The 72,089-nt window shown below is 40.7% G+C and overlaps 2 protein-coding genes across 4 annotated transcripts; both read right to left on the reverse strand.

Annotated features, from left to right (window-relative positions):
• Positions 1-14,214: 14,214 nt before the first annotated feature.
• On the reverse strand, positions 14,215-40,088 carry IL26 (interleukin 26). Of its 3 annotated transcripts, XM_060657033.3 has the most exons (5): positions 39,538-40,076; positions 39,396-39,452; positions 39,083-39,217; positions 23,695-23,760; positions 14,215-23,604 (listed from the first exon to the last, which is right to left on the reverse strand). In XM_060657033.3, the coding sequence occupies exons 1-5, from the start codon at positions 39,706-39,708 to the stop codon at positions 23,518-23,520; spliced, it is 516 nt and encodes a 171-aa protein (XP_060513016.2). In that variant the 5' UTR covers positions 39,709-40,076; the 3' UTR covers positions 14,215-23,517. The 3 variants fall into 3 exon arrangements, with proteins under 3 accessions (XP_060513016.2, XP_078305831.1, XP_060513019.2); XM_078449705.2 differs by lacking the exon at positions 39,396-39,452 and having other exon boundaries at positions 39,538-40,077; XM_060657036.3 differs by lacking the exons at positions 14,215-23,604; positions 23,695-23,760 and adding an exon at positions 35,943-36,422 and having other exon boundaries at positions 39,538-40,088.
• Positions 40,089-55,426: 15,338 nt separating this feature from the next.
• Positions 55,427-60,132, reverse strand: IL22 (interleukin 22). The gene is made up of 5 exons (XM_060604320.1): positions 59,947-60,132; positions 59,450-59,515; positions 59,182-59,325; positions 58,209-58,274; positions 55,427-55,736 (listed from the first exon to the last, which is right to left on the reverse strand). The coding sequence occupies exons 1-5, from the start codon at positions 60,130-60,132 to the stop codon at positions 55,659-55,661; spliced, it is 540 nt and encodes a 179-aa protein (XP_060460303.1). The 3' UTR covers positions 55,427-55,658.
• Positions 60,133-72,089: the final 11,957 nt, after the last annotated feature.

Below are 72,089 nucleotides of genomic sequence, written 5' to 3' on the forward strand. Positions count from 1 at the left end.
GTTTCTAAAAGAAGCTTTTTCCAATATGTTTTTTACCTTTTAAATTTGCTAAAAGTAGTTTTTTGAGTAAAACTTTAACATTTTAATTTAATGAGACCCCTTGATCTAGTCTTGATGAAGTTGCCTACCTTTAGTATTTACAAAATTGGTCATCAACCTCAGATCAGTTAACCACTTCCATTTTGATGGGAATATATTTATTTACATACTCAGGTCCTTCACATAAAATTGAAAAGTTTTTTGCAGTTATGTCTTTGCATGTTGCTACTGTTCCAAAAGAACAGAGAAAGTCTTCTTTTGGAATATTTATATTTCTTAGGTCTTGTATTTGAGGACACAGAGGTGTAATCCATGAGTCACATTCTATCCAGCTAAGATACTAACAGATTACAAGATTAGGTGTCAGAAATTTTGAGTCAGGAGTCCTGAGAACAAATGAAAATTATTATTTGTGAAATTACATGAATTTCCCTTTTCATTCATTATGTTTCTGTTTGGGCCTTTCTACTGACATCGCTTCTTAAAGGACAAAGGCCTTACCTAGAAGGTTGATATTATGATCCACTTTTTCTTAAAATAATAACATTTTAGGAAGAAAACAGCTGTTTGAGAAAATATAACAAACAAATCTGATCAAAGCGAGAGGTTGCAAAGGCTTAGTGGGGGGATCAAGAGTATGTATGTGAAGCTAGAATGCCAAGATGCCAGTAAGTGCTACTGGTCAGCCACTCTGTGACCTTGTATACTTCACTTATGCTCTCTGTGCCTCAGTTTCTTCATCTGCAAAATAAGTATACAGTGATACTATTATGTAGACTATATAGGTTGATACTTGTAAAGTGTTTATTTTTTTTTTTTTTTTTTTGTTATAAATTTATTTTATTTTATTTTTTATTTTTTTTATTTTTTATTTTTTTTTTATTTATTTTTTTTATTTTTTAATATATGAAATTTACTGTCAAATTGGTTTCCATACAACACCCAGTGCTCATCCCAAAAGGTGCCCTCCTCAATACCCATCACCCACCCTGCCCTCCCTCCCACCCTGCCCTCCCTCCCACCCCCCATCAACCCTCAGTTTGTTCTCAGTTTTTAACAGTCTCTAATGCTTTGGCTCTCTCCCACTCTAACCTCTTTTTTTTTTTTCCTTCCCCTCCCCCATGGGTTTCTGTTATGTTTCTCAGGATCCACATAAGAGTGAAACCATATGGTATCTGTCTTTCTCTGTATGGCTTATTTCACTTAGCATCACACTCTCCAGTTCCATCCATGTTGCTACAAAAGGCCATATTTCATTTTTTCTCATTGCCACGTAGTATTCCATTGTGTATATAAACCACAATTTCTTTATCCATTCATCAGTTGATGGACATTTAGGCTCTTTCCATAATTTGGCTATTGTTGAGAGTGCCGCTATAAACATTGGGGTACAGGTGCCCCTATGCATCAGTACTCCTGTATCCCTTGGATAAATTCCTAGCAGTGCTATTGCTGGGTCATAGGGTAGGTCTATTTTTAATTTTCTGAGGAACCTCCACACTGCTTTCCAGAGCGGCTGCACCAATTTGCATTCCCACCAACAGTGCAAGAGGGTTCCTGTTTCTCCACATCCTCTCCAGCATCTATAGTCTCCTGATTTCTTCATTTTGGCCACTCTGACTGGCGTGAGGTGGTATCTGAGTGTGGTTTTGATTTGTATTTCCCTGATAAGGAGCGACGTTGAACATCTTTTCATGTGCCTGTTGGCCATCCGGATGTCTTCTTTAGAGAAGTGTCTATTCATGTTTTCTGCCCATTTCTTCACTGGGTTATTTGTTTTTCGGGTGTGGAGTTTGATGAGCTCTTTATAGATTTTGGATACTAGCCCTTTGTCCGATGTGTCATTTGCAAATATCTTTTCCCATTCCGTTGGTTGCCTTTTAGTTTTGTTGGTTGTTTCGTTTGCTGTGCAGAAGCTTTTTATCTTCATAAGGTCCCAGTAATTCACTTTTGCTTTTAATTCCCTTGCCTTTGGGGATGTGCCGAGTAAGAGATTGCTACGGCTGAGGTCAGAGAGGTCTTTTCCTGCTTTCTCCTCTAAGGTTTTGATGGTTTCCTGTCTCACATTCAGGTCCTTTATCCATTTTGAGTTTATTTTTGTGAATGGTGTGAGAAAGTGGTCTAGTTTCAACCTTCTGCATGTTGCTGTCCAGTTCTCCCAGCACCATTTGTTAAAGAGACTGTCTTTTTTCCATTGGATGTTGTTTCCTGCTTTGTCAAAGATGAGTTGGCCATACGTTTGTGGGTCTAGTTCTGGGGTTTCTATTCTATTCCATTGGTCTATGTGTCTGTTTTTATGCCAATACCATGCTGTCTTGGTGATGACAGCTTTGTAGTAGAGGCTAAAGTCTGGGATTGTGATGCCTCCTGCTTTGGTCTTCTTCTTCAAAATTACTTTGGCTATTCGGGGCCTTTTGTGGTTCCATATGAATTTTAGGATTGCTTGTTCTAGTTTCGAGAAGAATGCTGGTGCAATTTTGATTGGGATTGCATTGAATGTGTAGATAGCTTTGGGTAGTATTGACATTTTGACAATATTTATTCTTCCAATCCATGAGCAGGGAATGTCTTTCCATTTCTTTATATCTTCTTCAATTACCTGCATAAGCTTTCTATAGTTTTCAGCATACAGATCTTTTACATCTTTGGTTAGATTTATTCCTAGGTATTTTATGCTTCTTGGTGCAATTGTGAATGGGATCAGTTTCTTCATTTGTCTTTCTGTTGCTTCATTGTTAGTGTATAAGAATGCAACTGATTTCTGCACATTGATTTTGTATCCTGCAACTTTGCTGAATTCATGTATCAGTTCTAGCAGACTTTTGGTGGAGTCTATCGGATTTTCCATGTATAATATCATGTCATCTGCAAAAAGCGAAAGCTTGACTTCATCTTTGCCAATTTTGATGCCTTTGATTTCCTTTTGTTGTCTGATTGCTGATGCTAGAACTTCCAGCACTATATTAAACAGCAGCGGTGACAGTGGGCATCCCTGTCGTGTTCCTGATCTCAGGGAAAAAGCTCTCAGTTTTTCCCCGTTGAGGATGATGTTAGCTGTGGGCTTTTCATAAATGGCCTTTATGATCTTTAAGTATGTTCCTTCTATCCCGACTTTCTCAAGGGTTTTTATTAAGAAAGGGTGCTGGATTTTGTCAAAGGCCTTTTCTGCATCGATTGACAGGATCATATGGTTCTTCTCTTTTTTTTTGTTAATGTGATGTATCACGTTGATCGATTTGCGAATGTTGAACCAGCCCTGCATCCCAGGAATGAATCCCACTTGATCATGGTGAATAATTCTTTTTATATGCTGTTGAATTCGATTTGCTAGTATCTTATTAAGAATTTTTGCATCCATATTCATCAGGGATATTGGCCTGTAGTTCTCTTTTTTTACTGGGTCTCTGTCTGGTTTAGGAATCAAAGTAATACTGGCTTCATAGAATGAGTCTGGAAGTTTTCCTTCCCTTTCTATTTCTTGGAATAGCTTGAGAAGGATAGGTATTATCTCTGCTTTAAACGTTTGGTAGAATTCCCCTGGGAAGCCATCTGGTCCTGGACTCTTATTTGTTGGGAGATTTTTGATAACCGATTCAATTTCTTCGCTGGTTATGGGTCTGTTCAAGCTTTCTATTTCCTCCTGATTGAGTTTTGGAAGAGTGTGGGTGTTTAGAAATTTGTCCATTTCTTCCAGGTTGTCCAATTTGCTGGCATATAATTTTTCATAGTATTCCCTGATAATTGTTTGTATCTCTGAGGGATTGGTTGTAATCATTCCATTTTCATTCATGATTTTATCTATTTGGGTCATCTCCCTTTTCTTTTTGAGAAGCCTGGCTAGAGGTTTGTCAATTTTGTTTATTTTTTCAAAAAACCAACTCTTGGTTTCGTTGATCTGCTCTACCGTTTTTTTAGATTCTATATTGTTTATTTCTGCTCTGATCTTTATTATTTCTCTTCTTCTGCTGGGTTTAGGCTGCCTTTGCTGTTCTGCTTCTATTTCCTTTAGGTGTGCTGTTAGATTTTGTATTTGGGATTTTTCTTGTTTCTTGAGATAGGCCTGGATTGCAATGTATTTTCCTCTCAGGACTGCCTTCGCTGCATCCCAAAGCGTTTGGATTGTTGTATTTTCATTTTCGTTTGTTTCCATGTATATTTTAATTTCTTCTCTAATTGCCTGGTTGACCCACTCATTCGTTAGTAGGGTGTTCTTTAACCTCCATGCTTTTGGAGGTTTTCCAGACTTTTTCCTGTGGTTGATTTCAAGCTTCGTAGCATTGTGGTCTGAAAGTATGCATGGTATAATTTCAATTCTTGTAAACTTATGAAGGGCTGTTTTGTGACCCAGTATATGATCTATCTTGGAGAATGTTCCATGTGCACTCGAGAAGAAAGTATATTCTGTTGCTTTGGGATGCAGAGTTCTAAATATATCTGTCAAGTCCATCTGATCCAATGTATCATTCAGGGCCCTTGTTTCTTTATTGACTGTGTGTCTAGATGATCTATCCATTTCTGTAAGTGGGGTGTTAAAGTCCCCTGCAATGACCACATTCTTATCAATAAGGTTGCTTATGTTTATGAGTAATTGTTTTATATATCTGGGGGCTCGGGTATTTGGCGCATAGACATTTATAATAGTTAGCTCTTCCTGGTGGATAGACCCTGTGATTATTATATAATGCCCTTCTTCATCTCTTGTTACAGCCTTTAATTTAAAGTCTAGTTTGTCTGATATAAGTATGGCTACTCCAGCTTTCTTTTGGCTTCCAGTAGCATGATAAATAGTTCTCCATCCCCTCACTCTCAATCTAAAGGTGTCCTCAGATCTAAAATGAGTCTCTTGTAGACAGCAAATAGATGGGTCTTGTTTTTTTATCCATTCTGATACCCTATGTCTTTTAGTTGGCGCATTTAATCCATTTACATTCAGTGTTATTATAGAAAGATATGGGTTTAGAGTCATTGTGATGTCTGTATGTTTTATGCTCGTAGTGATGTCTCTGGTACTTTGTCTCACAGGATCCCCCTTAGGATCTCTTGTAGGGCTGGTTTCGTGGTGACAAATTCCTTCAGTTTTTGTTTGTTTGGGAAGACCTTTATCTCTCCTTCTATTCTAAATGACAGACTTGCTGGATAAAGGATTCTCGGCTGCATATTTTTTCTGTTTAGCACACTGTAGATATCGTGCCAAGCCTTTCTGGCCTGCCAAGTTTCAAAGGAGAGATCAGTCACGAGTCTTATAGGTCTCCCTTTATATGTGAGGGCACGTTTATCCCTTGCTGCTTTCAGAATTTTCTCTTTATCCTTGTATTTTGCCAGTTTCACTATGATATGTCGTGCAGAAGATCGATTCAAGTTACGTCTGAAGGGAGTTCTCTGTGCCTCTTGGATTTCAATGCCTTTTTCCTTCCCCAGTTCAGGGAAGTTCTCAGCTATAATTTGTTCAAGTACCCCTTCAGCACCCTTCCCTCTCTCTTCCTCCTCTGGGATACCAATTATGCGTATATTATTTTTTTTTAGTGTATCACTTAGTTCTCTAATTTTCCCCTCATACTCCTGGATTTTTTTATCTCTCTTTCTTTCAGCTTCCTCTTTCTCCATAACTTTATCTTCTAGTTCACCTATTCTCTCCTCTGCCTCTTCCAGCCGAGCCATCGTGGATTCCATTTTGTTTTGCAATTCATTTAAAGCGTTTTTCAACTCCTCGTGACTGTTCCTTAGTCCCTCGATCTTTGTGGCAAGAGATTCTCTGCTGTCCTGTATACTGTTTTCAAGCCCAGCGATTAATTTTATGACTATTATTCTAAATTCACTTTCTGTTATATTATTTAAATCCTTTTTGATCAGTTCATTAGCTGTTGTTATTTCCTGGAGATTCTTCTGAGGGGAATTCTTCCGTTTGGTCATTTTGGAGAGTCCCTGGCGTGGTGAGGACCTGAAGGGCACTTTCCCTGTGCTGTGGTGTATAACTGGAGTTAGTGGGCGGGGCCGCAGTCCGACCCGATGTCTGCCCCCACCCCACTGCTGGGGCCACAGTCAGACTGGTGTGTGCCTTCTCTTCCCCTCTCCTAGGGGCGGGATTCACTGTGGGGTGGCGTGTCCCGTCTGGGCTACTTGCACACTGCCAGGCTTGTGTTGCTGGGGATCTGGCGTATTAGCTGGGGTGGGTAGGCAAGGTGCACGGGGGCTGGAGGGGCAGGCTTAGCTCGCTTCACCTTAGGTGATCCACTTCAGGAGGAGCCCTGTGGCAGCGGGAGGGAGATCCACTTCAGGAGGAGCCCTGTGGCAGCGGGAGGGAGTCAGATCCGCTGCCGGAGGTTTGGCTCCGCAGAAGCACAGAGTTGGGTGTTTGCGCGGAGCGAGCAAGTTCCCTGGCAGGAACTGGTTCCCTTTGGGATTTTGGCTGGGGATGGGCGGGGGAGATGGCGCTGGCGCCTTTGTTCCCCGCCAAGCTGAGCTCTGCCGTCCGGGGGCTCAGCAGCTCTCCCTCCCTTTGTCCTCCAGCCTTCCCGCTTTCCGAGCAGAGCTGTTAACTTATGACCTCCCAGACGCTAAGTCGCGCTTGCTGTCGGAACACAGTCTGTCCGGCCCCTCCGCTTTTGCCAGCCAGACTCGGGGGCTCTGCTTGGCCGGCGAGCCGCCCCTCCGCCCCGGCTCCCTCCCGCCAGTCCGTGGAGCACGCACCGCCTCGCCGCCCTTCCTACCCTCTTCCGTGGGCCTCTCGTCTGCGCTTGACTCCGGAGACTCCCTTCTGCTAATCCTCTGGCGGTTTTCTGGGTTCTTTAGGCAGGTGTAGGTGGAATCTAAGTGATCGGCAGGACGCGCTGTGAGCCCCGCGTCCTCCTACGCCGCCATCTTCCGGAACCCTCACTTGTAAAGTGTTTAAAACAGTGCCTGGCCCATAGAATGATTTTTACCAAAAATAAATAAATTAATAATTAATTAATTGAAATTAAAAAAAAAATAGAAGAAAAGAGGAGAAAGAAATGTGTTCCACAGAGAGGGAACAGAATGTCCAGGGCTAATGCTTGTGTACATTAATACTGGCCTGCCAGTTGTTTTCAAGCCGCCTTCCATTTTGATTGGCTGACACCCATTTTCTGGATTTCAACTCTGAATCTTGCAAACATTCCTGACAAAAGGGAGTTGAGAGTCTAAGGGACTAAAGCTCAAAGAGCAAAGACAGTTAGAAGAAAGGGGTTGCAAGATGAGGTTGAATGAGAACAGACAATACCCTGGAAGCCAGAGCCAGAACGAGGGTGTGGAAAGTAGGGAGACAAGAGATAAAATGTAAGAAGATACTCACACTCAGGATCAAGCAGGTACCATTTGCACGATGCTGAAAGTGAGTTTCTCCTTCAGATTTGTATGCCAGGTGTCCCACTGGCCTCATCTTGTTACAAGCCTTGCCGGGGACGATTTTTTAGAGCTTGCTTCTTATGACAGGGCAAGGAAAAGCCATTAAAGGCTTTTAAAGGGTGAGCCAGGTGGATGTGTTCTTTGAAAAGTTCTCCCTGGCTATCCAGTCAGGGAAGAAGCCAGCCAGGAAGATCCAGTGTGGGCAGCAGATGATGCCTATTAGAAGCAGTGCCTGGTTGGAAATCCAGATCATTCGCTGCCCCAGAGGATTATAGAGTGTAACCAAGGTGATATGTGCTCTCAGGAACAACTTGCCCAAATATGCTACCCCACAGCTAGCCCTTACAGCCCATTCAGGCTTCAAAAGCTGTCTCCTGGGACATATGTAGCCCAGGATCCATGGCTCCTGGGGCCTAGAAGCTAAGCCTAGAATAGTTGTTAAGAAGCCAGAAGGTCTTAGAAACTAGTCCCAGCACGTGGACATTGATGGGACAACATCATTGTCAAAAGAGAGGACAGTAATGTTGAAGTAAGGACAACAAAGGAATCTCTAGGAATAATTTAGAATCCCAAAAATTCTACCCAGACCCATAGTTCCCATGTCTGTGAAGGTTGAAATCTAAACTGTAGAGTTAGAAGGATTTTGGTTATGAGTAACAAAATATTCTATTAAATTGGCCTAAAACAATGGAAGGGATTAATTATAGCACTTGACTAAAACATAGGGCAGGTTTGGGGCATTATTTAATTTATAAGCCAGCTCCATTTCTTTCTGAATCTCTAAACTTTGGCCTCCTCATACTGGTTTCATTCTTGGACTAAATTTCTTCGTGGTAACAAGATGCCTACAGCAGTAACTAGTGTAAACATCTTGAACATTCACATCAGGAAGAGATAATATTCTTCCTTTCGATTACTGTTCACAATCTCTGAGCTTCAAAATGACAGGACTCTCTCTGAATGAATCTCCCTAGCCTGGTTAATTCCACTGGTCCTGTGTTGACTAGACCATTCACTGTGGCAAAGATGTTAACCAGCATTTATCTCCATCCTTCCTCACTCCCCATCCTCCTTTCCTTGCTTTATTTTTACTCTATCGATTTCATCATTCAACTTATTATATACTTGTGTTTATTTGTTGTCTATTTCCCATTAAAAGAATGTAAGCCCCGTGATGGTAGAGACTCTGCTTTGTTTCTTGTGCCTAGAACTGTGTCTGGCACAAATAACTATTTGGTGGATGGATGGGTGGATGGGTGGGCGGATGGATGATGGATGTTTGTAGTAGTGTGAGTAGTGAATAGCTACTGAAGAAGCAGAGGACAGCCATAGACTGGTTTTTCAGGAAAATTAGCTATCAGTGGAAAAAAGAATGATAGGCCTGTGGCTTGAGGTTGACAGTGAGCTTGGGTCAAGGTTTCTTTTTGTAAGAAGAGAGATCTCTACATAATTGTATGCTGAGGAAAGAGATCCAGAGAGAGAGAGAGTTTGAAGTGTGAAAGACATACTCTTTTCTTAGTATAATGCAACTAGAAAAACAAATTGGCTTCTATCTGTTATTTAAGAAACAAAGCAAATCAGTTTTAACTCTTATCTTGTTTTCCTTGAGTGACATCTAGAGTTAGATCAGAAGTACTAAATCTTTTCTAGCTCTGCTTCATCTCAAGATTATCATTTGTGTGGATCAGTGTTTCTCAAATTATTTTCTATGAAACAAAGACACAGTGTTACTGAATGATAAAGCTAACATATTCTTGGATCAAAAAACTTCTGGAAACCAGTGAAACAAAATTAAGAAGCTGTTTCAATGTAGAACCCCTCCAAGCCTTTAATAGTCCAATGTAAAGTATAATTCCCAAGATGGAAAATATAGTTTTCATCATTTCCCCAAACTTGCTAAGTAAGAAAACACTTTTGTAAGTTAAAAAAGAAAAAAGGTATACATTAACATGTTGAAGAAATGCTAATACTCAGACGGGTGTCTGTCATATTTGCTCTTTTCTTGGTAGCAAGAACACCTTTGTGTTTAATACTGTTAGGTCCAAAGGATCTGTACTATTATGGTGGCCACATATTCTTGATTTGGTGTCAACCTCAGTAATTTGGTCACATGGTCCCTCTAAGAATTTTAGAACTTTCCAGAATTTGCTTCCCAATTTTTGATTCAGAAAATGCATTCACTACGTCCATAGAAAAATAGTTTGGCCGATCAAGACAACATGGTTTCTATAGTTAAGAAATTGCCTCTGCTGTTTATTACCACGTCTTAGATAACTGACATACCTACCTGAGAGAAACTAAGGCACAAATGGCAGATCAGAGAAGTGGCTTGCAGGTTACGGTTTTAGTCTACCTCAAGATAACATGTGATCTTACTGAAAATATTTAGTCTCTCTAAGCGTCCATTACTATACCCACAGAAACGCAAAATCGGTAATACATTTGCTGTTACTTCTCAGTCTTGGTGAGGATCCTTCAAGTCTGTGCAAAAATGGTAGCACATCAGTGAGCCTTTTCCTGACCAAACTCTTAAAGAGCCAACCTCCCTCCTTTGCCCCCATTCCTGATCCCCTTCCCACCTTGATTGCTCTTAATACTTGTCATCTGACATACTCTATATTTAGCTTTTTTGTAGCAAGAATATTTAACATAAATTTGAAGTTCACAATATTGTAAACTCTAAGCACAATGTTGTATGGCAGATCTCTAGAATTTATTCATCTTGTATAATTGAAACTTAACACACACAGGATAGCGACTTCCCACTTTCTCCCTTCCTTCAGCCCCTGGCAACCACCATTATACTTCTGCTACTATAAATTTGACTATTTTAGATATCTCATGTAAGTGGAATCATGCAATATTTCTCCTTCTGTTACTGGCTTATTTCACTTAGCATAATGTCCTCCACATTCATCCACGTTTTTGCATATGGCAGGTTTTTCTTCTATCTCATGGCTGAATAATGTGACATTGTATGTATATGCCACATTTTCTTTTATCCATTCATGTGCTGATGGACATTTAGATTGTTTCCATGTCATGGCTATTGTGAACAACGCAGCAATGAATATAAGAGTGCTATCTCTTTGAGATCCTTATTTAAGTTCTTGTGGATACATACCCAGAAAGACGATGGCTACATCATATGGTAGTCCTGTGTATAATTTTCTGAGGAGTTCTCATACTGTTTTCTATAGCAGTTACACCATTTTGCATTCCCAGCAGGGTACAAGGTTCCAATTTCTCTACATCCTCACCAGCACTTACATATATATATATATATATATATATATATATATATACACACACACACACACATATATATGTATATATACATACATATATATGTATATATACATATATATACATACATATATACATACACATACATATATATACATATATGTGTATGTATACATACACATATATACATACATATACATACATGTATATATACATACATATATACATACATATATACATACATATATACATATACATATATACATACATACATATATATGTATATATACATACACATACATATATATGTGTATACATACATATATATATATATATATATATATATATATATATATATATATAAAATGACAATCCTCACAGGTGCGAGGTCAGATCTCATTGAGGTTTTGGTTTGCATTTTCCTGATGATTGCTGATGTTGAGCACCTTTTCATGTACTTTTTGACCACTTGTATGTCTTCTTTGGAAAAATATCTCTTCCACTTTGCCAATTTTTAAATCGGTTAATCGGTTTTTTTTGCTACTGAGATGTGTAAATTCTTTATGTATTTTCAATTTTAACCCCTTATCATATATGTTCTTGGCAAATATTTTCTCCCAATCTGTAAGTTACCTTTATATTTATTTATTTGTTTGTTGTTCAGATCCCCTCAACTAGGATGGTATTTTCACCTCTTTAATTTGTAAAACAGAACCTGACATTTAACAAGCAAAACAAATCAATCCTTGTAGGAATTAAAGAAAAAAAAAAAAGCAGCCAAGTCAAATTTATGTGAACACTTGGAAAGTGATATTAGAATAAATTGACAGAATTGGAAATAATATCAATAAAATCAAGTACATATGAAAAGTCAATACATATAGCCAATCATTGATTACGTTGGGAAATTAACTGGTAGAGAACAGTCACCGTGAACTGATGTACCTGCAGAAGACTTAGTAGGCCAGAGAGGATCAGGAAGAAACATAGAATTTGGCTGAAAGTGGAAGAATAAAGAGGGCACAGCAGATGGACAAAACAGCATATACAAGATCATGAAAGCAGAAAAAGCTTGTCTTATGTGGGGGGCTTTTTTGAAAAATGAACCAATCTCAAGGAAAGTGTACATGTCAAGGGCTAGCGGGAGATGGGTTTGTAAACTCATTCAGTCACCTGTTCCACAAATGCCTGTTGAACACATGCCGTATGCTGGACTTAGCATCAGGACCGGTGACCGAAGAGGGCCTGACGACGGACTCTGCATATCAGGCTAACAATTTGGAAGATGCCCGTGCTGTGCCATGGGGTAGTTTCAGGATGAACAGACTACTGCACTCAGAGTGCTCTGTAAGCCACTACGCTCCACGATGATATACATCTGTATCATTACCCAGCTGCTGATTGATCTGGTGAAAGCTTCATGTTAGACCATGCATCTAACCAGGTGGCCACACATAATATACTTTTGAAGATCACCCAGTGTGTCGGAATTTAGAAAGCATGGTTGTGGGGAAAGGAGAAAAGCCATAAAATAGGTCAGGTGCCATCAAGAAACAGACCTGTTTCATACTTTACGAACAGAAACGGCTAGAAGTAAGTGACAGTCTTTCCCAAATTGGACCCAGACTTCCAAGAGAAAAAATAATCTGCTCTGAAATTAATAAAACATTCTTCTGTGACCTCATTTGGAAGTCGCTGAGTGGCAGACTACAAGTGAAGACAATAGATAGCTGTCCAAGAAAAGATCCGCCATCTACTTGGAAAATATAGACAGAGAAAACCTATGTCCTGCGTCTGTGATCCTCAGCACAGTCTTCTCCACCAACGGACGGGTTTAACAGCAAGAATCATTTTCCTTAAAACATTGTTTTGCTATGAGAATTATTACTTTTATCCTCAGAAAACTGACCGTGCCTCTTTCCATCCTGACATACTCGTCGAAACCTTTGCCCTTTGTAATAAATAATGCTTTGGGGCACCTGGGTGGCTCAGTCGGTTAGGCATCCGACTTCGGCTCAGGTCATGATCTCGCGGTCTGTGAGTTCGAGCCCCGCGTCGGGCTCTGTGCTGACAGCTCGGAGCCTGGAGCCTGCTTCAGATTCTGTGTCTCCCTCTCTCTCTGACCCTCCCCTGTTCATGCTCTGTCTCTCTCTGTCTCAAAAATAAACATTAAAAAAATTTTTTTTAAATAAATAATGCTTCATTCATTCATTCCTATGACTTTTTGAGCCCTTACTATGTTCTAGGCTCTCATTAGATGTTTGCAGTACAATGACCAGCGAGGCATAATCCCTACTCTTTTCGTTTTGTTTTGTGTTTTCATTGTGTTGTTGTCATCGGTTCTAACCCATGCTCTTGCTGAGCTCTTGGTGGGACGAGAGAGCTGGACAAAGGAGTCACAGGTCACAATATAGTGTGTTAAGTGGCACAGTGTAAGCATTTTTCAGGCATCGTGGCAGCAAGAAGAATCCAGAGGAGGAATCTCACTAGGCCTGCACTGAGGGTTAAAATAAGAGAGGGGCCACCAATGAATAGATAAGTAGAGCTCTAAACTACTTGGACAAGACTTATGATCTTGTAGAGATAGGAACAAATCTGGAAGGAAGGGACACTGGAGCTGAGACCTGAATGGAAGGAGCCAGCTGTGCAAACAGGAGGAGGACATTCCAGGGAGAGGAAGTAGCAAGAAGAAGTGCCCCAGAGAGTGACCTTGAATGCTTCAGAAACAGAAAGGTCGGCAAAGAGATGAGGTCACTGAGAAAGGCCAGGCAACTCATGCAGGAACTTCTAGGCCAGATAAGACTGTTCGTTCCCAATGCTAAGAAGACCACTGAAAGGTATCACACAGGAAGGAATATGCTTTCGCTTACACTTTTAAAGTCCTCACCGGAGGGACGCCTGGGGGGCTCAGTCGGTTAAGCATCCAACTTCAGCTCAGGTCATGATCTCACAGTCCGTGGGTTCGAGCCCCGCGTAGGGCTCTGTGCTGACAGCTCAGAGCCTGGAGCCTGCTTCAGATTCTGTGTCTCCATCTCTCTCCGCCCCACCCCCACTTGTGCTCTCTCTCTGTCTATCAAAAATAAATAAAATGTAAAAAAAAAAAAAAAGTTCTCTCTGGAAGCTGTGACAAGGCTGGATTTGGAGGCAGGAGGCGAGTGGAGACAATGAGACTAGTCAGATGGGAGGCTTTCGCAGAGATGCCAGTGACAAGGGCTGGGGAATACTAAAGCAGGATTTAGGGTATATTTAGGACATGCTGATAAATTTGGTTTGGGGTATGAAGATAGAGAAGAAGTCAAGGATAACCTTAGATTGTTGGCTTTAGCAATTGAGTAGGTGACGATTTATCACATAATAATAACACACTTTATAGTTTTTATTATGGCCCTGTCATGGCTCTAACTACATCACATATATTACTTCATTTAATCCCCACTGACACCACCACAAAATAGGTACCATTTCCATCACCCTTATTGTACAGAGAAGGGGAGGGAGGGATGGAAAGATTAAGCTCACTCAACTACTGGGGCGCCTGGGTGGCTCAGCCAGTTAAGCGTCTGACTCTTGGTTTGGGCTCAGATATGATCTCACAGTTTCATGAGTTTTGAGCCCCGCATCAGGCTCTGCACTGACAGCGTGAAGCCTGCTTGGGATTCTCTCTCTCCCTTTCTCTCTGCCCCTCCCCTGCTCACATGCTGTCTGTCTCTCTCAATGTAAATAAATTAACTTAACAAAAAAAAAAAAAAAAAAAAAGCTCACTCAGCTTTTAAATTCCAGCCAATATTTGAACCCAGGATCTGCTGGCTCCAGAGTCTGTGTGCTTGCCATGGTGTCATCCTGTCCGGTATTTCCAAGTTGCTGCACACTAGAGGATGAACTGATCGTAGAAGGCGAAACGAAACTTTTGCTTTTGACATTCTGTATGCAACGCCTCGTGGGGCAATGTCAACTACACAGCTGGACGTTCGAGTATGGAATTCAGGGGCTAGGTCAGCCTGGAGATACCGATGGAGTCATCGGCACATGACAGATAGTGTTTAGAGTCATGGGGTTGAACTGGATATACCTAACAGCAATCTCTAACAAGGTTCAGAAGAGGCCCAAAGCCAAGCCCTGGGGTCCTCCAGCTTGTCATTTTTAGATAGGAACTCACTTGAGACCCTGAGAAGCAGTATCCAGGTGAGGTAGAAAGAACCTCAGAGGACCCTGGATTTCTAGAACCTACGAGATTGAAGTGTTGGCTTGATTCTCTGCCAGCCTCTGTCCTCATGGTGGCAGCTGGGTTGCAGTAGTTCAGCTTATATCCTTTCAAGCTTAAGGCTCATAAAGAAGAGAGAGACTCTCCTCCCAGGGAGAACATCCTAGAATTCACTCTGACTGGACCTTCTTGGGCTTATTCCAGAATTCTGTACCAATCACTGTGACTAGGGAGCCCTAGTGTAGGATCCCACCCACAACATATGGAACTGCACCATCCACTCTTGTTTATACTTTGTGTGACATTATCACCAGAATTTCAAAATCACCATGGCTAGAAAGTATACAGGGACACGATTTCTATGAAGAGAATGCTTTCTCGCCAGTATCCAAGAGCCAAAAGATTAACTTACCATGCCAAGGCTGCTGGCACTCATGGCTGTCCATATCTAAGCTCCAAATATGCCTTCTCTGTCTCAGCTACTCTACGCCTCATCTAAATGGTACAAGTAAATGGAAAATAGAAAGTCACCAGAGCTTCGTTTCGGATCAACTGCTCTGAAAACAGTTCTGGTTAAGAGAAATGTAACCACATGATTGGGAAGCCATTTCACCCACTCTCTTGTAGGAGTTTCTATCCTGTCATAGAGGGTAAGGTTAGGAACCGGCCATGCTTAGAATTTGCAGCATTCTTGGCTACAGAGGTCCTTTGACCCTTTCCCCTTATCTCTTCTCCTTATCCCCTTGACATTCATTCACTCATTTATTCATTCAACAGCAGTTTATTGAGCACCTACTGGATAAGGCACTGGTTAGGTCCTGGAGACAGAGTAGTAAAAGAATCCAACAAAACCCCTCCCATCATGAAATTTAAATTCTAATAGAGGGAGACAGATGACACTAAATTAAAATAATATGTAAGTAACTTACACAGTATGTTAGGGGTGATATATACTATCGAGAGGGCAAAAAAAAAAGGATGTGGAGTGCCGTGACAGGAGATGTGCAATTTTAAAGAGGATGGCCGCTTCTCTTAAGTAATTTTTCTGTGCCAACTATCTTTTTTTTTGAAATTATTATTATTTTTCTTTATGTTTATTTTTGAGAGAGACAGACAGAGTGTGAGTGGGAAAGGGGCAGAGAGAGAGTGGGAGGCACAGAATCTGAAACAGGCTCCAGGCTCTGAGCTGTCAACCCAGAGCCTGATGCAGGGCTCGAACTCGGGAACGGTGAGATCATGACCTAGGCTGAAGTTGGACGTTTGACCGACTGAGCCACCCAGGCGCCCCATAACTATCTTTATGTATAGAGAATGTTTTCCTGATTAGTTAAAAGCTTAAAATCAGTGATGCATGAAGACATTTAATGGAAGGGGAGGAGTGGGGGTCCAGAGGACATCAGTGGACCATCCCTGGTCCTCAAAGGCTGTGGATCAGAGTTTATTCTTGGGAAGGTGGGCCAAGCATGACTTATCCTAAATCCTGGAATTATGGCTTGTCTAGTTTTGAAGGGTGGGGAATAAAATGAGTTGGAGGAAGCTTTGGGTAGGAGCTGAATAGGCAAGTGGGGCCTCCTTCCCCCTGGAGAATTCTCAGTCTCATCCCTATTCCCCACAGCAGATGCAAACACCTGAGTTTATGGCTGGGGTTCTCCCTCTCCCTCCTACACCCAAAGCAGCAGAGAGCTGGGGTGTGGCACCCTCCAATCTCGGGGGACATAGGGAGAAGCCATTGCTGGGCAATCTCTGGCTGAGCAGAGTGGATTTTGTGTGGGTAGAGAAGAAACACAATGTATTATCCAGGGCATGCTTCTCTCTATTAAAATTATGTGAAACATTAAAATCAACTACAGTGTACCATTTGTAGTTAGGCTTAGCTAAGATTTCAAACTTATTGTTAAATAAGTGGCCCATAGGACATTTTAGGGTATGTCTTTCAGACGAAGAAAAGGTAAAAGGAGTATACATGTGAAAAGATGATCAATTTGACAAGTTGCCAGGGAAATGCAAGCTGTAACAATGTGATGCCATTTTTGGTCATCAGGCTGGCAAAATGGAAAAATATTGACAATATCTAATGCTAGCAAGAATTTGGGGGAAATTAGCAATATAAGAATTATAAGAAATAATTCGGCAGTATTTAGCACATCTTGTGACCCTACAATCCTGCTTCTAGAAAACATCCCTATAAAAATAAAAACACAGATGAGGAGACACACACACACACACACACACACACATATACACTTATTACAGCCTGTTTTGCAGGGACTATAAAACCAAAACAACAAACTAAAATAGTTGAATAAATTATGCTGTCCTCATTCCATGGACTATTTTGCAGCTATTAAAATGAACATACATATATTTGGAAAGATGCTCCTGATGTGTTGAGTTGTAAAGTTGAAAGGTAGAATAAATGTGATGCTGTTTGTGTCTCTAATAAAAAGAGAAAGATATGTGTATATATATCTTTTATTGTTGTTGTTGATAAAAACAGAAAAATTATGGCAAGAACTAGCAAACCATCATCACTGGTTCATGGAAGGGGGAGGTAAAGAGACAGAGAGAGATGACGATTTTCTTTATATGTCTTGATATTATTTTGATTCTACAGCAACATATATATATATTTTTTTTTTGAAGTAATAAATTATAAAAGAGAAAAGCAAAAGAATGACTGTGAGAAAATATGGCCCAAGAGCCCAACAAGGATTCACTAACTGTTGGGAATGCATTTGAAAGAGAATAATCCCCTGACATTGAAAGCACCCAAAACCATGCCTTTGGAAAACAAGCGGGGAAACGTGGAACCATCTCATCCAGAAGAGAGATGAGGGGAAGAAATGACGGAGCTGAGACGGAAATGAGTGAAACGCTTGCTGTTTGCAAATGTTTAACATGTGGATGTGTCACCCAATGTCCATTCTCCCCCTCTCTCTCACAGGACAGAACTCTTGATTTTTAACTGAATGCATGCCTCCCCAAATACAGACTGCATTTTCTACCTTGCTTGGGGCCGGGCGTGACTCTGTAACCAAGTTCCGGCCCTGCGCTGTGCACACACACAGGGTGCATGTAAGTTCCAGCCTGAACCTTTAAAGGGAAAGGACAGAGCCTCTTCTTCCCCGACATGCCTCCCAACTAATCCACCTGTCCCATGGAGGATGTGTCACAAGTACTCTGAACCTCAAATTTTGGAACTAGGAAAACAGATGATGAATTTCAAGAGGATAGATTTCAGGCCGATCCAAACAAATTTCTAATAGACAGAATTAGAGATAGAAAGGGCTTTTACGGGAAGTATTTTGTCTCTTTTAAGTGCAAGTGCTGTATGAGAGCAGTGTTATAAAGAAGATTCTGGTATAAGATGCAAAATTGGACAATACAGTTGGATTGGTCCTTTCAAGTTAGGAGGTTCTATGTTCCTGTGAAGTCCAAATTTCAAAGCGTTTCTGTGTTAGGCTAAAAAAAGATGACGGAAGTTTATTACAGTGCATTTTTCTGAGGCCACATTTACTACACATCAGTGGAAAGTGTAAAACTCCAGAGTCATCCTAGACTGCTTCCTCAATACTGATCCCCCCTCAACCAGTTGGTCTCCAAGTTCTTTCCGTTTGACCTCCTAAATATCTCCCAAATCCATTTCCTCTCTTCCAGCTTCACTGTCACTATTTTGCTTCCCCGTTGTTTCACTCCAAAAACATTTCCTGAATATCTGTTGCACGACAAGCACCATGTTAAGCACTGAGGACACAATGCTGAACAAGACGCTGTCTGTGCCTTTAAGAAAGAGATAAGCAAGCAAACAAAAAATTACAATCTGATGTGCTAAATGCTATTCTGAAAATATGCTGTGCAAGGGGCACAGCCTGGGAATGGGGGCTTGGAAGAGGGAATCAAGCAAGGAAGGCTTTCTGGAAGAGGTGACACAGCTGAGCTGAGTCTTGAAGAAAATCTCCCCAAATATTGCCTCCTCGGTGCAGTGAGTCTTGCCCTCCACCCCATGCACTCTGTATATTTCTCCATTTTGCTTACATTTCACCGTATATTTATCTTCCTATCTCCCTTCCTAGGTCCTAACTTGCTAGAGAAACTGTGAGTTTTATTTATCATTATTAGCTTAGCCATGACTGCATGACAAGCACATAGTACACATTCAATCAATATCCATAGAATTGATTGGTTTTCATTTTAGCTAGTAACTCACAGCCCTGGTGAAGGACTCCATTTTTATGAATCCTTCTCATGTGTAGTAATTCGCGGCACAGTTCCACATCAACTTTTGAGACTTTCTGCTCAGCCTGACTGAACTTTCACTTTTTGTTACTACCATCGTGTATACATCTGACCGTTCCAGAAGACTCCCTAACAGGAAGGACAGTGACTCTCATAGCCTTCCTCCCTGGGAAGCTGCATCAACCATGGCCTACCTGGGAAGACAGTGCTCTCCCAGAGGGCTGCAGAAGGAAGGACGAGGGCCACACTGCCATCCCAGGATCCTCTGTCAAGAGCGTCAGTCATAAGTACCGTGGAATGACTGACTGGGTGAATGTGCTTTCGTACCTTCATCTCTGGAAACAATGACAAGAGCTCTGAAACCAGTATGAAACCTGAACATCGTGGCTTGACTTTTTTTTTGCATGTTATCTGTGGGCAGGTTAAAATGATCAAGTTCTATTTTCTAAGCTGGACCAGAATGAGGTAGTGGAAATTCATTATAATGCAGTGTTTCCCAATGTGTAAGACACATTCCACCCAGGGTTTGCAAGATGATTCTATGTGGTACGCAAATGAACGTGTTTTAGTTAAGAATTTATCTGTTTAAGGGGCACCTGGGTGGCTCAGTCGGTTAAGCGTCCGACTTCGGCTCAGGTCATGATCCGTGGGTTCGAGCCCCGCGTTGGGCTCTGTGCTGACAGCTCAGAGCCTGGAGCCTGTTTCAGATTCTGTGTCTCCCTCTCTCTGTGACCCTCTCCCGTTCATGCTCTGTCTCTCTCTGTCTCAAATATAAATAAACGTTAAAAAAAAATTAAAAAAAAAAGAATTTATCTGTTTAAGTTTAGCAACCTATTTTAAGAGCCATATATGTATTAACAGTTACCTTTTACTGGGAGCAAGTAAACGTATATGTTGATTTAAATCCATTGTTATGCAAATAATAGCATAGGTATTCTTAGAGGAGAACCACTGTTACATTACATTCCTCAAGATTCATACCAACCAGTAAAAATTACGGCAGGAGATGTGCCAGAGCCAGAAGAAACCTTGGAGACTATCTAATTCAATTCAATACTTTATTCACTTATTCATTCAACAAATATTTATTGGGCACTTACTGTTTATTAGGGTTTGGGCAGAAGAACTACAGTGAACCAGAGATAGTCTAATGAGTGAAACAGATATGAAATATACAGAGGAATTATAATTATGATAGGTTCTGTGAAGAAGTAAAGCATATATGAAACCATGAACAGTAGAATAATGTTTGAATGAAATCTTAAAGGATCAGAAGGAGTTAACCAGGCAAACCGAGCTCGCAGGTGGTACTGAAGGCAGGCGGTGGGAAGAGAGGAGGGTGTGTGAGACCCAGACAGAGCAGTGTACCTGGACTAAGGGACAATCCAGCCCCTCAGTATGCAAATATCTGTATAGATCACCTGTGGTAGTTAGTTTCAATCAGGACCAATCCAGAAATGGAGGCCCAACCGTGAAGTGACCTGACATTGGCCACACATCCTAAGAGCAGCAGGACCAAAGCCTCAATCTATTCCCTCCGGGGTCCATACATTTACCACATGCTTAGGTAGCGTCCTATATTCGGGCCCTGTACTGGGCGCTGGGGATTCTACAGGGAACAAAACAGACAAAACCTTGCCCCACACAGCTACTATTCTGATATGGTGGAGACAGCCAATAAACAAGTCAATGTAAGTGTGTCTGTCAGTGGGGTGATGAGGGGTGAAAGGGTGGCTCTGGAAGGGGTTGATACTTTGTATGAGTGACGCTCTGATGATGTGGGCAGAGGCCTGAAGGGAGACAGAGAGAGCACAAGTGGGGAGGGGCAGAGAGAGAAGGAGACAGAATCCAAAGCAGGCTCTAGGCTCTGATCTGTCAGCATAGAGACCAACGCAGGGCTTGAACTCACAAACAGAGATTATGACCTGAGCCGAAGTCGGACGCTTAACCGACTGAGCCACCCAGGTGCCCCAAGACTAGTCAGGTCTCTTAACCCCACTGTGGCCTCTTCCTACCACTCCATGCTGTTCACCGTCTTTGGGCTCCTTCTGTTCTACCTGTGCTAAGAGCAGGCTCAGCTCCTTCAGCTCTAATGATATGCTGACCTACACAATGTTTTCATAGGAAATTTAGTTTCCTGGGTATAATATAGGAGGGATCTCTCAGAAGGAATCTCCATCTATAAATGCTAAATGGCTTTAGGGTTCACAGAGCACTTTGTGGGTGTTTGGGGGTATGTGTCCATTTCCCAAAATGTAACCATCTCTGGTTCTGATAAAGTCCAGAGTAGGACCTATAAACCGAAGGGAAGGCTTCATCCAAAGCCCAGTGGCCCCACCAAACCCTTTTTCTCACTGTGCCTCGGGACACCAGCTTCTCTCTTCTTGCCTTTTCAATAGTCCAGTCTCTACTCAAACACACTAAAACCATGCTTTTTCCTTAGCATTTGAGAAAGTTTGCTTGTGAATAGGCATTGAGACATGGATATTGGTTTCTTACTGGGTGATGACCTTTAGAGTCCTATAGTGAGTGCTTCTGACTGAGTTTAGCAGCCTTTTGACTATTCTGGGTAAATGAACGATTTTGGGAAATAAACAAACACATTGAATTCAATCACCAAAAATATTGGGGAGCACGAGTGAAATTGTTTCCTTCAGGACCTCGGGTTTGCTGACCAGCAAATGAATATTTCATAGCCCCGCTGATGTCTGGAGTCCATAAGCAATGCAGCTGGTTAGGCGTGGTTTGCAACCAAGACTGGAGACCCTGGGCTCTGTGGAAGGACAACATGGTCAAACTGAGGCACGAGGGGCAGCTTCTAAAAGTGGGGTAATGACAGGCCATGGGTACACCACCTCCTCTCAAGTCCATGGCAAAGCCAGGGGGCATATTCCTCATTGCCAGGATCCCATCTCTTCCAAACGTTCTTCAAAGAAAGTAAGGTGCCCAAAACAGACCCATAACTAAATACAGAGTACAGACTGATGGTTGCCAAGGTTGTGGGGTGGGGCAAAAAGGAGGAAGGGGAGTGGGGAGGTACAGGCTTCCAGGTATGGAACAAATAAGTCAGAGGAATGAAAGGTACAGCATAGGGCCTATAGCCAACGGTATTGTAATAGTGTTGTGTGGTGACAGGTAACGGGAAGCCCTAGGTCAACAGCGCAAGATGAAGAGAGTCCTCCAGGCTCCCCCTTTCCATTTCCTTCTTCTCTCCACAACTTGCCCTCTCTGGGGGGTCTTAATAGAGATAAAACATGGGACCACAGGGTGTGGATGGGGAAAGCAGAGAGAAGGAGTGGCAGGGGACAAAGAAGTGATTTTGGAAAATGAGCTAGATCGAGAGAGGCTAGTCCCTAGCGAATAGAATAATCAGCATATGATTGAAAAGAAGAACTGGATGGTGGGAAAGCAATAAAGAGAAGAGGGGCCAAGGACCAAATCCATATGGACCTGGAGGAGGCCCTGCCTATTCATATCACAAAACACCAAGTCACAGTGTTGTCTGTGTGCCTCGGCGGCACGAGGAACACTTTGCAGAAGTGAACCGGCCATCGCACAAACTGCTCGCTGAAATGGCCCGGGTCTTGCAGGCCTCTAGGTGAGAAGCCGAGTCCATGTAATGCAAAAACAAAGGCCCAGCCATATTATTCATTTAACTGAAGGGCTAGCTGGGCAAGTGAGGCTTTTAAGCCCTGAAAATTTCCTGGAGAGGAATTTCAGCTGCATTGAGGCTTTTATTTGACCTCCATCGACTTTCCTAACTGTACAGCACCTGGAAGGAGCATGATCAATCTCCAACAGCATCTCAGGTTGGTAGCTTGTGGTTTTTGAGGCTTGAGTTATCTGTCAAAGGCCTTCCCGTTAAACCATTCCGAGCAGTTAGTTTACATGTCTGTCCCATTTGATCTGATCTGGTTGTTACCCACTGCACTCAATAAAATTCCAGCACGCTGTCATAGAAAGGACATCCAGGAGAAAGAAGCACAGTTTACTTATTAACATAAAGGTCTGTTGGGAGCTAAGTTCACACCAGACATAATTAAAAGTCATAAAAACCCTTAAGTAGATAATAATCCCAATAGCATCTATGGAAGTCTCGATAACATTATATTGTATTCCAGAAAGCTGTCACTTTTCCTCCACAAATATTACATGAGTTAATTCTGATTATGCAGCTTTAAATTAAGTGTACTTGAGGATAATAAAACATGTTCAGGATGAAAGTATTCTTTGAAAATATAGAAAATGTACATATTAGAGATAATTTATGGATCTCCAAAACTTTATCATGTTAAATTTACCTAGTCATCTAACTTGGTATCAGTACCATGTACAAAAGTTTTTTAAAAGCAATACAGTCTTATAAATTTATTTCCAGTGGTTCTCATTATGTTCCAAAATAACAATCAAATCCATGCACTTGGGTTCTTGCATTACTTAATGCTTTCCAGGAATTGTTTAATCCAGGAAAGAAGAATATCCAGTTCACTGACAGCTTTGTAGATTCCTTTGTTTCCAATCTGCAGATAAAATAGAGATATAAAAGCAGAAATTTTCACATTTTAAAAAACAAAGTACAGTATTCAAAAACAATGATTTGAAATACTTACCCCATAAAATGTTCTTTTCATCCTGGTAATCGTTTTCATCTCTCTAGCTGATGAAGCACATGAAATCTAATAAATCAACAGAAAATACAGGTTATATTATTGAAGAGGCTGTAATAATACTTTTCTACCCATTCAATAAACATTTATTGAGCAGGTATAATGTTCTGGGCATAGATGTGCACTGGCAAATAAATAATAGTTGGTCTCTGTCATCACAGAGCTTACAGTTCCATAGGAGACGCAGATGATAAATAAAGAAACTAACATTAAGTTACAAAATACAAGGTACAAGTAAATCTGTGTTTGTAATGCCGGGACTCTATGATAAGAATTTACAGGAATGGCCTACTTTCAACTGGATGGTCAGGGAAGGCTCTTTTGAAGAATGACGTTTAAATTAAAATCTGAAAAATGAGAAGGAACCAGTAGTATGGGAGCATGAAGAAAGGATAAAGGGCATTTGGGGAAGATGCACAGGAGAGAATAATTCAGGCACAGGGGAGGGTGTGTAAAGGCCCAGAGGCAGGAAGACAACAAGACTAGAGCAATCCAATCAGAGACAAAGGAAGCATGGGAGATGTGGGAACTTACAAGAACAAATTCCCTTTTTGGAAAATCATCCTGTCCACTACATACATCGCACAGTACGGTATTCAGGCACTAACTGCCAGGAGAAAACATCAGGAAATATTAGTTTCTAAAGCAGGAGAAGGAGCGTTCAATGTTTTGAGAAGATGGCTTGTAACCAGGCTAGGAGAAACTGCCAATCTCCTTTGAGGAAGTGAATTTTCAAACCCTTTCTGAGCACAGAAATCACTTAGTAGTCAAGTAGGAGGTCATTAACATTGTCTTTTGCTTGCCCATGACTTTAGTTTTTACTTGTGGAAACTCAGTGCTAGAACAGACCAAGGAGGTGGTATAGGCCAATTCTTCTCGATTTACAGAAAAGAAAGCCAAGTCCCAAATGGTTAAGTTGCTTGCCAAAGGTCCTGTCCTAGTGATAAAATCGTGCTGGGCACATCAGTAATGGTAACAGTTAAAACTCATGAAATGGAGGGGCTCCTGGGTGGCTCAGTTGGTTAAGCATCCGACTTTGGCTCAGGTCACGATCTCATGGTTTGTGAGTTTGAGCCCCGCATCGGGCTGTGTGCTGACAGCCTGGAGCCTCCTTCAGATTCTGTGTCTTCCTCTCTTTCTGCCCCTCCCCAGCTTGTGCACTCTCTCTGTCAAAAATAAATAAAAACTTAAAAAAAAGAAAACTCATGAATGGAAACGGCTAAAAGACATCACTTTTGAAACCAATAAGACATGGCCAATGTCAGTCAGCAGATCCCTTTAGGCCAGAACACAAAGAGAAAAGTGGGGACAATGGGCAGCATTCAGGCTCCTTTTCTTACCAAGCAAAAATAGCTGAAATGATTTGACAGTTATATCCTGAATGCTGTTACAGGGCCTAATGGTGGTGATGGTGTCATGACTACCCAAGTGGGGACTGTACTTTCAGGTATACACTGTGTAGAAGGAAGAGACCCCTCTTGTGCAAGGGGCCTCCCCGATTAGGCACAGAAGAGCTTGCAGACACAGAATGTTCAGGTTAAGGTATAGTTTACAGGACTCACACCACGACATTGGATTTTCCTGTGGTAAGAACCCTGAATTAAGAAGAGGACATTTCAGGGGCATCTGGGCGGCTCAGTCAGTTGAACATCTGATTCTTGGTTTCGGCTCAGGTCGTGATCTCACGGTTTGTGAGTTCGAGCCCTGCGTCAGGCTCCTTGACAGAGCCTGCTTGGGATTTCTCTCTCCCTCTCTCTCTCTCTCTAAATAAATATTTAGAAGAAGAGGACATTTCAACCCAGACCAGATCCAGTGAGGCCAAAACAATGCGTGACAGATCCTGGACAGTGGTAGGCCATCTCAGAGAGTACAGTCAGAAAGAATCCATTCATTCATTATGCAAATGATGAAGTGCTCACTATGTGTCAGACTTCAGTGCTGGACACTGAAGACATAATGATGAACCAAAAGAGTAAATAAAGAACTGCGGACAGGAAATTAAAAAAAAAAAACAAAAACAAAAAACACCAGATCAATATTATTAGGTAAAAATTCAGCAGCTCCAGGAGCTCTCTACTTTATCTCAATCCCCCTGCAACCGAAGACAGAAATACTGAGAAGATTGCTAGGTAAAAATAATAACAGTCAACAGGTATTATGTTAGTATTATGTATCAGGCACTAATCCGAAGGCTTTGATTATATTACTGCATTCGGTCCTCACAATAACCCTGTGAGGTAGGTGCTATTGTTATCCTCATTTTACAGATTCATAAGCTGAAGCACAGAAGTCAATATTATGCTTGTGTTCACACAGTAAGTGGAAGAACTGAGATCCAAACCCAAATATTCTGACTCCAGAGTCTGTATTTGAAACCACTCTATTATACCAAAAAAAAAAAATCAGCATAACTTGGAAGAGATATTCCAATTCAGCCAAGCTCTTGTTGAAAACCTTCAAAATCCAGTTCCAAAGAGAGATTAGTTCGAAGATCTCTGTTCTGCATTATAGAAGGGAAATGCTGGAAATGGCTTTAGAGGACGAAGCTGATCAGCAGAGACAGAGACAGAGAAGATTTCTACGTGAAAATGGACGATGTGATAATAAGCAGAAGAAATACTGTGGGGTGTGTGTGTGTGTGTGTGTGCGTGTGTGTATGTGTGTGTGTGTTTCTTTGTTCATTTTGTTTTTCAGACTGGAACTACAAGAGCAAATTCGAGAAATAACCAAGTCTAGGTCCAGCCAAGAGAGTAGCTATGGAAAGAAATTTAGACAGGTCTGCCCATTAGACAGTTTGATTAGATGCTGATTCCTTCTGACCTGAAATTATCTAATAGAAAAGTAGTTGGTCCAAATCTTGCAATGGGATGAAAGACAACTTCATAAGAGAATCAACATTTGCCTAAATCCAAGGCACTGTAGCGAAGTTCTTAGGTGCAAGGATCGACCACAAAGTACAGAACCAAGTTACACGGCACAATATCCAGTATGCCTGTGCTAGGATGTAAAGATTTAACACTAAAAGTGGGAAGCCAAAAAAACCAACCAAATTCTGGACCTTATGGAAGTTAAATATCATTAAGGCATTCCTTCTGACTGTGTCTCTGCCCAGAAAACTCCAGCCCGCAGCACATCCCAGAGCAGGGTGGGAAGGACAAGAAGGACTTCTGCCTTCACTCCACCTAAGAAGGGCGAGGAGAGTAAAAAAGGAGAAAAATAAGGTTTGGCAAACAACAACAAGAACCACCTCCACCACCAACAGCAATAGCAAGAAACACTTAATAGTGCCAATGTTGCCACAGGAGCGTGCTGGTTTATGGGATGCTTTCTGGTGTCTTGAGATCCATTCACTATACGTGGCCTCCTAGTAAAGATCTGATGCAGTAGGTTCTCGTTTTCCTCACTGTTGTCAACATGTCTACAGACCCAGCAGAGCAGCCAGGTTTTACGGTCACAAGTCAGATGGCTTTGCCATCTAATATGCAATTAGAGAAATTTCTAATGCAATGATTTCCTCTCCCTTATATTTCCGTGTAGAGTTGCATTTGCTGAAAACAATGCACAACAAAGGGTCAGCGACATTACTGTAGGAACGGATGCATGATTTGACAAACTCAACCAAAGCAGATGTGATCTGGACTGGAGGCCATTTGTTAGTAGAGCTAGAATAACTAGGGCTCAAAGAAAAGTATGAGATGTCAGAAGGCAACAGCCTAGTCATGCATCATTAAGTTAATACATTTTTATTGCGTAGTTATTATACACTAAGCATACAATAGTGCCTCCACCCATATCACATTGATTAATTTAATTTTTAAAAGTAGCCTGCCAGGGGCACCTGGGTGGCTCAGTAGGTTGAGTGTCTGACTCTTGGTTTCAGCTCAGGTCATGATCTTATGGTTTGTGGGTTCGAGTCTTACCTCGGGCTCCGTGCTGACAGCATGGAGCCTGCCTGGAATTCTCTCTCTCTCTCTCTCTCTCTCTCTCTCTCTGCCTCTCCCCTGCTTGATCTCTCTCAAAATAAATAAATAAACAAACAAGAAAGTTTTTTTAAAAAGTATCCTGCAAGATAGGGGCACCTGAGTGACTCAGATGGTTAAGTGTCCAACTCTTGAGTTCAGCCCAGGTCATGATCTCACGGTTTGGTTCGTGAGACTGAGCCCCTCCTCGGGCTCTGTGCTGACAACAGAGCCTGCTTAGGATGTTCTCTCTTGAAATAAGTCAGTCAGAGAGAGACAGATTTCATATGATTTCACTCATACGTGGAATTTGAGAAACTCACAGATGAACATAGGGGAAGGGAAGGAAAAAGAAGATAAAAACAGAGAGAGAGAGACAAACCACAGGACACTGTTAAATACAGAGAACAAACTGAGAGTTCATGGGCGTTGCAGGGGCGTATTAAATGGGTGACGGGCATTAAGGAGGGCACTTTTCCGGAAAAGCACTGGGTACCATATGTAAGAGATGAATCACTGGGTTCTGTTCGTGAAGCCAAGACTACACTGTATGTTAACTAACTTGAGAATAAAACAATTTTTTGATTTAAAAAGTTTTTTTTTAAAGGAACGTTCTCTCTCCTCTCTCTCTCTGCCCCTCCCCCTGCTTGCATGCACGCACACTCTCTCTCTTTCTCTCAAAATAAATAAATACACTTTTAAAAATAAAATACAGTAAAATAAAATAAAACGAAATAAAATAAAAGTAGCCTGCAAGATGAAAAATGGCCTTGGCGCACAAGCGATGGCTCACAGTCTGCTCAGACAAATGGTGACGCAAAATTACAACACTGTGTGATAAATATTGTGATTTAAAAAAAAATACAATTGCTCTAAGAAGTAGAGGCAGCCTGACTGCGGGATTCCATAAGACTTCCAGAAGAAAAACTCCGGTTAGCTGCACCTTGAAGGGTGAGTGTGGTGGAGCGCAGAGGCAGGGAGAAGGGCCAAGCGGGCAGAGGAAGCTCAGTGCTCCAGACTGAAGAGCGCAGAGATGATCTGGACACCCTTCAGGTCTCAGCTAAAACGCCCGGATTCAACGAGCTGCTGTCTGGCCCCCAGCTTCCAGCCCCGCCGCAGCGCCTCCTGCCGCCAGCTCCCTGCACAGCACCCAGCCCGAGCTGAGACCCGCTGAAACTGGCTGGCAGCGTTTTCAAGGAGTTTTAAAAGGACAGAGATATTATATGTCAATTTTGGTTGTTCCAGCATCTGGAATAGTGTTCAGCAAGTATTAGATGCTCACTAAATGTTTGTTGAGTGAAGGGATCAATGAACACAACGCAAGCACCAGCTTACAGCTTTGGGGTTCACAGGGCCTCTGGTTTAACAACACAATGAAGCATGTCCCGGGCATCAGTGAGCATTTTGGTTTCTGAAAAACAACGGGATGAACAAACACAATCCGTAATTTTGTGTCCCCAATCTCCTCACATTTTGAATAATTATACAAATTTGGATTATGTATGACCGCTAAAACACAAATGGAAAATCCCTCTCCACTGATAATGCTGTGGAAATGAAATACGTGGGTCAAGGACTAGACAGCTACACATGCTGTGTTCCTGCAGAGACCTAACTGTACATAGTGTATTCTCCAAAGAACGACCTCAAATTCTTTCTATGAAGAGTTTGATTAGCATGTATCCTATCATCAACAAATGCAGCATTTTCACAACCACTGGAGGAATGTAAAATCGTACATAAGCCCCTATATTTACCTCATCATACGACTTCAGACTGGATTGCACCATCTTTTCTTTTCACACAACATTTCTCCATGTTCCATAGAAAAAACTAGAAAGAGTTTCCAAATACCTTCACTACAAACTCTTAAACGCTCTCAATGTAACTGTTTATCAGAATGAGTCCATGCATGCGTGTTAACTAGACTTATTGTGGTGATCGTTTCATAATTGATACAAATATTGGATCATTACATTGCACATCTGAAAACTAATATAATGTTGTATGTCAATTATATATCAAGAAAAAAAAAAAGAATAATTCCACGTAACGTAGCCCATGGAAAGATAGAGCTGTGCCCCATAATTCTGACAGAGAACCTATATACCGCTAACTAAGGAGCAAATTTGGCAACAAAGAGATTCTATAATATCATTAGAAAATATATATACACCAAGATTTAAACCGGTTACTCAAAAATGATCTCTTTATGCTTAAAGAACTACTATAGGGGCGCCTGGGTGGCGCAGTCGGTTAAGCGTCCGACTTCAGCCAGGTCACGATCTCGCGGTCCGTGAGTTCGAGCCCCGCGTCGGGCTCTGGGCTGATGGCTCGGAGCCTGGAGCCTGCTTCCGATTCTGTGTCTCCCTCTCTCTCTGCCCCTCCCCAGTTCATGCTCTGTCTCTCTCTGTCCCAAAAAAAATTAAAAAAAATAAAAATTAAAAAAAAAAGAACTACTATAAATTGTACACATTATGCAAGTTAACACTAACATGGGCACTGAAAAGGAATTTATTGTTTAGGTGACCCATTCCTTTGGAAATTGTCGCCAAAATGTAATTGGAAGAAAATTAGTGTTGTGTGTAAGGAAAGCAATAAGGAAAGACACTAAGAATTTGACAGCACCGCTATATGCTAATAGACACTAGCATGTGCATTTAATTCTTCCAACAACCATAAGATGAGATTATTGGTATTGCTGAAGACAGGTTTTGGACTGGACTTTGCACTTAATGAGAGAATAACACAGGGCTGGTCTCACTTTCTACTTCTGGTTTTATCAGTTCAATCGGTTGCAATTAAAACAAATTGAAACTGCCAGGATAAGTAACAGGCATGTTTTGTAAGTTGATAAGCTAGTTGCAATTGACACAAATTACCTGTTGAATACACTGCAAGATGTGGAGACACAAATATTCTCTTAGCCAAGACTTACCAGACTTTAAAATTAAGTACATATAATAAATATAAAGAAAGGTATTTAATTGAATGCCAATTAAAGGAGATAATGAAATCTTAAAAACTAGTGGAGTTTTTTTTCAGTTTCAGTTTCAACTTTGATCACTAGCGATTAGGCAAATTTTTCATGAATTCAACTAAGCAACTCGTAAGTTCCTTTTTAAGTCTGAGAGTATTTGAGCTCCATGAGAATCTTTAGGGGCACCTGGGTGGTTCAGTCAGTTAAGTGTCTGACTTTGGCTCAGGTCATGATCTCACAGTTCGTGAGTTCGAGCCCTGCGTCGGATTCTTGTGCTGACAGCTCAGAGCCTGGAGCCTGCTTTGGATTCTGTGTCTCTGTCTCTCTCTGCCCCTTCCCCACTCATTCTCTCTCTCTCTCTCTCTCTCTCTCTCAAAAAAATAAATAAACATTAACAAATTTTTTCTAAAAAAAAATCTTTCATGTGTTTTTTCACATATGCATAGGTCAGCTTTCCAAATACCATTTAGCCAAATACTATGGCTAGCAAAGATTATAAAAATAAAAATGTTTACATTCCCCATAACTTATTTCCTTTGAATAATTATACGATCTGAATTGCCCAAATCAGACTAATTTTAAAATATAATATTTTATTAGGTGCTGCAAAATACCTAGAATGTTACAAAAAAAAAAAAAAAAAAAGGAGATGACATTCAAATACAGTGGTACCAGAATTCCAGACCAAATAGCTTATCATGATAATTATCATGGTTCTGTCTCTTAGGAGCAGCTTAATAACACGCCAGTCTTGGTGGACTTAAAAAAATGGAAGGCAGGAAGCTTGTAGAAGCCAGAAAGAGTCCTCAGAAATGAAAAATAATTTAAGTCCATGAGTTAATAATAACTCTAGGAGAAAATAACAACTCACTGATCACCTGGGAAGAATGTTAGAAAATCAATTCCTTATATTGAAAACTAGTAAAGAAAGAAAAAGAATTAAGTATTTGTTCTGCCTTTCTTATATGACAAATTTCTCAGGAGAGCCAAGTAGTAAGGGTAGGTTCTGTTTGTGGAATTACCCCCATTTATAAATAAGGAAGGTATAATAGAATTTTTAAAGTATCATTTTGCAATGCCTTATGAATAAATATATCTAGACAATAATTAACGACTGCTAATATCATAAACATAAAAGCCATATACTATGTGTCTCTGATGAAAAGTACACAACCCTACATATGAAGTGATTCAGCCAAAACATCAAGCTGAATCTGATCAAGTATCTATGTGTAATTACCAATGTATGGAAAATAAAGAAAAACAAATTAAATGACAATGAAGATTCAATCCTCAAACTGCAGACTATGAGAAACTTTGTAAGGCAAACAACACTATATCTTTAACAAATAAATTGGAAGAAGAACAAGAAGAGGAGAAAAGAAAAAATCTGAAAGAATTCATCCCTAATAGAACTGTACCACAAGATATGTTAAAGGAAATCCTTCAAAGAGAAAGAAGATATTACCAGATAGGAACCTGGGTCTACGCAAAAGAATGAAGAGTCTCAAAAATGGCAAAACACAGAGTTATAATTAATAAGTTAATAAAAGGGATAAAATGGAATCATTTAAAAAAATCAATCGAAAAGAAGTCAGAAAAAGAAGAAAATGGAACAAAGGATAACTGGATAAATAGAAGAGAAACAACAGGGTGGTAGATTTAACCCCAACCATATTAAACCCCCATCACATTTAAGGTAAATGATCTAAACCTACCAATAAAAAGATTGTCGACATGGATAAAAACACACAGAACCTAAATATATGCTGCCTAAAAGAAATCCACTTTAAATAAAAGGCACAAATAAGTTACCAGTGAAAGGGCAGAGAAAGATATATCATGCTAACACTAATCAAAGGAAAGCTGAAGTGGTTCTATTTTTATCAGAAAAAGTGGATTTCAGATCAAAGAATATTATGAAGGACCATAGGGTACTTTTATAAAATAAAGGGGTCAATTCATCAAGATGACATTGTAGTCATAAATATTTACGCACCTGATAGCAGAACTTCAAAATACATGAGCTTCTACCATGAATACTGATAGAGAAATAGAAAAATTCACAATTAATGCCAGAGATGTCCACAATTGATAAAATAAGTAAAAAAAAAAAAATCAGTAAAGATATAGAAAAATTGGAAAATAGTAACAACTAGATCTAAGTGATATTTATAGAACACCCCACTCAACAGCAAGATATCAATTCTTTTCAAATACACATACAACGTTTATCAAAATTAACCAAATTCTGGGCCATAAAACATGGCTCAACAAATATAAAAGGATTTGAGTCACATAAAGGATGCTCTTTGACGAAAATGAAATCAAATTAGGAATCAAAATCAAAAAGGCATCTGGAAAAATCCCCAAATATACAGAAACTAAAGGATTCCCTTCCAAATAACAAATGGATCTAAGAAGAAATCAAAAAGGAAACTAGAAAGTATTTCAAGGTAAATGAAAATAGCACAACATATCAAAGATTGTGGGATGTAGCTAAAGTACTTTGTACCAAAAGGGAAATTCAAAACACTGAATTCCTGTACTGAAAAGATTAAAAAAACCTCAAACTAATAACTTCAGCTTTCACCTTAAGAAAACACTGAAAGATCTCAAATTAGTGACCCAATCTTTCAACTTAAGAAACCAGAAAAAAAAAAGAGTAAACTCGAATGTAACAGAAGAAAGGAACAATAAAACTCAGAATGAAAATCAGTGAAATCAAAACTGAAAATCAATAGAGGAAATCAAACTAAAAACTGATTCTTTGAGAAGTCAATAAAATTGATGAATTTCGATAAAATTTCAGGGGAAAAAAGGGTGAAGACAAAAAATACCAATATCCACAATGACAGAAATGACATCATCCCATACTATTACAAACATCAAAAGGATATTAACGTGGGTTGCCTGGGTGGTTCAGTCGACTAAGCGTCCGACTTCCGCTCACGTCATGATCTCACAGCTCTTGAGTTTGAGCCTCCTCTCGGGCTCTGTGCTGACAGCTCAGAGCCTGAAGCCTGCTTCAGATTCTGTGTCTCCTTCTCTCTCTGCCCCTCCCCTGCTCACACTCTGTCTGTCTCTCTCTCTTTCAAAATAAATAAACATTAAATTGAAAAAAAAATTTTTAAAGGATACTAAAGAAATAACATGAACAATTTTGTGGCTAAAACTTGGTAGATTTGATGAAATGAATAATAAAATTGAAAAACACAAATTATCAAAGCTCACTCAAGGAGAAATTAAGAACATCAATAGCCATGCAGCTATTAAAAACTAAAATACTTAGTTTAAAATCTTCCCATGCACAAAACTCTAGGCAAAAATGGCTTCACTGGACCATTGGCTTCAAAAAATGGCTTCAAAGGATCAATTCTATGCAAGCCCTTCCAGAAAATGAAAGAGGGGAGAATACTTTCCAACTTACTGAATGAGATCAGCATTATACTAATTCCAAAAATGAGACAAAGATATTAAAGGATACAAATGTCCCTCATAAACATAGATACAAAACTTATTAATAAAATTTTAGCAAGTTGAACCTAACAATACATGATAGGGACAAAGCATTATTACCAAATAGAGTAGATCCCGGAAATGCAAAGTTGGCATAACTTTGAAAACCAATGTAATTGGTATCAATCGTCTAAAAAATAAAATTCACACGGTCATCTCAACAGGTGAAAAGGCATTGACCTACATGTGAAACCTAAAAGTAGAAAAAATTGTAAATGAAAACACAGTAAAAGTTCTTTGTGACCTTGTGTTAAATAAAGATTTCTTAAATGTGGCACAAAAGGCATGATTCATTGAAGAAAAAAATTGATAAGTTAGACACCATCAAAATGTAAAACGTCTTCTCTTCAAAAGACACTGTTAAGATAATGAAAAGATGTCACAGACCAAGAGAAAAATATATGCAAATTATATATCTGATAAAAGATTTGCATGCAGAATATACTTGAAAACAAACATACGCAAAACCCAGTGAGAAAATAACCAACCTCTTTTTTCTAATGGGCAAAATATCCAAACAGACACTTCACCAAAGATATATTGATGATAAATAGGCAAGTCAAGAGATACTCAACATCATTAATGGCTGGAGAAATGCAAATGGAAAACACAATGTGATACCACAACTACACTGGCTGGCATGTGTAAACATTGACCATACTAAGCGATAGCAAGGATCCTGAGTAGTGACCTCTCGCACACTACTGGTGAGAACTTAAAATGGGATAGTCACTTTGGAAAACAGTTTGGCCATCTCTTACAAAACATCCACCTAACTTATGATCCAACTATGCCACTCCTAGGTATTCACCCAAGAGAAATGAAAATACCTGTCCAAAGACTTGCATACAAATATTCATAGCAGCTTTACTTGTGATAGCTGAAAGCTGGGGGGAAAAAAACCATCAGTAGGCAAACAAACAAACAAATTGTACTACATCATTATCATAGAATACTACATGGCAATAAAAAAGGAATAAATGACCGATACACTCAGTAACACGAGTGAATCTCAAAATAATTATGCTGGGTGGAAAAAGTCAGACATAAAAGAGTGTAACATATGGGCCATTTACATTAAATTCTAGGAAATGCAAAAAAATCTACAGTGACAAAAGGCAGATCAGTGATTCCCTGGGGACGGAGACAGATCACAAAGGGGCACCAAGAAACTTTTGGGGGTGATGGATATGTCCATTATCTTAATTGTGGCGATGGCTTCACAAGGGTATACGCATGTCAAAACTACCAAATTACACACTTGAACTATGTTCGGTTAATCGTGTGTTGATTATATCTCAACAAATCTGTTAATAAATACGTCATAAATATTAAACATACCCAATATATATATGGAAAGCTTACATACTACTCTTATGATTACTCTGACGTGTGGGACTCCTGAAACTTCTAGCAGGTCTGACAGCAACTCATTTACCTTACTCCAAGCTTTCTCCTTCTATGTTTAATGAATGACACCCCCTCCCACTCAGCCCCCCAAGTAAGAACCTTAGGCTCATCCCAGACTCTCCTCTCTTCCTCAGACTCTCCTCGCCCTTCCCTATGACCCGAGTGTGTTCACTCCAGCCACATTATTGCAATGCTTTTTATATACTTTTTTCTCCCTAGAGCCTCACCCCCCCCCCCCCACCTACATCCCTCTACCTTCACCAAAGAGCTTTCTCTGAAACATAAGAGTATGTGATCCTGCCCTGCCCTTAGATGGCTTTACATTTTTCTTCAGGACAATCCTTATCCTCAGCCGGTGTTATCATGCCTCTCTTAGCCAGCCCTTTATTAGCATCTCCTGGCTAAAATCTAAACAACCAGCCTCCTCTAGACATTCCCCAAGCCATTCTACATTCATACTCAGTTACTTGCTGTTTTCTGAATATGATATGTCATTTCACACCATCAAGCTTTATTCAAGCTTCTCCCCGCGCCATTCCTGCTCCCTCATTCCCCAGGAAACCGAATGCAGTCGTCACCTCCTTCAATAATACATGCTCTCCAAACCTCAAGGTGGACAGAATTAACTACCTCCCCCTTTGTGCTTCCACAGTGACCGGGTCACACAGAAAACTCAGCATCACACATGTCACATTTCATGATTCACTGGCCTTCTTTGTTTACATCTCTCTGCCGGTAAGAAGAGTACAAGCACCAGAGACTGGGGACTTGATCAGACTGGTCTTTCTCACCCAGGGCAGAACCTGGAAAATACAGAAGTAGGCCACCTGCTGTAAGCCAATTTGCAAAAATTCAGTTTACAAAACTGACTTGTTTCTTTTAACCATTTGGTTCCAGTTGATTGGGTTTTCATTTGTCTTTACAACACCATTTGCAGGAAAGTTCTATATTCATAAGAAGAAATCATTCACTGACTAGAGCAGATGCTCAGTAAATTTATATTAAACAGATACCAGCTTCTCTTACCAAAAATACAAAATTATCATTGGCCAAAAGATTAAGCCAGATGCAAGCACCTATTTCCCCGACACAATGTCTGCGAAGGCTTTCCAAACTCAGGCTAATCCTCTGATTTTCTTTTTCAGTTTCGCAGAGGTGGTTGGTATACCTCTCAGCATAAACTCCAAAGTCTGTGAGACAAATTAACTGGGGCTAGCAGCGCTTGACTTCAGGTGCGAGAAAGTAAGAAGGAAAGCCCAGAATTAGGTGGCGCTCAGGGAGGTTGAGTGGACGTGTGTGCTCGTATTTGGCCACAAGGGGGAGCCAGCCACTTTGGTACGCAGTCACAGCCCGCGCGGGAGGTACCCCTCTGCTCCCACAGGCCGTGTGACCCAAGTCCCTGAAAGAAACATCTCTGTTGGCAGAAGTATCTTTTTTGACAGGTCTCTTTAGGGAAAAAAAACTTCTCCAGAAATAAATCCAGGCAAACCAGAGTTCCTAGATAATTGTATTTTTCATCTAGAACGTTTCATGGTCTTGGTTATAGCTATCATTGAGTTCTCTAGCTATTTGAGCCGAGGAAACCCAACTGATGGGAAAATAGACACATCTTTTGGGGCTCCAGGCGTCTAGATACACTCTACAGTATCAGGCAAGGATTTATTCTAGTGCCTCACCACCATTAACAACTTCATTTGAAATAACATGATATGAAATCGACTGACTAATGCAATGAATAGCACCTACACCGAGGAATCGGAGTTAAAACAAAAAGGGAAGAGAAGCAGGATGCATTTAAAAGAAAAAGAAAAAAAAAAAAAAAAAAAAACAACAGGCTGAAGAGGATCCTGGTCTCCAGACACCGAAATGGAAGCAGCTCGATTGTTCGTTTGAACTCCACCCCAGCCTACAGTGGCTGCCTTAGGTCTCATTATTTCCCCTATATCAAGTCCTTCAAGAGGTAGTCTCCTCCTCCTCAAATCTTTTAGGGGCGAAAACGCTCTTACTTATAACCTAATAGGCTGGCGGGAGGGGGAATGAAATATAAAACTACATAATAATTCAACTTAAATTTAAGAGGCTATTTATATTATTCACTATCTTAACAAGATGACCTCAAAGGTAAAGTATAAAAAAAGCCAAAGAGAAGTGAGGATCTTTCCATTAGTTTAGGCAAGGGAATTGGCCCAGGGCATTCTCTCTCTTCTACAAGGAGGCGCCAGGTTGTAATTTTTATCGTTGCAGATACATGAATGGGATCGGAGAGTTTATAAGACACCATGCAACCCAAGCTTCAAACAAGGACATAACTTAAACACAAACTAACCAAAGAAAAAGAGAAGATAAATTCAGTGGAATTTTTTACCTACCGACCACGTCACCCACATATAATGCCTCTGTGCTGTGGTCTGCAATTTGAGATCCTGAACACTTTGACAGACCCCAAGGAAAACACATCTTAACTCTTAAGTAAAACTCCACCTGCAACTGCCCGGAATTGAAGTCTCAGTGACCATAATGCCCAAGAGTACAGAACTCGTTTCCATCTAGCAATCCAAGGACTGCAATAATCATCACTACCCCCCCTTCACACCGCCTGCAAGGTACAATCATAAGAGGCTGAGAAAGCATGCTTGGAACCCAAACAGGATCATAGAAAAGATTTACCATCCCCCACAGAGGCAAGTCGACTAATATTGCACTGATCCCAGCTTAATTGTTTTGCTTTATTTTGTTTCATTGTTCTGCACCCGTCTTTCTTACTGTGAATGTTTATAGAGAAATGTGGTCACTTTAACCTTCTTAATTAATTCCCCATTGCTTGTGGTGACAGTGGCCATACTGCAGCATCAAATAACTTAAGGGCCAAAGAAGACATACCCCTGTTTTTATAAAGTTTGGACTGAGACCGTGCCTTAAAAAGGGTATAGCTATAAAAAAAATTAGGTAAATAAGAAAAAAGCAATCTAAAAGCTCTCATCTATATGGCAAGGAAAGAAAGAAAGAAAGAAAGAGAAAGAAAGAGAAAGAAAGAAAGAAAGAAAAGAAAAGAAGGAAATAACAGCCTAGAATAGTGTGTGGCACATGTTGGTGCTTAAGAAATATTTATTAAATAACTGAATGAATCACTTGGGACTCATATACAGAGGAAACAATAAGTAAACAAACAAATAAATAAACAAATATTGAGGATCATTCCGTGGTATTTTAGATCTCCAAGATGTCGTATGTGCCACTCCTTAAGAATAATAAATATTAAAAAAAGAAACAATAAGTATTGGCATTATGAGTTACTCGTGGTTATTCAGTGCTGGTTCACTGACGATAAACTCTCCACTTGGACCACAAGCCACCAATTAGAAAGCCCCTTTTACTCACCCTTGCTGTGGAGACAGCTCCCTACATGCTGTTTTCTAGGTAGGTTTCTAGGATCAAACTCACTGTGTTTGCTGTGCATACTTACACAGCGGCTCAATTGCTGCCTAAGGCTATGAAATTCTTCCACAAAGTGTCTTTCCTTGCAGACTTGTAATTGGAGTTGACCAAAAACATCGTCCATGAAGAAGGACAGAAGCTGTTCTTGGAATCTGCAGTTTTTCTATAAATAAGATATGAGAAATCGCATAAAGTAAACCGTGGAATATAGTTTTTGTAAAATGTCACTGCAATCCCCACCTGATTATTACGTAATGACCACCTGGAAAAATTAAAATGCAGGAGGGAAAGCATCAAACAAGTAGAAAGATGAAAAACATTTAAAAAACCCTCTGGCTCACCATAAATAGCTTTTTTGTTTTCTTTTTTAATAATTGTATATTTTTTATGCGGTCTTCCTACAATAAAACAAAGGGAAATAAGTGTTATCCAGAATTACAAATGTCCGTTAGGTCATCATTTTAAGCAGAGCCTAATACTTACTGGAATTGTTGCTTTGAGCCATGCCGCCTTGACGTAGAGTCTGTCAACAGCTTGGGACAGTGTGCCCCTTGGGTAACAACCTTTCGCAGAGGAAGATTGCTTGTGCTTGGCGATGACAAGAGACAGAGTGGCAAACAGCAACCCAGACCTCAAAATGCAATTCGCCTGCATCTCCCTCCACCCCACTCTGGGCTCCTGTCGCTCGCCAGACAGTTTCTTGCCCTGGTTCGATGATCGGATAACCTACTTACTTAAGCCCTCAAGGCCACCTCTTCAATGAGATCCTGTGGTAGATAACTTACAGTTTACAGAGAGGAAGATCACTCTGGCTGTTCTATTTTTTTTAGAGCTTGCTTCATAACCGAAAAAGCTTTGACCGCACTATCTGTGACACTAAGAAAAAGCACAAGTTTACTGGGAAGGTTAGGGCCCCCTTTTCAAAAAAAAAAAAGTCAAGTCAGAACCTCAGTTGCCTATCACAACAGATGCATTGTTTTAAACAGGTTCATGACATGCCAGTAAGGGAGACTCATCTCCGGGAGGCCGTGTGATTTTTTTTTTTTTTGATGTCCATATGAAAAATAAAATCTCCTTTTTAGCCAATATCCCCACCCCCCCAAAATTAACCACAGGTAGAGTGGAGAGCCCTGGGAAACTTGCTCATGATCTCCTATGGGTTTTACACATATCCCTTGCAGAGTCCTTCACCAGGCTCCCTCTCTTCTCTCAGGAGCCACCTTTCTTTAGCCAGCCAGCATTAAGACCCAAGAGAGTTTTCCAATTTTTCTCAAGAATCTTTCCAGCTCAGAAACTGTAACTCCCCTAACATACTCAAGATTTGTTTGGCATAGGGACCTGGGGTTAAGGCCCACGGTTTAGTAAATTCTCTATCATCTCTGTCCAAGTTGACTGCCCAGCTTCTAGCTCTAGACTTCGAGTAGCATGCACATTTCTTAAGGAAAGAGACCCAACCTTTCTATCTCTGAATCCTTAGCCCCTACCCAGATGACACCTCATCTAAGGAAGCACAGCCGATGTTCGTTGAATAAATGCTTTCCTTTCTACATCACAAAATGCTACTGTAACTGTGTTGTTTTTTTATTCCATCAACAAATTTCTGTCGAGGATCTGCCTATACAGAGACCTGTGCTAGGTACCAGGGGGGCTATAAAGGCAGATGGTCCATGGAATCCCATCCTCAATTCTGCCCCAGTTCTTCTGACAGTGGTGACAGGTATGGTCCATGTGAGGGAGTAGCCCCAAGCTAAGAAGTGGATGTGGCCTAGAATCATATAAGGAGAAGCAAAGACAAGGCACCAAAGCCTAGCATGCACAGAGTTAACGTAGTACCTGAGCAAAACAAAACTGGAAGCTGGTTGTGAGCAAGAGATTCCTCAAAACTAGTCAGTGACAGACTTCAGAATTCAAGACAAATGTCTAAATCAAGACCACCAGGCTGGCAAAGGAGCGAAGAGAAAGTAGGAGTGAGAGGTCCAAACACTGGGTAATACTTCCTGCTGCTTCAAAAAGTAGGTAGATTTTGCAACACCGGAAGTTTATGTCCACAGGACCAGCTCTGCTGTGAAAGACACACTCTCTGAGGTGAGATGGGAATGTTCACAAAGAGCTACAGCAGAAGACAGTTGATTGGGAGCACAAAGGGGGTTCACTGAAATTTTACAAAAATTCAGGAAAAGGAAGAATTCTTTTTTAGCTAGGAGTAGCTTAAAGGTGTTTGAATTGGGACATGGAATATCCCAAGGTGGTGGGTTTTTTTGTTTTGTTTTGTTGTGTTGTGTTTTGTTTTGTTTTGTTTTTGAGAAGAGTGATGCCTACGATTCAAAATTCCTTTATAGAAAAGAGTATGAACTACCAGGGATCAAAAGCCCAAATGCTTTCAGAGGATGTAGGATTAACATAAACACCCTGGGTAAACGCATACGGGACAGTCGGAACTAAATTGCTTACCTTGCCACCAAACCTAAAAATCTGCCTAATTATACAGCCTGTAAACACACTGTGTGGGTGCACTAAAAGGACCTCACAAAATACTTCCAGGAGCTGAACACTGCCTTGAGCAGCTAATTTGGGGGTCCCTGGTGTGCGGCAACAAAACGTAAGTGCAACGCGAATCGCTAATATTGGTAAATGAATATGTGTTCTGACGAATTTTTAACTCCTGCTGATTGCATTTACATAAATGTCTCATGTCCCTCAAACTATCAGGACCCAAGGAAGGTCATAACATCCCAGGGATGCCTCCACTTTGATTCACAACCAACTCCAGAAAACTGGCCATTTCCTTATGTCTGAAAACTGTATCTCCCTGTGGACCATAGTCATCCTACATCTTAGTTGGTACATCAGCCTCATTAGGGTCCTTCAAACAGTCCAATCTGGCCCCCAAAGGATGACCAGTGATAAAGGAGACTCAAAACACAGGTCCTAAAGACAATTCCGACAGGGGGTTCCAAAAGTGCCCCCAAGTAACAAAAGAGCCATTAGAATAAGTACGTGATGTCCTTGGGGCACCAGCTGAAACACAAGTCTCTCTCATTTTGGATGTATTTTTATTATGTCACTTTTATAAGTTCCTTATACAGAACTACATAAAAATGGCTATTGGTTACAAGGAGATTTGGTTTTGAAACTCAGATGCAACTACCCTACTAGTTGTATAGCCATGCGGAAGTTGCTAGTCCTCTCTGAGCTTTAGTTTTTGTCGTCATTAAAATGGGACAATAGTTGTACCTACTTCAGACGGCTGTCATGAGCAAAAAATATGATAATATCAATAGAATGCTGAGCACAAGGGCAGCTACAGATGCACCCTGCAAGTGGTAACTATTCCATTATTATTTTTCAAATAATAAATGTATCTTAATCTGTCCAGGTACTATACCAAAATACTACAGACTAGATAGCTTATAAGCAACAGAAATTAATTTCTCACCGACATGAAGGCCGGGAAGTCCCAGATCAACATGTCAGCGTGGTCACAGTCTGGTGAAGCCTCTCTTCTGGGTTGCAGACAGCCAGCCACTCACTGTGTCCTCACATGGTGGAAGGGGCAAGGGATCTCTCTGGAGCGTCTTTTATAGAGGTGCAAATCCCATTCATGAGGACTCTGCCCTCATGACCTAACCACCTCTCAAAGGTCCCACCTAATACCACCAACTTGGGGTCTAGAGTTCAACATATGAATCTAAGACACAAGCATTCAGACCACAGCAAAATGCATGTGCAATACTCTGAATAATGTTTAAGTCTCTCACAAACTTTCAAAAGTGTTGAGAAATGGTTGAAGAAAGTGAGGAAAGTAAAGGATGAACAATGATCTGACCACATTTCAAAGAGTATGCAGGCATGAGGAATTCAATTCACCCCCACACACATCCAGAAAGCAGACCGGGGCCATTAAGTGGATATTTTAAGGCTGCTACTCCTACATAATGTACAGGAGAACATTTAAACAACTGATCTGCCCCAAAGCACAGCTGGCTACCCCAATTCCCAAATGCCGGTATGGCGGCCATTTTCCTTAAAATTCAGCCCCACCCTCACACACCCCAAAGAATGCTAGCAGCGCCCTCTGATGGTCAAGCATATCTAATGAGCAAAATGGGTTTCATGCAGAGAATCACAGCTCACTTTGAGACCTCTCCTCTATAGGAGGAAAAAAAACAACACCTATTCGGGTTCCTCAATTGCTAAACCATTTAGTTGACTCTAAGACACGTTTGCGGTTTGGCTTTTTTCTTTCCCCCACATCTTAATATCTCTGAAATCACAACCTGTTTTATAATCCATCGTCTTATAATGACATCACCAAGTCAGCCCATACACAGTTGTCCTTCCCTGTGCAGTCGCCAGTCATGTCCCCACTTCAGACTGTGTGCATGGCTGTTAGTACGTGTGTTGAGTTGAATTGCTGTTCAAATATCTTCAGAAAGATTGCACTATGATTCAGCAATGAAATGAAAGTTAATGTGTTCACAGAAAGGCACAGAACAGCAGTGGGATGCAAATCTGCTATTAGAGAAGCAAGCATTTGTCTTTGGAAGAATGACCAAAATTACATATTTTCTTGCAAGGCAACACAAGTGCTAAATGTTAAGCAAGCACTGCATCATAGCTTAATCAGAAGCACTTATTTCCTTTCTTAGTGATAAAGTAATGGTGCAGCTTTGATCATATGGTATCTTAAATTTGTTGAAATATGATGTTTAATGACCTCAGTGATTGGCATAATTCCTAAGGATCATAAATCCTAAACTCTACATAGCTATAAATAAGAAGTAGGTGGATCTACTTTAAACTAGTCATTCTATTTGTAAAAAACCCTGAAACCCAATATTTTTTTTTTCAGGATAGAGCCAGAAGATAGAGATAAGAAATAGTCATAGATTGATAAATATACTTAATACAATGATATCTGGGTTTTGTCCTTTCAGAAAAGGTAGGTCCCTCTCTGTCAGACAATTCCACCCAGGAAACATGTTTATTTTATGTTTACATCATCATAGGGATGGATGAGAACAGGCTAGAGAAGGAATGAAAAAGGCTCTAAACGGTCTTAAGGGGGAAGAAAGTGGATCTGGAACCTGGATTCATGGAACAGCATGAAGAGGAAAAGTGCATGAAAACCCTCTGAGCATCTTAGCCTGTGTTCCCGGTTCTATGCTGGGTGACTTATACTCTGTATGTCTTCCCCGTGCATCATTCATTCATTCATTCACCAAATGTATTTTGAGCATTTGTTATCTCCCAGGCTTACTGGGGCTCAGTATGCACCAATAAACAGAACAGAAAATGATTGATTTTATAAAACATCCTCGTGATAGAGGATGGGGAGGACAGACAATAAGTAAATATAATAGATATAACTTATGTAAGCTACAAGCCAGTTATGTACAGTTGGAAAATGAAGCTTTGGAGAAAATGGAATAGAATAAGGGGGGAGAGGTGCTGGTGCTTGGATGGGGATAGGTTGTAAACAGGATGATCACAGAAGGTTCGATGGAACATTTAAGCAACAGTAGAATAAAGTGATAAGCAAGTCACAGGGGTACTTATTCAGTCCAAAGGCACAGTCAATGCAAAGTCCTTAGGGAAGGTGCACACTCAGTGTGTTCCATACACCTAGGGAGCCTGTGTGATCAAACCTAGAGCAAGGGAGGAGGGTAGAAAAATGTGAGATAGAAGAGGAAATGTGGACACAGTCACAGCCTTTATTTCTTTTTTAAGTTTATCTACTTTGAGAGAGAGCATGCAAGCAAGGGAGGGGCAGAGAGAGAAGGAAAGAGAGAACCCCAAGCAGGCTCCATGCTTAACCAACTGAGACACCCAGGCGTCCCCAAGTCACAGCCTTTAAAGCTATTAGTGGGACCTCAGCTTCCACCCTTGGTCATGTGGGATATTTGAACAAAGGAGCTATATTGTCTGAGCTAGTTTCTTTAAAAAGGAAACAGGAACCAAATACCCAGAAATAAATAAACAGATAAACCAAGTGTGATACATCCATACGGTGGAATGTTAGTGATAAAAAGGAATGTATAGCTGATGCACATATGCTACAACACGGAAGAACTTTGAAAACAATATGCTGTTTTCAGCGCAAAAGGTCACATATTTACGATTTCACTTCTGTGACACATCCAGATGGGAAAATACAGAGACAGAGGTCAGCCTCATGGTCGCCAGGGCTGAGAAGGGGAAACGGGGGAGTAGCTGCTTAATGGGTACAGGCCTCCCTTTGCAAGTGATGAAAATGTTTCAGAACTGGATGGAAGTGGGGGTTAGTACACTACGAATGTACTAAATGCCGATGGATTGTTCATGTTTAAGTAGTTAATTTTATATTATGTGAATCTCACCTCGGTAAAAAAAAAAAAAAAAGGAAGGAAAGGAAAAGAAAGGAAAGGAAGGGGAGGGAAGGAGAGGAAAGAAAGAAGGAAAAAAGGTAAAAGGGAGAGAGAGAGAGAGAGAGAGAGAGAAGTAAGGAGAGCCCGGCCACTGGTGCAGCAGAAAAGAAGCTACCGCTGTGCCATAGCTCTGCTGAGCTTTATGGGAGGGCCTGGCCCTTCCCTTCTTGTTTAATCCAGAAGACAATTGTTTTTTATTTTTTGGTTTTTTTTTACTTTTTTATGCTTATTTATTTTTGAGAGAGACAGAGACAGAATGCGAGTGGGTTGGGGCAGAGAGAGAGGGAGACACAGAAGCAGAAGCAGGCTCCAGGCTCTGAGCTGTCCGCACAGAGCCCAACACGGGGCTTGAACTCACAAGCTGTGAGATCATGACCTGAGCCGAAGTCGGACGCTCAACTGACTGAGCCACCCAGGCGCCCCAAGACAATTGTTTTTTTTAACTACGTTGCCTATGTGAACATTTTAGTAGCTCTTGAAAAACATTTTTAAGAAGAAACTCCTACCTCATCCACCTTTTCAAACATATTTAGATCTGTTTGAATGCTTTTTTAAGAGGTGAAATCATGACCTGGCTACTTGTTTTTCTGCTGCACCGAGAATCGGTGGAATTCAGACAGGCCTTGACTGTCATATGTGAGCACTTAATAGTCCACGGGCTGGTTGGGAGAAGAGCCCTTTCATACCCGAAAATATAGAGAGAGCTTCTCATTACGCTGGAGGCTAGGTAGTTTCAGAGCGTCTGGCACCGCTCCATTTTACAGAATCCAAGGAAGCTTAATCATATGCCCAGGTGACCCTTAGATCAACAAGGCAGAGGATTCCATCCGTGCTCACAAGACCCCAAAGCCCATGTGCTTCCCACCGCCCATGTGGCCTCCCACCGCACTGGAGAGCAAGACATAGGGACTATCTGAGGTTGTGAGGGACACTACAGAAAATAAGAGATGGCACGGTGACCTAAGGAAAAAGGAAAAAGAAGAAAAACACTTCAAGAACAGTAAAACAATTATTTATGGTATTTTACAGCCCTTACATATACATTATAAAGGTATCTAACGTTATACTTCACAAAGTATTCCTTTACTCGGTCTCCCCAACGTTCTGTAAGAGGGAAAGGAGGACTTGGTTTTTTTTGGTTTTTTTTGTTTTTTTTTGCAGTTTGCAGGTGGGAGAGCAGAGATGGAAAGAGGTTAAATGACTTCCTTGAAGGCACAGAGCCAGGAAGTGGCCAACCTAGGTTTGACCCGGGTCTTTGGAAAACAAACCCAATGGCATTTCCACTGGACCATTTTGCCTCTGGGTTTATAAGTAAACATGATTTATGTATGACTCCAAGATCTTCTGATGGGAAACGTAAAAATAAACCTACTATTAAAAAATTGTCATACATCCCAAGAGCTCTTTTTATATAGCCATCTTTTTCATAGCTCTGTAGGCTTTGACACATTGGTATCAGACATATTGGCCATTCATTCTCTGGCAATGAAAGGCACATCATCCATAAGTCCTGCCAAAAATATGACACCCTAACCACGATTTCAAAAATTAAAAAATCAGAAGCCGATTATACAAACCCACCACAAAGGAGAACAGAAAACTGATCTCCACAGCTGTCCCCTTCGCTCAGACCAGCAGAAGAGAGAGAAAGGATACACGATGCACAAATCCAAGCATCCTCCAAAGTTTTGTCAGAGCACATATGACCACAAGACAGCCTTCGTACCTCATTTTCTAAGTGCATTAAAAATAAGGTTTGCAGTAATAACAGCAAGACTGGGGACAGAGTTTAGAAATCATGATTGTGAGAGTCACAGAAATAGATGTGCCTTTTCCATCAAAATGGATCAATCATCTGTCCTCGTCAGCCCTGGGGACCTATGGCAATCAGCATAAACACCTAGTAGACAGCTACTCAGACTGAGCAATGCATTTGAACCTGAACTTACAGGCCACCAGCAACATGATTTCCCCCTTCAGGACTTGCTCTCACATTCAGAGTAAAAGCCAAAGTCCTTTCCATGGCCTGAGGGCCTGCCTGATTTTGCCTGTTCCCCTTCCATTTCTGGCTTCTGCTCCTCCCGCTGTCCCTTTGCTCTCCTGCTCTAGCCACAACACTTCCCTGATGCTCTTGGAACTCACGAAGCACACATTCGTCTCGGGGCCAATGCTTTCCACCTACATACCTGCATGGCCAGCTCTCTCACATCTTTGAGGACTTTGTTCAAATACCACCTTCTCAGCAAGGCTTTCCCAGGATATCTGCTATGGACTGAATGTTGTTCCCCCCAAATTCGTGCGTTGAAATCTTAATCCCCACTACCCTAGAGGGTGACCATATTTGGAGATAGGGTCTTCAAAGAGGTAATTAGTTAAAACGAAGTCCTCTGGGTAGGCCCTAATCCAATATGACTGGTGTCTCCATAAGAAGAGGGAGATTAGGACACAGACATACACAGAGGAAAGGTGGCCATCTGCAGGCCAAGGAGGAGGCCTCGAGAAAAACTAGCCTTTCTGACACCTTGATGTCAGGCTTCCAGTCTCTAGAACTGTGAGAAAATAAATTTCTGGGGTTTTTTGGTTTGCTTTATTTTGTTTTGTTTTTAATGTTTATTTATTTTGAGAGAGAGAGAGAGAGAGAGCATGAGTGGGGTAAGGGCAGAGAGAAAAGGAGACAGAGAATCCGAAGCAGGCTCCACACTGTCAAGCACAGAACCCGATGTGGGGCTCAAACTCATGAACTGTGAGATCATGACCTGAGCCGAAATCAAGAGTTGGACGCTCAACCAACCAAGCCACCAGGCGCCCCTAAATTTCTGTAATTTAAGCCAGTCAGCCTGTGGTGCTTTGTTACCACAGCCCCAGGAAATTAGAGTAATTAACCACACGCCCCCCTCCTCTATTTCATTTTTGTTTTATTTTTTTCAAAGCCCTTATCATTCTCTAACATATGACATATTTTATGTATGCATTTTGTTTACTACCTCCTTCACTAAAGTCTATGCTCTTATCAGAGCAGGGATTTTTGTCTTCTTGCTCACTGCTATTACACCTGTTCTAAACAGTGACTGTCACAGAGTATGTGTTCAATAAATACTACGCCCCAACGGGAACACCACTGAGTTCCCTGGGAGGTGAGAAAAGACCAAAGGGCAGTCAGGGTTCGAAGGAAGAGGGAGGAAGAGATTTGGGTGCTGGCACAATAACTCTGCTTTGAGAGGGCCGTTCTAAATGTTTCTTCTTGACCCACTTCTGAGTTATGTTGGGCAGCCACAAGCAGCTCTTTATCTTCTAATGCTGTCTAGAAGATCTCTGCAGAGCCCACAGTGGGTATCCCCTCCCCTGCCTTCTGTATTGTTTCCTGTCTCTCCTCTGCATTTCAAGCCAAACCAGAAGTCTACAGAAGATATCAGACCAGCTGCCCGTCTGGGCTGGACAGGAACCTCTCATGCAGCTCTGTGATGAGTGATGCCAGCTACTCCTTGTTGTTCTGTATCTTTTCTTGTTGCTCCCTACACACCAGCTGTTCACTTGCCTGCAGTTAAACACATCTGTGCTTTTTGTATTGCAGGCCTGGGTCTCTCTGAAGGCAGGAATCAGCTAATAAGAGGTCTCTATCCTTCCCACAAACTTGTTTTTGTGCTAGTGTCTTCCAGAGGTTCCGCCCTGAATCAATGCATTCATTCTTTCAAAACATGTCTTGAAAGAATTATACACACACACACACACACACACACACACACACACACGTACTATATATGGTACATATATGCATGTATGACGTATATGTATACATGTATATGCCATTCTGCTGCTCATAGCAGATCTTATATACGAGAGAGAGAGAGAGAGAGAAGTACCTTATATATATTGAGCACATGTTATGTGCCAGGTAACATGTAGGCAGTGAACAGAATAAGCCAAAATTCATAACATCATGATGCCTAGATTCTAGTAAAGAATCTTGTTAACCCAGGTTTCCCAGAAAATAGAGCCTGAAGCAAAGCTTGAGTGCTGATCCTTTATTAGGAGCAATGAAATGAAGGGAGAAAAATGAGGCCAACAAGAATGGCCAGCACCTTCATGGTGGTCACTAGTAAGCTGGCCAGTGTTTTATGAAGAGGGCCAGTCTGTTGGGTGGCTCCAACAGGCTGTATAGAAACACGATGCCTGGGATCAGACCAAAGGAAGGGAAGAAGAGGATGAAAATTATATGCCAACATCCTCTCTTGAAGATTTGCCTAATAGAGAGTTAACTTCTCATGCCTCTGGCCCCTTCAGCACTTCAGGGGAAGCAGACACCATAATCTGCCCCACAGCACTTTTTCTGAGTTCAAAGAGACAGAAGGAGCCAGAAATGATCATTGCAGTAGCAGTTGAAAACAAGAGAGACCAAGAGAATCTGAGATGACCCATAAGATGTGTTTACAAAGATTTACTTTCCATTGTAAAAAAAAAAAAAAATTCATTGTTATCAAAAATAGCTAACAACAATGTAGATCATCCGTTGTGATAAATGTATCACTCTGTTGGGGATGTCAATATTGGGGAAGTTGATGCATGTCGGGGGGGAGGGGGGTATATATGCTTATATTTGAAATTTCTATACCTTCCTCTCAATTTTGCTCTGAACCTAAACTCTAACAAAATAAAGTCTATTTTTTCAATGGGTAGCAAGATAAAACATTATTATAGTAATGATTACAGTTCATGGTTTTGCTATAACAACTTGTAGTTGATAGGGAAATTTAATTTTAAGTGTAATTTTTGTTGACTCTGGTTTATACTCAATGCTGAATTCATTTGCCATCCTGTCACTCAGAGCAGATCTTATTAGTTACCCATGAAACCATTCCCTTTTAATCTTGCTGGCAGAATTTTTTTGTGCCTAATGCTGGAAAATGAACTATGAATGATCTAAGCCAAGGGTTGTCAAATTACAGCCCAAATCTGACTCACAGACTGTTTTTATAAACCCCAGGAGCTAAGAAATGGTTTTATACTTTCAAAGAATAGAGGAGGAGGAGGAAGATGGAAGTGAAGAAAAAACATGCAACAGAGATAATATGTAGCCTCCAAAGCGTAAAATATTTACTATTTTGCCTTTACTTGTGCCTGAGCAGTTATTTGTTCGTCTTCCTCACGAGGCTGTCAGCACCCTGAGGGCAGCATCCAAATTATATCTAACCTTCTATTTTCATAGTCCCTAGTCCAGGATCTTGCTACCCTATGATCTCAACAGTTGCTTACGGAACTAAATTGAATTGAAACGTCTAAGGGTGTTATTGAGTCAAACAGCAATGTAAGAGTCATAAAGTTCCTGGGCAGTCACTGTGCCTAAAAATAGCATCTGCTGCAATGGCAAGTGGAAAATGTCATAGATGAAACAAGAGCTCAGCAGAGCATCTCTCAGCATGCAGGTTTCAAAGAGAAACAGCACAGGCTAGTAAGGGCACAACAGATCGATTTCTTGATGGTATTGAGCTTATCCTGCTAAAGTAAGATATGGGATGCAGAGAATGAGCCAGACAGTTAAACCCCGTAGAAATAAGGAGAGACTGTGACTAAAATAGGCATGTGTAGGGTCACCCTGAATATCTTGGATCAAAAGAGGAGAGAGAAGGGGCCGCACACAGGACAGACAACCAAAACACAAGGTTGAGAGCCGTGGAAATTACTCAAGTGTAATAATTCTCCCTTCCCCTAGCTGGCGTAGTAGCCTGATTTAAAGATACCCCTGTTTGTCTGGCATGAAAGCAGGGGAGAGGAGAAAGACTCCAAAGGAACAAGAGCACTCCTGGCCCAGAGAGAAGGAGAGAGCTCTTTAGTTCCTGCATGTTGATGCAAGTGCCTCTCTTCCCCCATGGAGAAGTCTGTTGGATAAATAGGATTTTTTTTTTAATTAAATAAAGTGTTTTGATTTTAGAATTCAAAATACTATTGTTTCTGATTTTGCTTTGTTGCAGGGTCAAAATTTACAGACCACTCAGCTATGCCAAAAACTGGCTTTCTTTATTGTCCATGGATGATACCTAAATTAACAGACTTCATCTTGTTGCTATGTGACTCGGGAGAGAATGGAAGAGAGAAAAGGAACACATAGATCAGAATCCCAGCAGAAAACATGTTGCATTCAAACTGGGTAATAGAGAAGAGTTTCATAAGGGATTAATTTTTCTAAGGTGTAGAAAGAGTTTAAGGAACTCCGTAAGAAGCAGTGCAATGCCCTAAAGCTAAAAATAGCTGGAAGCCTATTGGGAAACAGGGTTGAGAGCAATTTCCAAAACCAGGAAAGAAAGCAACATGGAAGAGAGCTGTGTGCAAGGAACCACGGCATTTGGTAGAAGTAGACAACCAACCTGCGTAGAAATCTGGCAGGAAGTCCCAGAGGAATAAGTATCCCGCCCTTCTTCAATCTCCGGCTAACTTCTCCCACTTGCCACATGCAATCGAAAGCCAGAGAACACACACATATATGAGGCGTGTCGTATACGTCAGCCTCTCTGAGCAGAGAGCAGAGAGTGCAAGAGACCAGAAGATGGATATGGATGGCCAGATTGGCACAACCCATCTCTTTTGTCTTCAGCATCCACTCTTGGATTTGCTGAGGTGAAAAACGTAGGTCTCCAGCACAGGAAACCCTTAGAATCTCATCAACCACTGTGTAGTTACAGGACAATATCAATGTGGTTATTTTCCCACTTGCAAACTAGAATAACTTCTACCGTATTCTTCATATAAGAGGTGGGGGAAAGGGAAAAGGGGAAAAAAGGACAAATGGAAAACTTATCTGCTATAGTTCTTATTTTTATAGCTGTTCACAGGACCTACGTTAATAATTGTGAATTCCTTCTTCTACCACTCATTCCATTTTTCCTTTACCCTCTGCCTGCACCTCCCTTGGATGGGGTCCTTCACTTGGTAAAGTGACTTAAAACCTCATTGCTATGGAAATGAAGTTCTTGAGGATCCTGTCTTTTCCAGTTGATGTAGTTTTCCATTGACACGACTACTGAGTGAATTGACAAGACAATCTAGTCCATACCTTTGGTCCAGTTACAGTCTACCCAGCAGTCATGGTGTAACGGCAGTATGATTTTCTCTTACTGACAAGGATCCATCATCTCAGTTTTCTCCACCTATTATTTCAACCATAAGCATTCACTGGGGAGGAGCCAAGATGGCGGAACAGCATGGAAGTTTTTTTGTGTCTTGCATCCATGAAATACAGCCAGACCAACACTAAACCATCCTGCACACCTAGAAAACTGATTGGAGGATTAACACAACAATCTGCACAACCTGAACCACAGAATTCAGCAGGTACGCAGCGCAGAGGGGTGAACTTGGGGAGCGAGAAGCCGGACGGTCAAGGAGGTGCTTTTGCAGGCAAAGAAAAGACGGAGATGGGGGGGGGGGAGGGGGAGGAGAGGAGAGAATATGGGAAAATCGCCCCTCCCCAAAAGCAGCTGGAGAGAAAGTGGAAAATTGGAATCAACAATAAGCATTCACTGAAAGTACATTTTAAAGATAAAGTCACTGTAGCTGTGGTTGCCTCAGAGACAAGAGGACCTTGGCTTTCAACACTTGGTATCACTGCTTCTCATCTGATATGTGTCTTCGCTCAAATCTTAAAATCCCGACCTCTTTTCAGAACAAAATCACCTGTCTGTCTTTACTTTCATTCCTATCTGGAGAACTACATACTAGCGAATAATATAGTATAAATAAAAAGCCAGAAAAAGAACTAACAGATCACTTTTCCTCTGAATGTATATGACCTACACATAGCCCTTATTTCCTAAGCAATCCAAACTAAGTGTCACAGAGAGGGTCACACACCAGTTTCCCTGGCTCTACTCTCATCCACTCCAGTGCAATCATTACCTCTTCCCTAAACTATTGTGCTGGCATTGTTTCTAGTCTTACCCCGGTTAAACTTAGTCTCCATCCAATACCAGAGCGATCTTTATGAGTCATATCAAGTTTTTCCCACACTTGAAACTCTCTAGTGGCTTCTCATCAGTCCTGAATGCTGGTTAGTGTCTCTGGGGGTTTGCGTCTCATACAACCTCACAGATGAATCTCCCCAACACCCAGGTGTTGCCATCTGCTGCTGGGGGAGGAAACACCCATGGCCTCTGCCAACGCCAAGAGTAAGAGCAGTGCTCATAGTGCCAGCCAAATGCAAAAGAATTGCTACAGCAAGTACCAAGGATTATGTCAAGACTCCCTGTGGGAAATTTGGACTATCTCGTGCAGCTGCAAAGTTTGCCAGAACCGCCCTTGAGAACTGAAGAAGATCCTGGTACCTTCTGTTTTATGTTCATCAGCATTCAGAATTTTTTAAATCTCTTTATTTTAGACTCCTTGCCCTAGATGGAAGCATTCATGAATCCAATTCTAAGGGTATTCTTCCATTTATGGTTTAATTCCTAGAAGATTGGTCAAAAGTAAGTAAAATCACGGGCTCCTGGGTGGCTGAGTCGGTTAAGTGTCCAACTTTGGCTCAGGTCACGATCTCATGGCTCGTGAGTTTGAGCTCCACATCGGGCTCTCTGTGTCATCACAGAGCCTACTTCAGATCCTCTGTCCCCCTCTCTCTGCCCTTCCCCCCATTCATTCTCTCTCTCTGTCTGTCTCTGTCTGTCTCTGTCTCTCTCTCAAAAAAAATATGTAAAATCCCAAATTTTGCTCAAATTATTACCCTGAGATTCATTTGGAAGGAGAGAGGAAAAAGTCCAAAACTCCAGCTTATCCCAGAAATAACTATAATTGTATTAAAAAGCTTAGCTGGGGTACCTCTTAGTATTTGCAGCCCACACCCAAAAATATTAACTTCAATTAACCTGTGAGTGAACTTACAATTTACATATGCGCTCACCAGTCACCACCAGGTTTGACCTAACCCTGCAAGAATTTGGCAAATGATTGGTGAGTGACCTATACAATAAACCTGGGATTCTTGACTTTTCAGAGGAGGAAATACTGTAAACAGTCGACCACTGACACACTGACCTCTCCTGACCACTGGCTTTCACCTTCGGTGGAAAGAACTGTATATTCCTCAACGCTGGTGTCATTTGTCCATTCTTCTAGATACAGCTCATCCAACTAGCTCTACTTCTTTTCTCTTTTTTGAACCATTGCACAAATTTGGGAGAGTCCCCGAACTCAGTCCACTTCCCCTTTACTTTGTTTCCTGACTTACAGGAAAACTGGAGAATGCCTTCCTTAATAGATTCAATCTAGTTCCTCCATAGCACCGGGGGCTACGTGTATTTCTCTGCGAGCAACATCACCCCATTCTTTTATCCACAAACTGGTAATGATGCCAATGGATCCTTTTCTGTGTCTTACTGTTTTCCTTTCAGAATTACATGCTGAATCAGCATAATAAATCTACATAGGCAATATAAAAGAAAGCCCAGAAATCCCATAGACCTAGCTCAATACAGGTCAACTAAAGTTACCCAATGTTTTTTTAACATGTCTCTGATTCAATTTTCTCATCCTTAAAATAGAGATAATACTAACAGCTACCTAACTGGCTTAGATTCAAGAAAAAGTATATGAGGTTCTTGGCCCATTTAACAAATGAGAATGTTTACATGATGATGATGATATTAAAGGGAAACAAATCACAAAGCCACAAGATTTAGGATATCAAAGTGTTTATTAAGGTCAAATAAACATAGCTCCATAATTATTGTCATAAATATTAGCTTTTTACTTAAGTAGCAATATCATGTAATATTTCTATAAATAAATCTATATTATTAAAATGACATAAATAAAATGTGTACTTACAACAATAAATAAATTCATAAATATAAATATTGATTCTGGAAATGAAGTTATTTAGGGATATTTTTTTTTCCCTAAAGGAATGGGAAGTAATATTTTTTATGGGAGTAGACAATTGTTTTAAAAAAAATAAGTTTCTGGGTATAAAACACCAACCACAATAAAATTTTATCAATAATTCTCATTAAGCATGGAAGGTCTACCTTCTGATCCTGTGGACACAGGTGACATTGTTCTCTATTTTAAGCTAAGCAGCGGTTTACTTAGAATCCACCCATGATTAAAAAGTTTGGCTTCCCATTTTCCTTTTGGTAAAAGAAAGCTTTAAGGGATCTTGTTATTTCTAAGGGGCAAGAAGGGTTAGTCATCCATTTTCCAGCTTTGCTCTGTTCAATTACAGGCATTTCTCAGGGCCATAAACAGCAAATCCAGTTCTCCAATTACTTTGATCTCTCCATTCTCTCCAAGCTGTAAAAATAAGAACACATGAGTATTTGAGCATTCATACCATACTTTTTAAAGAGGAACAAATTAGAAAAAGATGGTTGGGTTGCTGGAGACAAAAACCAAGTTTTTGCCTTTTGTAAAAGACTAATAGCAATACCCTTTTAGCAGAATATAACATGATTTGCCATAGAGCTTAAAATTATGGCTAACTGAACTTTAAAGGCACCAACGGGCATCAAATCTCAGTTGTATCTACACTAATGAAGCTGTTTAAAGCCACTTCCTAACCAGAGCAAGCGGATGGGAGCCGTGCAGACATCTGCAGGACCGAATGCCCCCACTATGCTCTGCCCTCCCTCATAGCCTCACTACAGTCTATGACCACCTAATTATAACAGCTCAGCTCACACACTTTTGTACCAAAACTATACATTTACCAATACACGTGAGCTTCTTCTGTTCTCACCTCCTTAACAAAGGGGGAAAACAACAGCAGGTTTTCACTTTTGTAGGGAAAATACCAAGTAAGTCCCATCCAGTTGCTTTAATTAGTAGAAAGTCAGATACACATTATAACACCACTTCTCTCCTCCTCCTTCCGGGTAGGCTGTAAATGAGGCTTTCAAACTCCATAAGAGAGAGAACTCAGATTCAAGTTCAAAGCATTCTCCTCTGAAATTCATCTAATCTATTAAATTTGCTCTAGAGTATTTCAAGGAAAACCGTAAGCCATCATTGTCCTCTCTGCTTTGTTCTCCTTTCACTTCCTCTTGTCTTCCATCATTCCACCTTTCCATACTTCCTTTGACATAATGCCAAACGATATTTCTTATATCTCAAAGACTGCCAAGACTATAAAGAATGTTTGAAGTTAGCTTGCCCTACTGTCTATCATCCATTCTACCACAGCCTGCTCTCTGCTTGTACCTGCAGTGGCAGGGACATAACACCTCCAAGACCGCCCTCCCATTTCAGCCAGTGTTGAACAGTTATCTCTGGCGTTGAGCTTCCTCTGGGTAATGAGCTTCTTTCTTGCCTATGCTCTCTGGAGCTACAGGGTTAAAACAAAAATACCATAACCGCTCTTCTAGGTGGCACACCATTGCAAGAGTTGATTCTCCCAAAATGGATTAAAATTTGTTTTAAAAAATGCATTTAAAAAATGCTTTAAAATTTGTTTCCCCACATGGATCACCGTCAGATGTTTCTCTCCCACCCTGCATTTTTCTAAAGCCAACAAAGTAAACTGACGTCAGGAATTTTTCAGACCAGAAGTGCAAAGCAATTTTTTGCAATGGCATGCTAATATCCAGCCCTCCACATCGAGGTAACCGATATATGACAAGAGAATTGATCTTCACAATGAAAGGCTACAAAGCCTTCCACTATCCAAGGAAGAAACAGACACATTCGTGAAATCATGATCAGGAAGAAATCCTTTTTTTAAGAAACATCAAGGTGGGAAGGAAAAGAAAATTTAGGTTACACCTGTTAGTGAAAATTCCATCGGCTAGAGCTTTCGTGCTTCTGAGGTGTAACTGTGCCTGTCTGCAAAAGCATCACTTTCGCTGCTAGTAATCATTCCACTGGTTTTTGGATGAGTCACAACTGCTAGTCTCAGCTTTCTACTATTGTTCTTTTCCCCAAATAGGCCACGTGACAGTATCATTCACTGTTCGAATATACAGTAGCCTACGTAAGATAAATGCTCACTGGGAATTTGTTGAGGGAAGGAGGAGACCAGAAAGGAAGGGGAAAAGAGAGAGGAAGAAAAGATTATTCCCAGTTCAGACTTTCATTCACTATATGAAAGCCATTACTAACATTTCATTCTATTTGAAACTGTATAAAAGAAATTAGGGGTGGCTCACTCTTGCTTTTAAATTAAAACCTACAGCTGTTGGGTATTGTACAATGATGATTAAATATAAGCATGAATCATTCCAGAGATTCATCCCCTACATAAGCCCAGCTCTTTTATTATGATTGTTCTGGGCTTCTCTCTCCAAGTTTTAAACCATCAAATCAATGGCTTCAAAAATCACCTCAAATAAATTTTCCCCCAGGTGCTTTTCTGTTTTTTGAACAGGTGCCTGTTCAGATTACACGCTAGTAGGAATCTCAAATTTCCTGAAGAATTAATAAAACTAAAACCAACACAAATTGCTGCTGGATATAGTGTTGCATAGAGTATTCAGGAGATCTGCCTAGTAGCCCTGGCTTTGCTACTGGCCATGCCCAGAACATGGGGTGATGAGATTAGAAGACCTAATTTCCCAGCCGGTTCTAGGATTCTAGGATTTGCAAAATTGGGAAGCTTATTTATAAATATACAGACACATCCATGTATATGCACCTAGATGATCAACCCAGTGGTAGGCGAATCAAGTAAAAAATTATCCATAGGAGGAAAAAAGAAACAAAGGGAAGAAAAAGAAAGTGACACGTGTCTCTCCTCTTTAATAATTTAGCATTGATAGTTATTAGTAGTACCTTTTTCACTGTGTCCTTCAGGTTTTGCACATTTCTCTGGATATGCTGGTCATCACTGTCAATATGCTACAAAATGAAAACCGAAACACTTATTTTAGCTTTATGAACTTGAGTGTCCCTAACCGAGGTGCGTTACAATGCACCTGGAATTAAAGTTCTTAGCAATTTTGCCCACAATGACCCAGATTTCACCAGTGACCTAGATTTGCACAGCTCTTGAATTCCCTTGGACACCAAAATCCAGTCATTTCCCTTACATGGGACCTCTCTTCACCTTTGGGAAATCCTACTGAGGTTTAAGTGTGTGGAAAGAGTGGAGTGGTTTATGCAAATTCGGTGAAGAATAAAACCCTAACTCTCCCTCACGAAAAATGCACGCTCAGAACAAGAAACGGACATAAAGTATGTCTTGGGTGAACAGTAGGCCCTCTTTAATAAATATTGAGTCCCGTCGCTCCACCCAGTCTACCCCAATCTTTTTTCAAAATTTTAAATATTCAGAGCCATCAAGGTCATACACCTCTGACTCGGTCACTTCTTGCAGCATCCAAAGGGCAACCGTGTTTGTCCACCCAGCACCGAATGTTAAATCTTTCCATTACCCTTTCTCTTTCCCATCCCTTCCATCTCTACTCAGAGGAACCATTTCCACATCTAGGCATTTTTTCCTACAGCTCCCAACACCTTTCTCTTCTCACATAACTTAAGTTGCTTTTTCCCAGGAACAGAGGAGCCTTCTGTGCTCTTGTCTTTCAGATACCCTTCATCACCATAAATTCAAAATGTGACTCAATTAAAGCAAAAAAAAACCACTCTGACTCCAAATCACTCCTGTAATGGTGTTGCTGAGGCACCTCTTGCTGCCAGCCTGGGTAGGGGCAGAGAGGGTTGGCGTGGAAGGGCTCTAAAGGGAAGAAGGGGGGGGGGGAGGCGGGCTAGGAGTGGGTGGAGTTAGGGTAGGAGAAGAACTCACACATTGGCTTAGTTTGTTGCTGAGCCTGGCCAGGAAGGGCACCACCTCCTGCATATAGGGCTGGAACCTATCAGATTGGGGCAGCAGCACTTCTTCAAGGGTAAAGTTCAGCACCTGCTTCATCAGATAGCAGCGCTCTCCCATCTGCAGGCAAAAGTGGAACAGCAGGGGTCATGGGAGGGGGCATCCAGAAGATCCAAACCATCATCACCACCATCCAAATAACCATGGATGACACATTGCCTTGCTCATCATGACTATGACTTACATTGACTTCGTAGAACAGTTTCTCCCCAATGAGACGAACATCTGTGTTGTTATCTGCCAAACTAGCCTGGAAGAGAAGAAAAGACAAAGTGCCTGGACGTCAGGGAGATAGGAGAAAAGTCTGTGAGTAGAGATGCATTCTATACACGTTCCCCAGAGCAGCCCCAGGAAGACTAAAGAAAGAATTCAGATGTGTGCATGAGTTTAAAATAATGCACAGAGGAGTAAAGGGAAAAACAAAAGTCAGGTGGGCTAATAAATGGATTTTTTGGAGTAAAGCTCAACATACATATCCTCAAGGCCAAAGTGGAAGGTCTTCTGGTAAAGCCCAATCTCCAAAAATTCTCTAAAGAGACAGAGAAAATAATTTCTGGTCTACCAGTGAGGATAGATGATGGGTTCCTAAAGATTTTAGTAGTGTCCTGGAGACAATTTTTGGAACTCTCAGGTTCCAAGTAGATAAATGTGAAAGAGAGAGAGAGAGTTTGAGATGAGTACCTCCTTAGCCAACATGAAGGTGCGGTTGGTGATATAGGGCTGCTGGAAGTTGGACCCGTCAAGCCTGCAGTGTGAACTGATGGGCACAGCCAATCCTCCCTGCGTCCACAGGGCAACGAGAAGGAGGCAGCTAGCGGCCAGAGTTCCCATAAGGGAAGAGCTCCCAGGTTTCTGCAGGGCGGCCATCGCAGACACCTCTAACTTAAACAAATGGCGACTAGAAAAGGAGAACCTGGTTTGGAGAGAACAAGAAGCAAGATTACAAGGGAAAGCAATGAGGTATCAAGAAGTTATCATATCAAACCAAGTTTGCTGAAACACTTACCTGTTTCAACGATTCTGCTTGTGATGGAAAGGGAAAAGCTGCTGCTTTTATAGCCCCCAGAACACGTTTTTTTGTGAAAAAGATGACATCAGCAATTATCTAATTTCCAGTACTGTCTTCTGAGAACTACCTAACCACCAGAAGAGCCCACAAAACGCTACCTCCTATTTTTCCCACCCCGAAATGTGAGTGTTTCCCTAAAACGTCACTATTAGGGCCCAGAAGGTGTTTTTACAGATAAATCCCAGAAATTTTCTAAACCCCACTTATTTTTCAAAGAAAACAATTGCTTTGTCTTCGCAGATTCCGGATTCAGCATACTAGTTTTTGATCTTCCGTAGTAGCTGAGTAAACATTTTGGTTGTGGACTCATTTTCCTACCAGCTTCATAGATTCTTATCTCATTACAGGTGATAAGAAATAAAGGACCCATGTCCTATATCCTCTGCTTTAAAATAAAGAATAATGATAGCTTGGAGATAATCACATTTTTAAAATTAATTTTATCTCCTTTTTTCAATATGCTGAATCCTGAGGAAGACTTAAAATTTTAAAATAATAGTGTTGGCTAATCTAAGCACTGTTTTCCTCCCATTCTGTGACTTTTAAATATTAACAATTATGGTGGCTGCAAATATATCGTAAAATTTTTTTTTGAGGGGCGCCTGGCTGGCTCAGTCAGTGGAGCATGTGACTCTTGATCTTGAGATCATGAGTTCAAGCCCCATGGTGGATGTAGAGATTACTTAAAACAATTTTTTATTGAATTATAATCAGTATCAGTTTAAATTTGGAAACCTTAATGCTAAACAATCTAATTGCCATTTTTCTCAACATGCAAATATTTTAAGAATACAGTGGCTATTGTAGTTTATCTTAAAATTTTACCTGTTCTCATTCTAAACAACACACAAGTTAAGTCTCAAAACAATATTTCCAAAAATATTTATTTTTTAATGTATTTATTTTTGAGAGTGAAAGCATTAGAGGGGGAGGGCAGAGAGAGAGGGAGACACAGAATCTGAAGCAGGCTTCAGGCTCTGAGCCACCAGCACAGAGCCCGAAGCAGGGCTCGAACCCACAAACCATGAGATCATGACCTGAGCCGAAGTAGGATGCTCACCCATTGAGCCACCCAGGCACCCCTCCAAAAATCTTATAACAGTTTTTATTATGTGTATGGATGTCTAAGGAAGAGAACCTGGCAATATAGTGGTTATATGTTGACTTTGAGTTATTAAAAACACATTGAATTCTTTTTTTAAGTTTATTTAAGTTTTTTAAGTGTATTTAATTATTTTGAGAGACAGAGCACAAGCAGAGGAGGAGCAAAGAGAAGAGAGACAGAATCCCAAAGAGACTCCGCACCTATAGTGCAGAGCCCGACTTGGGGCTCAAACTCACAGTGAGATCATCACCTAAGCCAAAATCAAGAGTAGGAAGCTTAACCAACTGAGCCACCCAGGCACCCCTAAAAATACAATGAATTCTAAATAACACCTAAAAACTCAACTGGAACCCCTCCCAAAGGGTGGGAATGGGGAGCATGTGCTAGGGGAAAGAACGTGCAAATTAGTTTGTTCAGATTTTTCTCCTCCCAACTAGTTAAGATCAGGAATGTTGAAGAACTGGAAGAAGGAAAGCAAGTAATTGAACCTTGAGCATTGGTAGAATGGCACGACCCAGATGAGGAGCCACAGGAAGGATTAAAACAGCATAAGGACACTGAGCATTTGGGAGTGTGCCTTAGGAGAAAGATGCAAAAGGGATGATTCAGGAGAGTGCATGAAACTAGACCCATTCCAAATGTTTGTTTGAGGTTGTTTATGAGTCCAAGATGAGGAAACTCTTTTTCATCCAATTTCTTATTGTATGAGATATGGCCATTTTTGTCCAAAATTCTGTATAATTATGTTAGCACTAGATTTATTCTATATTATGGATTAAATAGTCTTTTGTTGGCTTGCCTGGGAATCTGACCAGCATACATAATTTTGTTCCCATGGGAAATAAGGTTTTTTTAAGTTTATTTATTTATTTTGAGAGAAAGAGAGAGAGCTTGGGATGAGCAGAGAGAGAGAGAGGGAGAAAGAGAAAGAATCCCAAGCAGACTCCATGCTGTCAGCGCAGAGCCCAGTGTGGGGTTTGAACCCATGAACCATGAGATCATGACCTGAGCCCAACCCAAGAGTCAGACATTTAAGCAACTGAGCCACCCAGGATCTCTGGGAAAATAAATTTTGACATTATCGAATTATATGCTTCCCAGGGAAGAGTCTCAGTCTTTTTTATCTTCGTATCTCCAATACTTAAAACAGCTCCAGACACATAAAAAGAAATCAACAAAAAAAGACGTTGATCTGTGAATTTAAATAATCCACTAAATATCTTTGGGAACACTCATGGAGATAATTTGGAACTGCCTTTACCGTACTTGTAAAGTTGGGGTTGGTGCAGTACTACTTGCCAGCTTCATTGTTATCCCTGAATAGGGAATAAATAGCTGTGAAACAAGAACAGAGTGCCAGAAAATGGCAAACCAGTCTTTAACAGCAGCAACATCCGTATTATTCACTATCTAGTCCTGAGGGACAAACATCAAAAACATAGCGTTGGGGCACCTGGGTGGCTCAGTGGGTTGAGCTTCCGGCTTCAGCTCAGGTCATGATCTCATGGTTTGTGAGTTCAAGTCCCACATCAGGTTCCCTGCTGTCAGCCCAAAGCCCACAGAACTCGCTTCAGATCCTCTGTCCCCCTCTATCTGCCCCTCCCCCACTTTCGCTCTCCAAATAAATAAATAAATAAATATTAAAGTGCTAATGGAGCCAAGATCTTAGGCTTCAGTGAACTTGACCAAAACCCGCTAACCTGAAAATCTGCTCTAGGATTTCTGAACAAGAAGTCTCAAAAACCCTTGTTATTAGGAGAGGTTGTGGATACAGTATAAAACTGCTCCTGTGAAAAAACAACTGGAGACAAATGGGTGCTAAATAACTTCAGATCATGAAAGGCCTTCTCTTCAGCTGTTCCCTTGTGAATTTTCAAGCGTCTTCCAGCAGTCACCCTAGATAAACAGCAACCCTGGCTTCCCAGACCCAGACAGACATACCCATTGTTCATCTTTGATTTATGCAACAGTTTTCCTGCTCTAATGCCAGGAAGGGCTAACCAGAATCCCTAACCAGAAGGTAGCCTTCTCTGTCTCACTCACTCTACTCTCCCTAGCACCCAGAATAGTGCCTGGCACATAAATATTCACTGCATGATGAAACTATTTCTCAATTCATTGACTGATGCTCAGAAATCCACAATGCATTCTTTTTCTTTTTAAGTTTATTTATTTATTTTGAGAGAAACATAGCACGAGCAAGGTGGGGGGGGGGGGGGGAGAGAGAGGAAGAGAGAGAGAATCGCAAGCAAGCTCCACACTGTCAATGCAGAACCCGGTGCAGGGCTAGAACTCATGAACTGTGAGATCATGACCTGAGCCAAAACCAAGAGCCAGATGCTTGACCAACTGAGCCAACCAGGCACCCCAACACAATGCGTTCTTTTAAAGTATACATCTCTCTGGGGCGCCTGGGTGGCTCAGTCGGTTAAGCGTCCGACTTCAGCTCAGGTCACGATCTCGCGGTCCCTGAGTTCGAGCCCCGCGTTGGGCTCTGGGCTGACGGCTCAGAGGCTGGAGCCTGCTTCGGATTCTGTGTCTCCCTCTCTCTCTGCCCCTCCCCCGTTCATGCTCTCTCTCTGTCTCAAAAATAAATAAAAACGTTAAAAAAAAATAAAGTATACATCTCTCCAGGAGAAATAGAACTTCAGGTGTCTGGTAAAAAGTCGTGTATTCATCATACTCCTCAGTATAACACACAGGATCATTGTTCCCTGCAAGTTTCTCTCTCTCTCTCTCTCTCTCTCTCTCTCTCTCTCTCTCTGTCCCACTGTGTGTGTGTGAGAAAGAGAGACACGGAGACAGACAGAGAGAGATCTCACCCTCCTAATCCTCCTTCCTTCTGCACCACACAACATCACCACCTCCACACCTGCCATAGGCCATTGGGCTAATGTATTTATACACATTTCTGAATCCTTGTAAAACGTTAAGTGTTGTTGAGCACGCGTAGGTATTTTTATTTTATAGGAATGGTTTCTTAATCTTTCACTCAGCACTGTGGTCTTGCAATCTATCCGTGTTGCTATGTGCAGACCCTTTTCTAACATGCCACTCAGCAGTGTATATCCACGCTTTACTTATTTTCCCCCCATCAGTGGGCACCTAAACTGTCTCCAATTGCACTCTACAGACACTGCAGCACTAAGCAACCTCATCCAAGTCACGTAATGGTATATTTTTGAGAACATCTTCGGGATAGTTACCCAGGAGTAGGTCTACCTGGTCTTAAAGATAAGTTCATTGCCTTTTTCTAGATACTGCCAAACTGCTCTCCAGAAAGACAGCACTAAGGTTTGTTTTCTTCGGTTTTCTTTGATTTTGAATCCAGATTTGATTTTGCCAACTTTTGGAAGTTTAAAACGCTATCTCATTATTGTTGTAATTCTTTTTTCACACACTTGGAGCCTCTTGAGTTTCCCCCCTCTCTGAATTGATTGTTTACATCTGTTGCCCATTGTTCTAGTGGGCTTTGGGGTTTTGTTGTTGATTTCTGGGCGTTCCCTGTATATTTCATACATTGTCTCCTTTGCTTGTAGGCATAACAAACTCTCCTCTCAACTTGCATTCTACTAACTTCATTAGTTTGGTTTTCTTTGAATAGAAATTTGATTTGGATGAATCTAAGACATTATTTTTTGTTACACAGTTTGCACTTTCCAATGCTTTGTTTGAAAAGTCTCTCTCCACCTCTAGGTCACAGAGATATTCTTCTGTCTTTTCTTCTATTTATGGTTTTACCTTTTACAATCAGGTCTTTAATGGCTTTTTGTAGATGATGGAAAGTAGAGAATCCAGTTTACTTTCCTCCACATAGCGAGTCAGTTATCCTAACACAGTTCACTAAATGGCGAGTCCTTTATTATGTGCGTATTTCCCATGTACAAATAGCTAGCTCTGAGCTCTCTGTTTTGTTCCATTGGTTGGTTGGTTGGTTGGTTGGTTTACTTATTTATTTATTTATTCTTGAGCCAGTTCCATAATATTTTTATTACTGAGGAATATCTTTATATATGGAAAGGAAATTCTGCTCTCTTTGCTCTTTTTCAAGACTGACATTGTTATTCATGGGCTTTCATATATTTTTTACATAAATCTTATAATAAATTTGTCCAGTTCCAGAGGGGTGGAGACTCAGAAGAAACTTTGGTTGGGCTATCACTTAATTTGAGGAGAATTGGCAACTTTATAAGATGAACTCATTCCATCCAAGAGCGTTTACCTGTTCTCTACTACTTAAGATCTTCCTTCATATCCTTTGACAGTGTGTCAACATTTTTTTCATTGAGGCCTTGTGTATTGTTTTTAACTCCTAGTCACTTTATAGGTGAAGTAAGATATTAAAGTGTTATTAATCATTTTCCCCTTGGTGTGAATGAGTACCAAGTTGGATTATTGGGATATTCATCTCCTGGGAAAATGAAGAACGTTAGCTTTTTTTCACGGTCAGCAGAGAGGAGAGTTAGAGATAGCCAGCAACAAAGCTAGAGATATTTTACTTCCCCATTATGCTCAGAGCTGACCCTGCCAGTACTTAGGCCAGCTTTCTTCCCTGCCTACCGCACCCTGTGAACACCCAGCCCAAGGGCACTTTTCAACCGTAGCCACCTTTCTCTTCTTCCTAAGGACAAAAGCTTGTGAATTCATCTTAAAGGGGAAGACTATACCCCCAGGAATGTGTCATGATATAAATGAGTATATTTTCCTCTCTAGTAAGACCAAGGACTGAAATCAATTTAAATGATAGAAGGGAGCAACATTTATTCAAACGCCTCACTACTCCAGCACATATAAACAATTCGGCATCAGCTCCCTAATGTCTATCCTCTACTGTGATTGATGTTGTTTTTTTTTAATTCATTTTCTTAAAGTTTATTTTTATTTATTTTGAGAGAGAGATAGGGAGCAAGCGGGGGAGAGACGGAGAGAGAGAGAGAGACACAATCCCAAGCAGGCTCTGCACTGTCAGCGCAGAGCCCAATGCAGGGCTCGAATCCATGAACTGTGAGATCACGACCTGAGCCGAAATCAAGAGTCGGACGCCCAACCAACTAGCCACCCAGACTCCTCTACTGTCAAATATTTTTAAAATCTATAGGTCTCTCCCAGTTGCTCACTTATTATTTTGATAGTAAATAAGTTTAGAAAATCGTAACTCACACTTACTTGTAACACCAGATGTTGATATTCATAGTTAACTGTTATCAGTGAATCTCTTATTCCAATTCTCTAATCAATTTTAGAATTATTAATGCTTCTCACAATCATTTCCACAGGTTGAGTACTATTTTTAAACACAACTTTTAAAAATTTTTATTCAGGGAGCACCTCGGTGACTCACTTGGTTAAGTGTCTGACTTTGGCTCTGTTCGTAATCTCACAGTTCATGAGTTCGAGCCCAGTGTTGAGCCCACTTCTATCAGACAGAGTCTCCTTTGGATCCTCTGTCTCCCTCTTTCTCTGCCATTTCCCCACTCACGCTCTCTCTCTCAAAAAAATAATAAAAAATTTAAAAAATTAAAAATTAAAATTCTTAGTCACCACTGTATCTTGGTACAGATTTACTAGACTCTCTTAGTCTCCGAAGGAAAATTGTGGGCCAAATAAACTAGATATTTCCTACATTCTCACCACCCTGTTGAAAGTTTTAAAATACATATAACCATAGCTGGGGAGAGTAAGACAGTTCCAATTCTGAGGAGATTTGGTTTTAAAATCTCATAAACATCATCGTGAGAAAATATTCTTTTTCCTTTTTCTTTGTCATTATCCTAATTCAAAAGCTTCGTACGTGCTATTAATGGAGTGAAGTATCACTAATTTAGTTTAGTTGGAAAAGATGTCACCCTGAATCGATGGTAAGTCTAAAATACAATGTGTTTTTATTTTTTTTTATTTTTATTATTTTTTTTTAATTTTTTTTAATGTTTATCTATTTTTGAGACAGAGAGAGACAGAGCATGAATGGGGGAGGGGCAGAGAGAGAGGGAGACACAGAATCGGAAGCAGGCTCCAGGCTCTGAGCCATCAGCCCAGAGCCTGACGCGGGGCTCGAACTCCCGAACCGTGAGATCGTGACCTGAGCTGAAGTCGGACGCTCAACCGACTGAGCCACCCAGGCGCCCCTACAATGTGTTTTTAAAGAGGTATATTTTGGGGGCACCTGGGTAGCTCAGTTGGTTAAGCATCCAACTTTGGCTCAGGTTATGATCTCACGGTTTGTGGGTTCAAGTCCCGCATCGGGCCCTGTGCTGACAGCTCAGAGCCTGGAGCCTGCTTGGGATTCTGTCTCCCTCTCTCTCTCTGCCCCTCCTCTGCTTGTGCTCTCTCAAAAATAAATAAATAAAAAACATTAAAAAAAAAAAAGCCTAACAAAAAAGAGGTATACTTTTGTTATCACTTCCAAATTCATACAAACAAATCAACTAGGCTGATAATATTTCATTCTATTTAATAAATATCTATTTTGTTGTTGTTTCAATATTTTACCACACAGACGTTCTTAGACTCATGTTTAATACTTCAAAGAAATACAGTAATAGGTGACATAGTAATTGTGTTGTAGCAGCCTTAGGATTAATCTGAAGTGGGCTTACTTTTGAGAGAAAACATTGAATGTACCTAAATACTGATTAGAGAACTGCATTTTAAGTTGTACTCATGTTAGTTAATTAACCTGATTTAGAAAAATTAAAGATCGACAGGTACTTGAATGAGTAAGGAGGGAATTAAATATAGGAGCTGGATAGAAATTGTGCTTGGTACACTTAATCGGCTGACAAAGGGAGGAGTTACAATAAATGATAAAGCCATAGATAAGTGGGATCATTTGTTAGAATACACGGCTTAACCGCAGGAGAATAAGAGGAAATGCCTGGGTGATGTTTGCCAGGAAATAAAACTGCAACAAAGAGCTATTCACAGGGTGCCAGGTTGGTGCTGGATGAGAGAGAAAGGGGCAATATGCTTTATTCACTCATTTAGTCATTCATTCCTTCACCATAAGATCAGCTCCTCAATAAATTGTAATCAGATGATTGAGTGAATTACAAGCAAAGGTGACCTGATTATTGTTGCAATAATTATATTTTGACTTTTCAATGCATTAAGCTTCTAGAATAGTGCCTGGCATCCAGCAGGGCACTTAATAATTGTTCTCTTAGTTGAGGGGACAAATGAACATTTATTGGGAAAATAACTCTCAGTACTTTTCTGTTTTCTCATCTTTGCAGCCACCTGCTAGACACCCTAATGTAGGAAAGACAAGCAGTTTTACCCCCTTTACAACTGGGAGAGTAAGATTTGTTTGTGACCTACCCAAAGCCACAGAGTCATCATGGGAAAGCCAGAACTTGAGGTCAGGTTTTCTGATTCAATGGCCACTGTTTTTACTATCTATCTCTTTCTTTTTCCATTCTCTGCAGTCTGGTTTCCTCAAGTTCATTGCTGAAGATGGCTTTGGGCCATACATTTAATAAGACTGACATTTGATATGAATTAACCAACAAAAGTCCCATTGTTGACATAAGGTCAGCTTCGTATAGCAGGAAGGCAACCATTGAGAGTATAGTCTCTCTAGTCGGTCTGCTTAGATTTGAATCTGGCTCTACCTCTTACTAACTGGATAGCCTTAGCTAAATTACCTAAGTGTTCTGTAAAAAGAGAGTAATAATAGCACCTACTACATATAGTTTTGACAATCTGTATGAAGTGCTTGGACTTTGTTCAGAAAACATTTGTTATTGATAATAATTATTATTATCCGAAATATGAAACAACCAGGAGAAAGGAATGGAGATAGTCATAAGGTAGCCAAGAGTTGGGAAACAGAGGTTCAGTAACTTCACTAGATGTTTACCTTGCACAGGCCAAGTCTGTTGAATGAATTAATGCACCATTGTTCTTGAATTCAGATTTTAGCATGAGTATCCCTTCTCCTTCATCCACTATGGTCAAGCTGTCCTAAGTCCTTTTTTTTTTTCTTTGAAATATCTCTTAATTTAGGGTCTTTTCATAAACATCTACTGACATTTGTAGTAGAACCACCACAAGTGTGAGTTGTTAAAAACAATTCCAGAAAAAATATTTGTAACATATCTGAATTCCAGAATATGTAAAGAGTTCTTGCAAATAAATAAGAACAACCCTAGAGGGGGGGACAAAGAAAAAGACAAAATCTTGAACAGATGTTTTTCAAAAGAGAATATGCATCTAAAAGGGGTAAGACTTCATGAGGCATAGGGAAAGGCAAAATTAAAACCACACACCCACCAGAATGACTACCAATTGTTGGCAAGCATTTAGAGCAAATGGAACTCTCGTAAGCCACGTGAAGGGGTATAATTTGCTACAATCACTTTATTTTTTTATTGAAGTATAGTTGACATGCAATGTTACATTAGCTTCAGATGCACAACAGCAATTCGACAAATCTACATGTTACGCTATGCTCACCACAAGTCTGGCTACCATCTGTCACCATACAATGCTGTTACAATACCATTGACTATATTCCCTACGCTGTACCTTTTATCTCCATGATTTTTTCATTCCATAACTGGAAGCCTGTACCTTATATATAATATAATATAATATAATATAATATAATATAATATATAAAAGTATAATATATAAAAGTATAATATATAAAAGTATAATATATAAAAGTATAATATAATATAATATAATATAATATAATATAATATAATATATAAAAGTATATATCTTTTTGCATTAATGTTTTCATTTTCTTTGGGTAAATACCCAGTGGTGGAATTAGTGGATTATATGGTATTTCCATTTTTAACTTTTTGAGGAAACTCCACACTGTTTTCCACAGTGGTTAAACCAGTTTGCATCCCCACCAACAGTGTCCAAGTGTTCCTTTTTTTTTGCATCCTCGCCGACATTTGTTCATTTGTTATTGACTTTTTTTATACTAGCCATTTTGACATGTATGAAGTGATATCTCATTGTGGGTAAAACCACTTTAGAAAATTGTTTTTGCAATAACTACCAAAGCTGGACAGATAGATGTCTATGACAAATTATTTAGTTTCTAGCTACATACCCAACAGAAGTGAATTTGTTAACAAGAGACATTCACAGAAATATGCATTGTAGCATTCCTTACAACAGCCTGAGCCAAAATCATTAGAATAAAGTAAAGTATAGTTATATATTGGAATACTACACAGCAATGACAATATACACATAACTACAGGCATGAATCTCACAAATAACTGAGCAAAAAAAAAGCCAAATACGGAAAAATATAAACTATGTAATTCCTTTCATATAAAGTTCAAAAACAGACAAAATTGGTCTATCAAGTTAGAAGTCAGAAGAGTCACCACCTCTGGGGGTGGTTAGACACTGAACTAGGATGAAAGGGCATGTCCGGGGGTGCTAGTAATGATTTGTTTCTTTATCTGGCTGATTATTTGGGTGCGTTTATCTGGTGCAAATGTATTGAGCTATGTATTTATTATTTATTCATTTTCTATATATATTTTATAGTCTAATAAAAATGTTCTTCATGTCATTATTCCTCAAAATCAGCTAACCTTTTCACTTGTGGCCTCGTTCACATTTTCCCTAATTTGGGCAATAATTTCCAGGGCTTCCTCTGCTCAGTTGTGTACTTCCTTGGGTATACAGCCTAGAGTAAAATGAAAAAAAGAGGAATATAAGACTATAAGTACTCTACATAACTTCCAATAAATTATATGACTATTCAAACTCAACAGGAAGGTTTTTAATAGGAAAACTCCTCCTTACTTTATTTATTTTTTTTTTTAAAGAATTTTTTTTTTTAATGTTTATTTTTGAGACAGAGAGAGACAGAGCATGAACGGGGGAGGGTCACAGAGAGAAGGAGACACAGAATCTGAAAAAGGCTCCAGGCTCTGAGCTGTCAGCACAGAGCCCAACGCGGGGCTCGAACCCACGGACCGTGAGATCATGACCTGAGCCGAAGCCGGACACTTAACCGACTGAGCCACCCAGGCGCCCCTCCTCCTTACTTTAGAAACAAAGAGAGGATGGCAAGGAAGAAGAAGTGACCCAATGACAATGACTACCCAAAGTCACCACTGATCTGCTCTTTCCACATCAGTGGTGGAGCCACCCTGAGGGCACTCTAGATGAAAAACCTCTATGGCAACCACGCACCTCTTTACTAGCTCTGTTTTCCTCTTGCTCTGCCAGCCCTGGTCACACTTATGTTGACCTCCATGCTGTTCAGGCTCTCCAATCCTCCTCTATAGAAGCACAACCTCACTAGAAGCACCGCATGCTCTGGACCCTCCATCCTGCCCCCAACCTTATATATATATAAAAAAATCTACCTAGCCTAAGTTGCTACTACCTAAGTTACCTAAAGTGGCACCAAGTAAATGAGACTATCATAACCAACTAATCCATACCTAGGTATAAATAACTAAGAAATTCTAAATGCAGATAGGCATTTTTGCAGGATTTTTTTCACATCTTAGCTCAAAGGAATGACTAATGGGAAATTTGGGGAAAATGACAGGCTCATAGAGGAAAAATTGGATAAATATCTCTTGGTAACTCTTTTCCTCTTTCACATATGTTGGGCTAGGTCTTACCTAGCCCTGACCCTGTGACTTTCTCCTAACGTTCAAA

Source organism: Panthera onca, chromosome B4 (assembly GCF_046562875.1).
Source record: "Panthera onca isolate mPanOnc1 chromosome B4, mPanOnc1 haplotype 2, whole genome shotgun sequence".
In the NCBI taxonomy this organism is placed as follows: domain Eukaryota; kingdom Metazoa; phylum Chordata; class Mammalia; order Carnivora; family Felidae; genus Panthera; species Panthera onca.

Coding starts and splice junctions, on each gene's coding strand:
- IL26 (XM_060657033.3), bottom strand. CDS start 39,708: ATGCAGGCGAATTGCATTTTGAGGTCTGGGTTGCTGTTTGCCACTCTG. Junction 39,453..39,537: donor GGCTCAAAGCAACAATTCCA/GTAAGTATTAGG, acceptor GTTTTATTGTAG/GAAGACCGCATAAAAAATAT. Junction 23,761..39,082: donor GGCAGCAATTGAGCCGCTGT/GTAAGTATGCAC, acceptor TTGATTTATTAG/ATTTCATGTGCTTCATCAGC.
- IL22 (XM_060604320.1), bottom strand. CDS start 60,132: ATGGCCGCCCTGCAGAAACCTGGGAGCTCTTCCCTTATGGGAACTCTG. Junction 59,516..59,946: donor CCTTCATGTTGGCTAAGGAG/GTACTCATCTCA, acceptor CTTCTCTTCCAG/GCTAGTTTGGCAGATAACAA. Junction 59,326..59,449: donor AACTGTTCTACGAAGTCAAT/GTAAGTCATAGT, acceptor TTTTGCCTGCAG/ATGGGAGAGCGCTGCTATCT.